Source organism: Notechis scutatus, chromosome Z (assembly GCF_049901735.1).
Source record: "Notechis scutatus isolate UNSWTSFEM ecotype Mainland chromosome Z, rNotScu1.2, whole genome shotgun sequence".
NCBI lineage: Eukaryota > Metazoa > Chordata > Lepidosauria > Squamata > Elapidae > Notechis > Notechis scutatus.
In genome coordinates, this window is record NC_142025.1 from 127,364,294 (window position 1) to 127,425,241 (window position 60,948).

General features: G+C 42.6%; 1 protein-coding gene across 1 annotated transcript; it reads left to right on the plus strand.

Moving 5' to 3' along the window:
* The first annotated feature begins 13,855 nt into the window (after positions 1–13,855).
* Positions 13,856–60,245, plus strand: NFATC4 (nuclear factor of activated T cells 4). Its single transcript, XM_026687671.2, has 10 exons — positions 13,856–14,240; positions 32,681–33,668; positions 39,942–40,104; positions 47,888–48,087; positions 50,874–51,046; positions 52,611–52,751; positions 55,117–55,172; positions 55,497–55,623; positions 55,714–56,235; positions 58,052–60,245. The coding sequence occupies exons 1-10, from the start codon at positions 14,144–14,146 to the stop codon at positions 58,117–58,119; spliced, it is 2,535 nt and encodes an 844-aa protein (XP_026543456.1). The 5' UTR covers positions 13,856–14,143; the 3' UTR covers positions 58,120–60,245.
* Positions 60,246–60,948: the final 703 nt, after the last annotated feature.

The following is a 60,948-nucleotide window of genomic DNA, read 5'->3' on the forward strand; positions in this document are numbered from 1 at the left end:
TATAAGTATAAACATGAGTAAGGATACAGGAAATAGGTACGAATAAATGGGGACAATAGGACAGGGACGGTAGGCATGATTGTGTACTTATGCATGCCCTTGTTGTGCAAGCCCAATCAATTGTGGTTTGTTCAATGAAGCATGATCAAGCAATCCTGGTCCCATGATGGAGATATGGGCTGGCTAGTAGAAGAATGGATTAAGGGAAATAAAATAATATCCAATGATATCAAATGGATATCAGGAACGAGGAACATTTAGTTGCATCCTAAATGTATGGTAATGCTCTGCAGGTATCTCTAGATTGGTAGAATGCTAACAATATCATGTTGGTTTGTGTGATAGTAGATTTTAGAAGTCTTGCTTGCATAAAATAGTGCTCCCTGGGCATGCCTGGGGCAAAACTAGGATTTGACTACAACTGTGACCTTCTGCCCAAAATGTGGCCAAATTAATCAGCCAGCAGGATTACCATGGAATGATTAAGACTGGTAATCAGTCTATACCTACTCTATCTTGCTGAACAACTTTTATGAAAGTCTGATTGACCAACACCAAAAAAAATTACTACCATGGGCATGGCATGACTTGGTGGGCATGGCTTGGTGGGCGTGGCAGGGGAAGGATACTGTAAAGGCTCCATTCCCTCTCCACTGCTGGGGGAAGGTTACTGCAAAAACCCATTCCCTCCCCACCCCACTAACCTGCTTTCCAGCTCCGTTCTCCTGTGCAAGGAAACAAAAGAAGACCTAGCTGATCAGCTGGGAGTCGGGAGGCAGGGAATAGATGTGGGCAGGCCAGTCAGAGGTGGTATTTGCTGGTTCTCCAAACTACTCAAAATTTCCACTACCGGTTCTCCAGAACTGGTCAGAACCTGCTGAATATCACCTCTGGGTGTTGGAGGTTGTTTTTATGGGTGACAGGCAGTGGTGGGATCCAAATTTCTTAACAGCCGGTTCTGTGGACGTGGTCTAATTTGTGGATGTGGCTTCATAGTCACATGACTGGGTGGGTGTAGCTTGGTGGTCACATGACTGGGTGGGCATGGCCAGGGGGGCAGGTGACTGGCAAACCAAATACAAGTGGCCCTCGCTTAATTGTGGGTTGCTTAGCAAGTGTTCTAATTTACGAATGACCACCCCAGAGCTACTTGACCTGTTTTTGGAGTTTTGACAGCCATGAACACACACACACACACACACACACACACAGAGAGAGAGAGAGAGAGAGAGTCCCTTCTAACCCTGCTATTCTATGATTCTGTAAGGATCTTCTGCTGGAGCAGGGGTTGGACTAGATGACCTCCAAGATCCCTTCCAGCCTTAGATTGCTATGCTGTTTCAGAGTCTTCTGAAGCCAGGGTTTGTGTCCTTCCTCCGTCTCCTTTTTTTTCTTCCTCCCTCCCTCCCTCCCTCCCTGTATCTATCCATCCATATATCTCATTCACTTTCTCCTCCCTCCCTCCCTCCCTCCCTCCCTCCCTTTCTTTCTTTCTTTTTCTTTCTTTGTCCCTTCCTTCCATCTCTCCCTTTCCCTTTTCTCCCTTTCACTTCCTTTCTCTTTTTTCTTCCTTTCTTTCTTTTTTCTCTTTCTTTTCTTTCTTCTCTCTCTCTCTTTCCCTCTCTCATTCCCTTTTTCTCTTTTTCCCTCTCATTTTCTCTCTCTCTCTTTCCCCCCTCTCTCTGTATGTCTCTCTATGGCTCGCCCCCCCATATCTCTCTGTGTGTATCTCTCTCTCTGCCCCTCTCCCTATCTTCCCCTCTCTCTCCCTCTCTCTCTTTGTCTCTGTCTCTCTCTGTCTCTCTGTCTCTGTCTCTGTCTCTGTCTCTGTCTCTGTCTCTGTCTCTCTCTCTCTCTCTCTCTCTCTCTCTCTCTCTCTCTCTCAAAGCTGACTGGGTCAAGCCAACAAGCTATCCTTGGTGCTCTTTACTACTACTTTCATTTCTTCTTTTTGGAATCCAGACTGGCTGAACAATGATCACCAAGGGCAGTGGAAGCGTCCCTTCGGGTGGCCGTCCTCCTCCTCCTCCTCCTCCTCCTCCTCCTCCTCCTCCTCCTCCTCCTCCTCCTCCTCCTCCTCCTCCTCCTCCTCCTCCTCTCATGACCTGTGGAGGGGCCTGGAGGGCACATACAAGTGGGGAGACCCTCCTCAAGAAAACAGCCACCCACACCGCACCCAGTTTTGCTGTGCTTTGGCACTCACTTGAGGAGGGTCTCCCCATGCATGTGCACCCTCCCAGCCCCACCACAGCTGCCGGTCACAAGAGGAGGAGGAGGGGGAGGAGAAAGGTCACCCAAAGGGATGCTTCCACCACGGCTGGCCAGTCTGAATTCCAAAAAGAAGAAATGAAAGAAGTAGCAAAGAATGCCAAGGAGAGCTTGCTGGCTTGGCTCAGCCATGGCTTTGAGAGAGAGAGAGAGAGAGAGAGAGAGAGAGAGAGAGAGAGAGAGAGAGAGAGAGAGAGAGAGAGAGAGTGAGTCACATGGACACAGACACAGACACAGAAAGGGGGAGAGAGAGGGGAAGGTAGGGACCTGGACACTTTTAGGTATAAAAATGTTAGGTATAACATTGATACCAAATATGGTTTGGGTGAATAAATATATAAAACTTAGATATCATGGTTTAAGTGCTTATCACTTTAAGCACAATGTTGCAGGCAATTAGCCGATTAAGGGTGCGGTTAGAAGTTACAATATAAGGAAGCATTAGAAGCTGGAAAGCTTACTGTGACTGTTACTGTGACTAACTGTGAATACTGATTGTACTGTGCCTGTGACTGAGATGATCCTGTCTGCTACTGTTTGCTGATTTACTGCGGAATTCAACTGTTCTACTGTTTGAGCGTCTTGCTGAATATCCAGCGTTTGTTTCTCTGGAGAGAGGCACCGGAGGAGGAGAAGATATCTTTATCGGCTGATAAAGATATTGTAAGGACTCTTAACTTGGACTGTAATAGTGAGTCTTACTGGATGGAAATATAGTGAATGACAAATGGACTGAATGACAATGCTTTAAACTCTAAATGGATTAAAAACTATTTAAACTACAAACAGTGTTTGTGTTCAGTGTGTGTATACTCTGGGGCCCTTCCACTCTCGTTTGGCTGTCTGGCTTGACTACTGCTGCAATACTCTGTTAGGGGTTAATCCCCAAACACTAACATTGGTTATGGGCCCAGCAGCATAGTCTAACTAACCAGGATATAGCAGAGAGAGTTGGTGTGAGTTGCACATTACTGTAAAAACAAACTGTTTTAATTAGTTTAAAATAGTCAAAATATCTGAAGAGTAATGGCACAAGTAAATTTGTCACAACTGTCCATGATATCCAGGCTGGATGGAACAAACTATGTTTCATGGTCAATGAAATGTAGTTTACTTCTACGCAGAGAAGGTTTGTGGGACATTATAGCAAACCCACCAGATGTGTGTAACTGGGATCCTGATGATGAAGAGGATAACAAAAAGTTACAAGACTATAAACGGAAGAATGAGCAGGCTTTATGCATCATAGGACTGACTCTCTGTGATCAGCAGCTTGTCCATATTCGTGGAGAAGAAAATGCTGCAAACTGCTGGGAGAACCTCAGGAAGATTTATGTTCGGGACAGTGTAGGAGCACATATAAATCTTACACGGAAGCTTTTCGACGCATCTTCAGAGGAATGGAGATATGTTAGTTCATTTAAACTGTATGAAGAGCATTTTTCAAGAATTGCATGAAAAAGAGCTTATATTTAATGAACTGCAACAAGTCTACATCATATTATCTTCATTAGATCAAAGCTATGATGACTATGTGACTTCGTTAGAGGTATTGCCAAAAGAAAGCCTCTCATTAACCGACATATCAGGCAGGCTACTAGAAGAAGCCAGAAGAAGGCGTGAGCGTGACGAGCTGAGAGAAGATAAGAAAGAAGAGAAATTATCTTCAAAGCTTAAAAGAAACCAGCTTAGTAAAGTAAAGCACCCGGAAGAAGAGAATTTATCTTCGACGGCATACACAATGAAAAAGTGTTTTAATTGTGGAGGCAGAGGACATTTGGCAAGATTTTGCAAAAAGAGAAAAAGCCAGAATGTAAAAAAGCCAAAGAAAGCATATGAACTAGCCATGTTTAGCAACTCTGATGTGAAGAATGATATATGGGTGGTTGACAGTGGCGCATCCCACTGCATCACAAGAGATAAGACAAAATTTATAAAAATGTCTACAAGCTCTCAACATATATCTCTTGCTAACGGCTGGAATCTGAAAGCGAAAGGTGAAGGTCTTGCACATTGTCCGTGCATAAACCAGGATATAAAAATGTTGTATGTACCGCAACTAAAGTTTAATTTGCTTTCAGTAAGGGTATTAGATAAATTAGGTTATGTAATTACTTTTAAGGATAATAATTGCATAATTGAAAAAGATAACAAAAGGGTAACTGCAGCTTTAAATGGAACATTATATGTCTTAGATAATAGTAAGAAAGGGGAGGCACAGACTGTATTTAATAATATAAAGCCTCATAATGAATGTATCCATTTATTGCATAGGCGTTTGGGGCATGTAAATTTTAAAATGCTAAAACGTACAGTTGAGTTAACTGAAGGAATAAGGTTAAAACCTTGTGATAAATATTTGCGTTGTAATGTTTGCTGTGAAGATAAGAGCAAAGTATTGCCTGCAAATAGGCTAAATGGTTTCAAAACAAAAGAACCTTTAGAAGTAGTATTTGCAGACATAATAGGTCCAAAGAAACCCAGTATGGGGGTGCTAGATATATACTGAGCATTATGGACCATTATTCTAGATATGGGTTTGCTATTTAATGAAAAGCAAAACTGAAACATATCAACATTTTTCAATTGGCTTAAGTTTGCTGAAAGAAAGTCTAAACGGCAACTGATAACCCTGGTGACAGATAATGGTACGGAATTTATTAATAACAAATTCCAGAACAGACTTAAGGTAGCTGGAATAGAGCATAAGAAGTCTGCTCCATACAGGCCAGAACATAACGCTTTTATTGAAAGAAGAGGCCAAACACTACAGGCAATGGTTAGAACAATGTTAAATGATTCTGGGTTACCTGATTCTTTGTGGGGGAGGCTACAATGTGTGCTAATAACATATTGAACAACGTTGTTAACACAACAACAGGTGAAATACCATTCACCAGGTGGCATGGCAGGAAACCTGACCTAAGTTACCTGCACACATTTGGTGCACCAGCATGGGTGCATATTCCTGCACAACTCAGAAAAAAAGGGCAACATAGAGCTAAACGATTTTTCTTCGTTGGTTATCAGGCAAACCATAGGGCATATAGATTTTGGGAGAAAGGCACATCTAAAGTGTTATGTAGTGCTAGTGCCCAATTTCTAGAACATGAAGGATGGGAGAAATTAGAACAGGATGCCAATAAAGATGTAGTTATTGAATCCTATAGAAATCCCATTAGTTATCCCTGTAACTTTAAAAAATAAAGTAAAGAGACAAATACAGGATGAAATAGTGCCCATAAAGGAAGAAACAGATTCAATAGCTGAACAGGATGAGGAAGATGAACAGGTAGTAGTTCAACAAAGTCCTCCTGTAAGCCCTGTAATTCCCAGAAGAACTACACGTGTATCTAGACCGCCTGATAGGTACCAGGCTAACACAGTGTGCCAGATTAATCAAGTTCCTAATTCTGTAGAAGAAATTAAAAAGTATCCTACTAAGGAAAAAGAAAGTTGGTATGCAGCAATGAATAAGGAACTGAATTCATTAAGAGATATGAAAGTGTATGAGAATGCCAAATTACCTGTAGGTAAGAAGTCCATTGGCTGAAAATGGATATTTAAGGTAAAAAAAGATAAAGATGGTAATTTAATCCATAAGGCAAGGTTAGTAGCCCAAGGTTTTAGGCAGAATGCCAATGACTACGATGAGGTGTTTGCACCTAGTCTTAAGGCAGCAACCTTGAGGGCAGCTTTAGTGTGGGCAGCTAGTAAAAACTATATAGTTAACCATCTAGATGTGGAAACTGCTTACTTGCACGCCCCATTAAAACATACTATTTATATGAAAAAACCTGTTGGTATTAAAAGTGAAAATAAGAATAATAATGATTGTTGGTTGTTAAAGAAAAGCCTCTATGGTCTTAAACAATCAGGCTATGAATGGAACCAGTATATTGTAAAGGAACTAAACAATATAGGATTTAAAGCTGGTTTAGCCGATCCATGTCTGTTTAAGAGGGAGACAAATGGGAAAGTATCATTATTATTGTTGTTCACTGATGATATTGCATTGATAACTGAAACTAATGATGAAGCAAATAAAATAATAGCATCATTAGGAAAGAGAATAAAGATCAAGCAATTAGGGGAGATAAAGAAATATCTCGGTTTAAATATAAAGAAAACACGGAAAGGTTTTAAGATATCTCAGGAAGATAAGATAAGCAAATTGCTAAAAGATTATAAGATGGAGCTTTGTAAGCGGCTAAGACTCCAATGAGTCAGGAGTTTAGCAACACTGATGAACAAAGCCCGGAGTTTGATAAGGTGATTTATCAATCTTTAATTGGTAGTTTGACTTATATAAGTAATTGGTCTAGACCAGATATTTCGTACTGTGTGAATCAGTTGGCTAGATTCAATTCTGCACCGTGTGAAAGACACTGGATTGCAGCTAAGAGGATATTAAGATATCTTAAAAAGACAATGAATTATTCATTGTACTTAGAGCCAAAAGGTGATTTAATTCTGAGTGCTTATGCAGATGCTAGTTTTGCATCAGAAAGAGACACTAGAAAGTCGACTTCAGGAACAGCCATAATGCTGGGTAAGACATTAATAGGCTGGAAGTCAATAAGACAACAGCATATAAGTTTGTCTACTATGGAGGCAGAATTCTCCTGTTTATCTCTGTTATGTACAGAATTAATAATGTATAAACAAATGTTAATTGATATAGGTATAACTGTGGATTATCCTATAATTATAATCATGAAGATAATCAGGCAGCAATTCAAATGGCCACAAATATTGCAGTAAAAACAAGGAGCAAACATACAGATCTAAGATACCTAAACGTGAGACAATCTGTAAGAAGTAAGATGATTCAGCTAGAGTACTGTATGTCGGAGGACAATTTAGCTGATAATTTTACTAAAGCCCAAGGTGCCAGTAAGCACCAGGAGAGTTGTGAAAACTATGGGATTAGATTGTAAGGTATTATATATTTATTTCACCCAAAAGGGAGTATGTTAGGTATAACATTGATACCAAATATGGTTTGGGTGAATAAATATATAAAACTTAGATATCATGGTTTAAGTGCTTATCACTTTAAGCACAATGTTGCAGGCAATTAGCCGATTAAGGGTGCGGTTAGAAGTTACAATATAAGGAAGCATTAGAAGCTGGAAAGCTTACTGTGACTGTTACTGTGACTAACTGTGAATACTGATTGTACTGTGCCTGTGACTGAGATGATCCTGTCTGCTACTGTTTGCTGATTTACTGCGGAATTCAACTGTTCTACTGTTTGAGCGTCTTGCTGAATATCCAGCGTTTGTTTCTCTGGAGAGAGGCACCGGAGGAGGAGAAGATATCTTTATCGGCTGATAAAGATATTGTAAGGACTCTTAACTTGGACTGTAATAGTGAGTCTTACTGGATGGAAATATAGTGAATGACAAATGGACTGAATGACAATGCTTTAAACTCTAAATGGATTAAAAACTATTTAAACTACAAACAGTGTTTGTGTTCAGTGTGTGTATACTCTGGGGCCCTTCCACTCTCGTTTGGCTGTCTGGCTTGACTACTGCTGCAATACTCTGTTAGGGGTTAATCCCCAAACACTAACACACTTTGCTATTTATTTTTATTTATTTATTTATTTGATTTGTCAATCGCTTACAAGATAATAGGTATAAGTATATACATAGTTATGAATACATGAAATGTGTACATATAAGAAAAATAAAAGAAACAATAGGACAGGGATGGTAGGCACGTTGGTGCGCTTATGCACGCCCCTACAGACCTCTTAGGAAAGGGGTGAGGTCAATAGTAGACAGTCTAAGTTTAAAGTTTTTGGGGTTTGGGGAAGAAACCACAGAGTCAGGTAGAGTATTCCAGACATTGACCACTCTGTTGCTGAAGTCGTATTTCCTGCAATCAAGTTTGGTGCGGCTAACCTTGAGTTTGTATCTATTGTGGGCTCTTGTGTTGTTATGGTTACCTTCTCGGCCAGGCGAGGGAGGGGAGGGTGAGGGGCAGGACCAGCCGCTTCAGGTAAGGTGAAGAGATGATGACCAAGCGCAGGCAAGCAGAAGCCTGGGTGGCTCCTGGCTCAGCTGGCCTGAGGGGCTTTGAGGTCAGATGGCCTGGAGCGGCTTAGATCTGAGTGAACATTGCACTGTGGTGTCTGCCTGCAGGTTCACCTGAACACCCACTTCTTTGGTGTTGGCTTTACGGAGCCACAGGGTGAGGCCTGGGCTGATGTGCAACAGCAGTGCCTTTAGCTGTGCTTGCTTGTAAGTGTCCAAATAATCCGGTGAAGACACCAGAGGAGTCGCTCAGGTAGACTTCCCCTCTCCGCAGTCCTCCTCCTGCAGAAAACGGCCTGAGCTAAGAAGGCAAGGAGCTGCAGCTCAGCTCACCCAATTCCTAGGACTACCCTGAATGGTCCCAATCTGGCACAGAGAGGGCGGATCCCCCTGGCAATCCCCCTTTCCCTTGGTGCTCTGATTTCCCATGGCCCGTCAGCCTGAATGCCAGGTCAGACCATTAGAAAGCCACTTCCCTGCTTCTCAGCGGCACTCCTATGCCAGACCCTCCATTGCAGGACCCTCCACCTCCTTCCGCAACTTCTCCCTCAACTTCGAAATGACAATGCCTGTTGCCGACATGAGTGTGACCGGCAGGCGTGGCGGGGCCAATCAGGGGTGATTGTTCTGGATCCAACAAAGGGGCTGCGGGTGGGAGAGGGAAGGGGTGGCAGGCAAAAAGGCTATGTGGGCGGCAAAGTAGTCACCCAGGTTAGGGCGGCAGGCGACAGCGGCAAAAAGCAAGTGAGGGAGGGGGAAAGGCAGCTGGCAGTGGCAGGTAGGTGACTGGGCCCCAGAGCTTGCAGAGCCTCACTCACCCAGGGAGATCAGGCAGGGCCACAGCAGAAGGCATGCAGCAATAGCTGGTCTGGCGGGTGGGCAAAAGCAGGTTGCAGGCAATGCTGTGCATGCGCGACAAAGACTGACTGGGCGGGAAGGGAAGGGGAGGGGTGGGCAGAGAGGGGCGGGGCCAGTCAGTGGTGTGATTTGCCAGTTCTCTGAACTGCACAGAATCATAACAATCGGTTCTATAGAACCAGACAGAACCGATAGAATCCCATTCCTGGTGATAGTTTTTATGGGTTCACCTGATGAACCTGGATTTCATTATAGTTCCTATCATTTTCTTACATTTCCTTTGCTCTTCACTAATAATTATTTTTCTGAGCCTTGCATCATGTTGCTTACCCTGAATGAGAATAATGCGTTGGGGTGTATGTCTTTGTCCATACAACATTTTTAAAGGAAAAATTCGTGGAATAAGAATGAGAAATGAGGTAACATCTCCCAAATATTGCTTTATATATTGGAATTTCTTTTAAATTTTAAAGGGTTTTTAAGAATCTTTGTGTGTCACCACCAAAGCAAATGATTGAAGATCTTAGGAAGAAGGAAGGGAGGGTGGGAGGGAGAGAGGGAAGAGAGAAGGAAGGAAGAAAAATGGAAAGAGGGGAGAGGAGGAGAGAAAGAGAGGAAAGGAGGAGGAAAAGAGAGGAGAGGAAAGAAGGGGATGGGAGAAGAAAGGGGAAGGGAAGAGAAGAGAAGATGAAGGAAGCGAGGGAGGGAGGGAGGGAGAGAAATTTCACCAAAAAGCACTTTCTGTGTCTGTTATTTAATAGACATATATTCAACATGAAAGGAGACATCTGAAACCAAGGACTGGCTGAAGGGTAACCCTGCCCGGAGTTTTCCTAGCAAGTTCTTAACATGTTTTTGAAAGATGAAAATCTCAAGGATGGCAACTGACTTTATTAAGATATCCTCCCACCCTCCCAATATGGAGAAGTGGTTTTCAAACCAGGCCTGCTCTGGCACTGAGCTACAGCCTCCCTCCTCTCAGCTTGCTGAAAGGAGGGATGGTTTTGATTAAGTGAATGAAAGAAGAAAACAGAAATGAAGAAAAAAAAAGAAAGAGAAAGAAAGCAGGAAGGAAGGCGATGCGTGCTCTCGGCTGGGATGTCTCTATTTCTGCACAGGCCTTGCGTCACTCCCTTCTCCCGTGGGCCAAGGAAACGGGAAATGGAGGCCTGTTAATCCCTGGGGAACATCCAGTGTTATACAGTTAAGAATTATGGCATGTGGGCTTTGAGGTGGTGGGTCTGAAGCCCTTGGAAATCTCATTTGTTAAAACTGGCAGATTTAGAACCATCTCAGAGTTCCCACGTCATATTAAACTATTATGGTTTCTTTCAGGTTCGCTCTTAAGGTCTTCTGTGATCCTAGTCATCAAGTTTTGCATAGGGAATGGCATAATATGTTGAATTCATAGTCAAGGCAGTGATGAGTCAAGATAGATTGGGAATCCTCCTGCAAAAGTTTGCAGGCCAAGGCAAACCACATTTAACCAAATGGCTAAACTTGCCCCCAATTTATTTTTTTCTGAGTTTGAATGACACAGTGAAGCCACTGCTGAATTTGTATAATAATGGGATTGGCTCGTTATGGCTCTTATTTCCTTGGCCAGCCAATCACAAGCTTGTCCTAACCCATCTTTACAGCCCTCTCTAAGCAGTTTTCAGAGTCAGCAATTTGGTTCCTCGTTTTACTGACCACAGAAGGATGGAAGGCTGAGTCAACCTTGATCTGGTCAGGATCGAACTGCTGGCTGTGGGCAGAGTTAGCCAGCAATACTGCATTCTCATGATATTTTATGTTACTACATCCTATGTTTTGTTTGCTTGTGTATGTTTTTTAAAAAAATAAATAAAATTTGTTCAAAAAAAAAATACTGCATTCTAACCACTGTGCCACCACGGCTCTTATGATTGTCTTTCACACTTACCATCATTGCAGTATACCAGGGGTGGGATGCAAATATTTTTACTAGCGGTTATGTGGGCATGGCTAGGTGGGAGTGGCTAGGTGGGTGTGGCCATGTGACTGGGGTGTGTGTGGCTTTTATTTTTTTTAAAGCATACGCTCACGTCCCGCACTCCATTTTTTTTGCCTCCTGGGCCTCAGGAAATCCTCCTAGGGGGCGCTTTTGCTCCCAGAAAACTTCCCTGAGGCCCAGGAAAGCAACAAATGGAGCACAAGGTGGGGGGCACACACATATACACAGACATGCTTTTTAGCTTCCTGGGCCTCAGGGAACTGCTCCCAGGAGGCTTTCCTGAGGCCCAGGAGGCCAAGAATGGAGTGTGGGGAGTGGCGTGCAGCACCATCCCCCCCCCGTGTCCCTTTTTGCCTCCTGGGCCTTAGGAAAGCCTCCTGGGTGAAGCAGTAAGACAGTGAGGGGATCCCAGCACAGCTGATCATTGGAACAGCTGATCGTGGGGAGGAAAAAAAATACCTTAAGGAATGACTGGACAGGGGAGAATGCAGTCAGCGATGCGTGTGATGTTACACATGCTTGATAAGGACTGACTGGGCAGGCAGGGAAGGGGTGGGCAAAGAGGGGCAGGGCCATCTAGGGGCATGATTTTCTGGTTCTCTGAACTGCACAGAATGGTAACAACCGGTTCTATAGAACCAGTCCGAACTGGTAGAATCCCATCCCTGCCTTGGTTGTGTGACCAAAATTCAGACACATGGCGACTTGCACATATTTATGATGGTTGCAGTGTCCCAGAGTCATGTGATCAACTTTTGTAACCTTCTGACAAGCAAAGTCAATAAGAAAGCCAGATTCACTTAACAACTGTGTTACTAGCTTAGGAACTGCAGTGATTCATTTAACAACTGGTGGCAAGAAAGGTCCTAAAATGGGGCAAAATTCAGTTAACCAGTGAGCCACAGTGGCGCAGTGGTTGGAGTGCAGTACTGCAGGCTACGTCCACTGGCTGCCTGCAGTTTGGCAGTTCGAATCACACCAGGCTCAAGGTTGACTCAGCCTTCCATTCTTCCAAAGTGGATAAAAAAAAGGAGCCAGATTGTTGGGGGACAATAGGCTGACTCTGTAAACCTCTTAAAGACAGCTGTAAAGCATTGTAAAGCAGTATATAAGTCTAAGATCTATTGCTAATTCTTTCATTTTGCATTTTGGGCTCATCTGTGATCGTAAGTCAAGGATTACCTGCGTTAATTAGATTCAATTTGGGCTGTCATTATGCCTGAGCCTCAAATTAGTGCATGTTCCTGTAGTATGTTGTGTGACCATTGCGCACTAGTGGGGAAGCATTACAGCTCATTGTGAGACATGAATGAAAAAGATTGGGCTATTCAGTAAATCTTATTCCAGCTATCTATGCATCACCTGCCATGTGAACGCTGCTTTTCTAAACCTAAACTACTTGCTTGGGTTATTAGGAGGATAAAGGGAAGGAATAGGAAAATAAATGTTTACCCTGAGCTCTGGATAAGGAAGAAAAAACAGGAACAAATAGGATGATTTCTAGATGCCCCTGGTCCTTTTGTCATTTCTGCAAGCTTACACATCATTCTATGTCTCCTAAAATAGGAGCTCTCCATCTCAACTTTGCCATTATTCAGATGTTGCTGGTTCTACTGTTCCAATCATTCTAGTAGCTAAGGCTGGGGAAGTTGGTTTACACTGTTTCTGGTCGATGTTACACACTGCCCAAGGGGCAACTGAGTTCAGAGTTTGTTATACCCAAGAGTCTAGAAGTGGACAGAGACTCATAGTCTGAGTTCAGCTGCAGTGATGGAAATTCACCGGATGACTTTGGGCTGGTTGGAGCTGTTGACCTACCTCACAGGGTGGTTGAGGCTGGTAGAATATGAAAACCCTTTTGAGCACCCCAAAGAAAAAGCATGAAAGATAACCTCCTGTCCTGCTAGAAAAAAAAAGCTGGACATCATCTGGTTTGATATTTTCACATCTTCATCAGATATAAAGGTATCAAATATCTTTTTTTAGTGGGGGAGTCCTTCTCCCTCTCTTTTCTTTCCTTCCTTCCTTTTTCCCATTCCCTCCCTCTTTTCCTTCCTTCCTTCCTTTTTTCCTTCCTTCATTCTTTCCTTCCTCTCATTCCCTTCCTCTTTTTCTTCCTTCCTCCTTCCCACTCCCTCCTTCTCTTTTCTTTCCTTCCTTCCATTCTTTTTCCCTCCCTCCTTTTTTTCCCTCCCCTCCCCCTTCCTTCCTTCCTTCCTCCCCCCTCCCCTTCTTTCCTTCCTTCTTTCCTTCTTTCCTTTCTTCCTTCCTTCCTTACTTGCTCACTCACTCATCTGGAACAATACCTCCATCATATTTCCCTGTCTTCTGCAGAAACTTGTAATTGACCTGGGTAGGAGTTTCTTAAGCATCATACTTGCTTTCATCACCGTAATAGGCTTGTAAAACTAAACATTTATCCTGCTGTTTCCAAGCCCCTGAGTCCATCTCGCCCTAATTAAGCAAACCCCAAAACCGGGGACTGTTAGAAGTTTCCTCCTTGCTCAGCCTTTTGCTAGAGCTCCAGGTAAGCTCCATCTTGGAGAAAGAGACAGGGAGGGATGGGGGGGCCCAAAGATTTCTTTTCCTATGGAGCAGGCATGAAAGGATAGCCCACTGCACATTCTTACCCCTCCTTTCCCAAGCCTCTGGGTGGGTGGAGCTTAATCTGACATCTGGGGGCATGGTTTGAGGTCTTTAAAGAACCAATCAAGAGAGAGCTGGGGAGTGAGAAGCAGGCAACTGGAGGAGAGAGAAAACTTTGGGGAACTTTTCTTTTTAATAATGATTATTGCTTCAATATTGAGGGTGGGTGATAACAAAAGAAAAGTTTTAAGTTAGCAAAGGAAACGCTTTCCACTTTCTCTTTTTCTTCTCCATCCCTTTTCTTTTAACTGTTTTAAAAGAGGTTTTTTTCCTTAACCATATTAGGCACGTCTATCCATTCACTCCTTCTCTGTGTGTGTGTGTGTCTCTCTGTCTCTCTCTCTCAAAAATGGGTGCTGCAAACTGCGAAGATGAAGACTTAGAGTTCAAGCTGATTTTTGGAGAGGAGGATAAAGATCTCCCAACAATGGGAGTCCCCTTGGAAGGTGAGGCGAGGGGGCGTTTGCTATTTGGGCAATGCCTTAGTTGCAGGGGGAGGGAGTGATGCTGAAGTTCAGGGAGGGAAGGATGGCAGGGAAAAAGTCATGGAAAAAAGTGTGTTTATAGTGAGTTTGATTCAACTGAAGAAACTGCATCCCCTGTATGTATGTATGTATGTATGTATGTATGTATGTATGTATGTATGTACATGAATATGTCTGTCTGTTTGTAGAGTTATCATGCGTGCGCATCTGAGCATCTGAGAACATGCGTAAATAAAAATCTTAAATTTTCCATTTGCTCTTTGTCTTTCAAACCAGATGTTGTGTTGTCGCTTCAGAAAGTTTATGTTTGTGTGTCAAAGAGCAGGCAAACGAAGGGATTCCGGTCATTAAAGGAAATTTAAAAAAAGAGAAAGTGAATGAGGGAAGGGAAAAAAGTGTCCGTTTTTACAAATGGAATATAACACGGCATTTTCTAGAAATAAGTGGCCTTGGACAAATAATTAACCTTTTTGTTTTGTTTTTAAGTTGGGTTTCAAGGCGACTAAAAGCTATTCAAGCAGGAATGGTTTATTATATGAAACTATAGTGTTGATATGAACATCCTGGTACTCTAAGCAAACAAATTTATGAATTCCCAGCCTTGGATGGAATATATTTAATAATTGACTACCCTGCCAGATTATTGTGCTCTTTATCTATTGAAGGGAGAAAAAAATTAAAGGGATAATAAAATTAAAGGGACTCAGAACAAAATAGTGTCTGTATCTTATCACTTTTCTTTTTCTGGTGGGTCTGAACCAACTTTGCAAAAATTGTGCCAAGGTATAAAAACATAACATTACTGACTGGAATTGTATCACATGGTGATGTACAACTTAATGGATCTCATAGTAGCTGCACATGCTATGTGACTTTAGCCAGACTCTTAGGGACTAGCACCAAAGTTGCAAACGTTTATCTGGTCTTTCGTAGGAATTGTATCTTTAGCTTGTATCTTAATGTGTATTCTCCTGAAGGTATTTTTTTCTTTCTTTTTCTCCTTTAACACCAGATTTTTCTGTACACCCCAAAATGCAAAATGTAGGAGAATTAGTGGGGTGGGGTTATTGTGTGAGGTTTACTGGGCCAAACAGATCAAGCTTGCAGTGCATTTTTTTGCAGGGAGAAGGAGCCATTGTCATCTGATACCCCCTGTTCCAATCTGCTTGAAGTGGTTGCTCTAGAACATGACCTTTTCAACGTTAAATACCACATTGGGAAGGGCAAGATTGGAAGCCAAAATCAAGGAAGAGGGGGGCGGGAATGTGGCTTGCCTGACAGGCATTTCCACTAGCCTGTTTGCCAAAAGGAGGAGGGGCAGAAGCCTCTGTGGATGGAGAGATTTGCTGCCAAAGGTGGATCCTTGAATTCGGGATTCCCTGGCAGGGTTGCGGGTGGGGGAGGGGGTGGTCAAGTAAAAGTGGTTTGGGGGCCTGCAACCCTCTGCTTTCTGGCTTTGGGGCATTGCTGTGAGGAAGTTGGCAGGCTTGCCAAGGCAGAGGTAGGAAACTGGGTTTTTTTCCAAAAAGAAAGGTCAACCCGTCGGTTGGGCAGGCTGCGTCTGGTTCAAATGAAATCCAGATGGGGGCTGTGACGGTCTTGGGATCCCACAGAATTAAGTTCCTCCAGACTGGCCAGAATCCAAGGCTTGGATGCAGGAGAAAAACTGGGGTGGGAGAGACAGAGCCTTGAGTAGGGAAAAGGGAAGCCTCTCTTCTGCATTTTGACTCGCTTTCTGCAATGGTGCAAAGCTCTCTCTCTTTCTCCCCCACCACCCCCAGTTTTTTCTTTTGGACCTGCACCCCATTTCCTAGGCAACGGGGGTCCCTGCCAGCCCAGCCTGGGGCTTTGGTGGGGGGGGAATGGCCCTTTAATTGGATTCAGACACTGTTGGTTTCCCCTTTCCCTGCATCGATTCTCGGGTTTGCCTCTGGCCCACCAAACAGGGTGGAGGCCTAGCTGAGGATTGGATTTAATTCAGGAGGAGTTTGGAGCAAATTTCCAAACTATTTGTTTCTAAGGTAAAGTGCGGGGGGAGGGGACTTAGCCCACCCTTCCTGATGTGAGGAAGATGCCAGCTGGAGAACCAACCCTGATTTGAAAGGTGGCTCCTTGGCTTATCCATGCTAAGTGTTAGGGCCTGAGCAGATGACACAGGGCCCTCCAGAGGTTGCAAGGGCCAAAATCCAGCCTCCTTTTGCTAATAGTGGTCATGTTAGTTCTTCTGGGAAGTATGCAAAGTGGGTTCTCTATTTTTTATTTTTTATTTGCTCCTAAGTATCTGGAATTTCAAGGTATACTGCCTTCGATATGGAGGTTCTATCAGGTTGCTCCTTTTTTTGTCAAAGGCATTCTATCTGCTGTGATTATTTCCCCTTCTAATGATGGGAGGAGGTAGCAGGATCTTCCTAGCAATTGCTACTTAAGCCCTTTTACTAGAAATGCTGGCTGTCAAATTTGGTGTGTGTGTGTTTGTGTGTGTGTTCACATAGTTTGCATTCATAAGCATGTGGCATACCACCAGCCACTTGCCTGCCCCAAGTCTTCTCTTTGTGTGATAGTCTTGGACTTTAAGATCTAGAATTTCCTCGAAAGAGTGTTCTAAATCTGGAGGATTTGTTTAAGTGCAGAAATTTTCCTATTGGATGTTTCTACCCTTGCTGCAAGTTAAAAAATTGCCTTTCTAGGAAAATGTAAACTGGATGGAATAGCAATTAAATCGAAAGCTTTATGAGACACAATAGTCATCCTGAATTACTCCAAAGTTAAGAGGCCCAATTTCAGTGCTGTTAATTTTGCAACAAATGGGACATCTGTAAATACAAAATGTGGCTTGATTTAAGATGATGATATTATAATTGATCTGCTTTCTCTTATTTACCTATGGATGTATGAGTTTTTTTCCTAGCCTATCCTCAGAAAAACTCAGAAGAAAGGTCTTCTCGTCCTAACCAACCTGGAGGAAGAAATAGCAAATTGTCCATCATGATTTACGTTTTATGTCCTCATTCCACCCTTTATTAGACATAATGGATTTATTTTCTTTATTCATCACTTTAATCTTTCCATAGACGCCTTCTGTTTGTTTCAGCTTTTTTAGCCACCTGTCATTATTTTGGTTAAAAATTACCCTTTTAGATTAACAGAGTTGGAAAGGACCTTATAGGTCATCTAGTCCAACCCACTGTCCAAGCAGGAGACTCTTATACCATTTCTGACAGATGGCAGTCCAATCTCTTCTTGAAAGCCTCCCGTGTTTGAGTGCATTTCTCTAGTTGGATACTATAGAAATGATCCCTGAAAGATTAGGTCTTTTTCCAGGGAGATTCTTGTAGGTTTAACCTCTCTGTGCCCCAAACATGTCTCCCTGGACACTCGAACCTAATTTCTTCCAAATGTCCCGTATCCGTTTATGGAAATGTATGAAATTTTATGGTATGTATGATAATCTCAGGTTCTATGTGTGGACAATCACATAACTCAGTTGATAGTTACAAGTACCAAAGGTGTGGAGAGGACAGTTAAAACTAGTTAAGAAATTGGCCACACTAGTGTTGATGTTTATTGCAAGAGGATGTTTCTCCTGATCTACTTATTGTTATCTAACATAACTTTTGTGGTTGAAGAAGTTTTATTTCAAGAAACATACGATGAATGGTTGCAGGAATTGGGCATAGTTAGTCTAGTGAAGAGAAGGACCAGGGAGGCATGATAGTAGTGTTTCAATATTTGAGCGGCTGTCACAGAGAAGAGGGGGTCAGCCTGGTTTTCAAAGCACCTGAAGGCCAGACAAGGAATAATAGATGGAAACTGAACAAGGAGAGATTTAACCTGGAAACAAGGATAAATTTTCTGACAGTGAAAACGATCAACCAATGGAACGGCTTGCCTTCAGAAGTTGTGGGAGCTTCATCACTGGAGGCTTTCAAGAAGAGACTGGACTACCATTTGTCAGAAATTATTTAAGATCTCCTGCTTGAGCAGAGGGTTGGACTAGATGACCAACAAGGTCCCCTCCAACTCTGTTAATCTGTTTACAAAGGCTAAGAAGATAATTTTCAAGCCCTTTAGTCAATTAGGTGACATTTTTAGGTTCTTCACTTTCTCCTTATTAAAAAAAAATAACAATCAACAAATGGAACAGCTTGCCTTTGGAGGTTATGGGAGCTTCATCACTGAAGGCTTTCAAGAAGAGATTGGACTGCCATTTGTCAAAAATGGTGTAAGGTTTTCTGCTTGGGCAGGGGGTTGGACTAGATGACCTACAAGGTCCCTTCCAACTCTGTTAATCTGTAATCTGACTTTGTGTGTGTGTATGTGGTCCCCCCCACACCTGATAGGAATAGTTTAAGTGTGTGCTACCAAAATCATGGCCTTGCATAAAGTTTTGGAAACAGCTGGGCACTCCTCTGGCTTTACCAGTGAAGAAAGTGGACTGTCATCTGTCAGAAATGGTGTAAGGTCTCCTGCTTGGGTGGATTTGGGCTAGATAACCTACAAGGTCCCTTCCAACTCTGCTATTCTGTATAATTCTGTTTTTATTCTGTATAAGAATACTTTCAAATGGCTGCTGAGATCCATTTGCTTCACTTTTTTTCAGATGTTATCACAGATTTAAGGAACTTTAATATTGCTTTGTTCCAGCTAAGTCTAAGATGGAACAGAAACTATTTTTCTACCTGAGGTATTATGGATATTGTTGTGAACTAAAGAAATATAATTAATAAAGATTCATTTGCCTAGCAGGATCGTAATCCTGCACGTCCTATTGGCCCATATAATGGCAAGTTATGATTGGTTCATTCCGAGCAATCTGACTGGCTGTTGGCGGGCCGCGCCAAGATTCAAACGCTATAACACTATCCATTGGTTATCCGGATAGCAGCTTACTCTATAAAAGAGTGACTGCTAGCCGGGTTTTTTTGTCTCTGTTATGCTTGTGAATAAAGAGCTGAAGTTCAAGGTTTACCGTCTGGTCTCCGTTCATTAAACCCATGCCTCAAACTTAACACTGGTGACGAAGGTGGGATGCGGAGACAAAAGAGCTGACTAAACCCTACAGAGCACCAACCGAAGCACGTGGCTAAGAGCGCATCTACATCGGCAGGATGTCAGGTGGCGCTATACCACCCGCTCCTTTTGACCCGGAAAAGGAAGATTGGGAGTTGTATATGGATCGGTTTCAAATGTTCCTAGAAACCAACAATTTGAAAGACGCAACACCCGGAAAGAAGCGGGCGGTGTTCTTGACCCATTGTGGACCAGCCGTTTTTAGGATGGCGAAGGCACTCGCGAAACCGGCTGAGGTGAAATCAATGGATTGGGACAACCTCGAACCTATCCTACGGGCTTACTATGCCCCTGCCATACCAACGTTGGTCCGGAGACACGAATTTTATCAACGGGATCAGCGGAAGGGTGAAAGTATTGCAGACTTCATCGCTGACCTTAGAAACCTGGGAGGCCTCTGTGGTTTTTCAGACCTAGAAGAAGCTATGCGAGACCGCATAGTTCTGGGATTAGATGACCACACAGTACAGAGCAAGATCATGGCAAAAGGGGACATCGATCTTGCAGAAGCCATTGCTGACGCTACTGCAGCAGAGGCAACCAAGAAGTCGGCCGCTTGAATGCGCCGCACCAATGCACCGCTCCGTCAATTCGCCCGTGAAGCCTCGCCTCAACTAGAAAGACACTCAGCAACAGCGCACCATGAGGACCTCGAGTCCCAATCCGAGAGTGATGAAGAAGAGGTTAATAGACTTCGGGCCGAACGAGATCAACAAACTCTAAAACTTCAGCGCCCATGTGCGGGTTGTGGGGAAACCACCGCGATCCGGTTGCAAATTCCTCGACGCAATCTGCCGTTCCTGTGGGAAGAGAGGCCACATCGCACGGGTTTGCAGAAGTAAGAGGGAATCCAACACAAACAGAAAGGAGAACAACCTCCGCCAAACCACAGGGAACCTCCCTGCAAATTGGGATCTTTTGAATAACCAATGGAACAACCATGCCTACAGCAGCAAAACATCTGCTCTTCCAGCACGACGAGAAGAGACACACCAGACTATTATTATCGGCCACACTTCGTCATTAGACAAACAAAAGATCCGAGTGGAAGTGGCCATCGAGAACAAACCCTGACTGATGGAAGTCGACTCCGGATCGTCCCTCTCGATGATTTCCTGGAAGACTCTTAAACAGCTGATCCCCACCATCCGTCGTCAAGACCTCGGGACATAGAAAATCATCCTCAGAGATTACCAGGGGAACACGATCCCAGTCGTCGGAGTGAGTCAAGTCCAAGTATCTTTTAAGAATCGTGCCGTGCTGCTCCCATTAACTGTCGTTGATGGTGATCGGCGCAGCTTACTAGGCCTACAATGGTTCGCCCCACTCGGGATCGAGGTGGCCGGCATTCACCAGGCCGGAAGCGACGATTGGGAAGAGAGCATCATCCAGGAATTCCACGACGTGTTTTCGGACAACTTAGGCAAGTACAAGGGGACCCCTATATCATTTAGCCTCAATCCAGAAGTAGCCCCTATCCGCCTTAAGCCTCATCGGGTGCCGTTTGCCCTTAAACCCAAGATTGACGAGCAACTTGATAAGTTAATAGCCCAAGGGGTGTTGGAGCCTATTGACCATGCCCGTTGGGAAACCCCAATCGTAACCCCCATCAAACCGGATGGGTCGATCAGAATTTGTGGAGACTACCGCGCCACTCTGAACCACGCACTCCAACAGGGCGCTTATCCAGTGCCGGTGGTTCAACATCTTCTCCACTCCCTGGGCGGCGGGAAGATCTTCACAAAGTTAGACTTAGCGCAAGCGTATCAACAACTACCCGTTGATGCGGAAACCGCAGAGGCACAGACTATCGTTACCCACCGAGGTGCCTTTAAATGCAACAGACTCCAGTTCGGAGTGAGTGTAGCCCCGGATATTTCAGAGTCTAATGGAGAGACTTTTACAAGGAATAAAAGGGTTGTACCATACTTGATGACGTGTTAATTGCTGCCCCAAATAGACAAGAGCTTGAAAGGCGTCTCAGATTGGTTTTACATAGATTTAAGGACGCCGGTCTCAAGGTTAAAAAAATAAATATCAACTATGCACTGAAAGGGTAGAGTTTCTCGGATAGCTCCTCGATAAACACGGTATTCACCCTACCGAAAACAAACTCAGGGCAATCAAGAACGCCCCAAGACCTAAAAATAAGACTGATCTCCAGGCTTTCCTGGGACTTATTAACTTTTACAACGTCTTCTTGTCCCAGAAGGCGACCGTAGCTGAGCCCCTACATAGACTTCTCGACAAGAAAGCCACCTGGGTCTGGGGACATCGAGAAGAACGCTCTTTTCAAAAAGTGAAACACTTATTAACATCCGATGCTGTTCTAATGCAGTACAACGAGACTTTACCATTAAATATTACGTGCGACGCATCACCATTTGGGGTTGGAGCCATTTTGAGTCACATATTACCAAACGGGCATGAAGCCCCCATTGCGTACTTTTCGCGGACATTATCAAAGGCTGAACGGAAGCGCACCATCGTGCCTACCGTCCCTGTCCTATTGTTTCTCTTATTCTTTTATTTTTCTTATATGTACCCATTTCATGTATTCACAACTATGTATACACTTATACTTATTATCTTGTAAACAATTGGCAAATCAAATAAATAAAATAAATAAATAAAATAACTATAGCCAACTTGACAAAGAGGCTCTTGCTATTGTATCAGCCGTGAAGCGATTCCACGAATATGTGTACAGGCGGCCCCGTTACTCTAATTACAGACCACAAGCCTTTACTTGGCATTTTAGCAGGTGATAAACCAACCCCGCATATATTATCGCCTAGAATGACTCGCTGGTCAGAATTCCTAGCAGCCTACAACTACGTACTGCAGCATCGCCCGGGGAAAGCCATTCCCCACGCTGACGCTTTGAGCCGTTCCCCACTTCCGGAAACCGTCAGAGACCCAGCTCCAACCCTCACCATGCTGCAAATTGAAACCCTCAACTCGCCGCCACTAACGGCAAGAGATATCGCTGCCGGCACAAAACGAGACTCTATCCTCGCAAAGTTCTCAGTTGGGTCGAACGCGGGTGGCCAGTCGAAGAAACCCCGCCATTTTTGCGCCGTTCAAGCACCGGCAAACGGAACTATTCTCCCAGAAGGGCTGCATCCTATGGGGAGATAGAGTCGTCGTGCCAGAGAGACTACAGCGACTCGTGTTGCAAACCCTGCACGAAGGACATCCGGGCATCGTCCGCATGAAGGCTCTCGCGGTTACGCGTGGTGGCCAGGCATCGATAAACAAATTGAAGCCTGGGTAACCACATGTAGAAACTGCCAAGAGGTCAGCAACGCCCACCAGAGCACCCCCACCGAATGGGAAACTCCTCGAGGCCCGTGGTCCCGCATCCACATTGATTTCGCAGGACCCACGGAAGGACATACTTTTCTCCTAACCGTGGATGCTTACTCCAACTGGCTTGAAATCCACAAGATGAAAAGCATGACTACTGACTCCGTTATTAAAAAACTAGATAGATTATTTGCAACACACGGTTTCCCGGACGTTCTAGTTTCCGACAACGGACCCCAGTTTACTGCCCTCACCTTGAACAATACTTGGCGGACCGGGCATCCGCCATGCCTTAACTCGCCGGCTCACCCTGCGGCAAACGGTAGGGCGGAACAGATGGTCCAATTCCTTAAAAAGACACTACAAAAATGGATCCGGGGGACATCGACGCTAGATTGAACAAAATACTCTTACTACAACACATTACCCCCACAGTGTCACCAACAAGACTCCAGCCGAACTTTTAATGGGGCGGAAGCTTCGCTCCCACCTCGACCTATTACACCTGTCTTATTCGCCAGAGAAACCTTGTGGATCCAGCGGAACGTATCGCCAATTCAAGGTAGGCGACTTGGTCTCACGCCAAAAACCTTTCCGGCGAACCGTTGCTAGGGTCCCAGCCACCGTAGTCTACCTCACTGGCCCTAGATCTTACCGCCTTAAGATGACAGACGGTAAGATATGGAAATGCCACATAGATCAACTTCGATCTCGTTTACAACCAAATATCCGCGACCCCCCGGACTTCCAAACTCAGGGGGGAGGGAATACCGAGGGGGACGAAGACCGTATAGACGATGATGTAATCGAGGACAGATGGCCGCTAAACCAAGTGCTCACGCCACCTGAAGAAGGTCCGGGATCGGGGGCATCCTCCCCACAGAGGAACACCATAGCGGAAACATGCCCGCCCGATCCAGGAATGGATTTAAGGGACCCTGATAGTGTCACGGAATCAACCCCGTGCGAAAACGAGCCTTGCGTTCCACCGGAACCGAACTTTAAACAAAAACCGGTGGAACAGCGGAAAAAAACTGGTGGAACAGCGGAAATCAACTAGGCAGGTAAAACGACCTGCATACCTGCGTGATTAGGTCACCACAGCCGTCAAACGGAACCCAGGGGGGAGGGGTGTTGTGAACTAAAGAAATATAATTAATAAAGATTCATTTGCCTAGCAGGATTGTAATCCTGCACGTCCTATTGGCCCATATAATGGCAAGTTATGATTGGTTCATTCCGAGCAATCTGACTGGCTGTTGGCGGGCCGCGCCAAGATTCAAACGCTATAACACGATCCATTGGTTATCCGGATAGCAGCTTACTCTATAAAAGAGTGACTGCTAGCCGGGGGTTTTTGTCTCTGTTATGCTTGTGAATAAAGAGCTGAAGTTCAAGGTTTACCGTCTGGTCTCTGTTCATTAAACCCATGCCTCAAACTTAACAGATATTTTAGATAATATAGGCTGAAAAATAGGATATACCTAAACTGTTTCAAAGCATGAGATCTACAGTCACTGTACTTTGGTGCCATAATCACTGAACTGTGGAAGATTAATCAGAACTGAGTATTTAACCTGAAAGGGATAAATGCCTCTTAATAGGTGATCTTGCCTAACTTGTCAAACATAGTGTTGATAAAATCTGTATTAGGTGGCCTTTAACAATTGCCACCTATTTGGATCTTTGTCATTATTAGACAAAGTGATGGAATATGTCTGACTTTTCAACATAAGCTTGAAAGCTGCTGACTGATCTATTCTTGTCGGGAATATATCCTAGGTTAACAGCTAATAATCTTGGTTTTCTTGTACTTAATTTATTCCATCTGCTAATTGGGGTATTAGCAGGGGTGGGATTCTACCAGTTCGCACCTATTCGCTAGAACCGGTTGTTAACATTCTAAGCAGTTCTGAGAACCAGTTGTTAGAAGAAATTACTGGCCTCATCCTGTAAGGAAGGCAGGAAGGAAACATTCTGGTGTTGCTTACAAAAACTGCCTCTCCGTTAACCTTTATTATATTCTTGGCAGGATTAGACTTCCTGTCTCAGGAACCTCTCTGGAGTTTTTCCCAGAGAGTACTTTGCTTGTGTGGAGTGACCATTCAAAGTTACAATGGCACTGAAAAAAAGTGACTTATGACCATTTTTCACACTTACGACTGCTGCAGCTTCTCCGCAGTCATGAGAGGCGAGGAGATGCGTGCCTTGATGTGAGTGATATTGAGTTGGCCATGCCCAGCCAATAACATGACCACCAAGCCATGTCCACCAACTAAGCCATGTCCACAGAACCGGTTGTTAAAAAATTTGAATCCCACCCCTGGGTGTTAGCATTCCAACTAACAAGCTCCAGCCCACTAAACTCAGAGAAAGCATTTTCTCAAAGTTCCATTTTATTAGAGTTGTCATATTGGTACATCTGAGAATTCTGGTTTTCCCTTCCCAAAAGAAAATAAAAAAATCCTCCCCTGCACCTACCAGTCCATCACATGGTGCATCAAACATTGTCCTCCAGATAATCCCCTCCAGGTGCAGGATAACTTGGCTTTGACTTTCTGTGAAAGAATGTTGTTGAGTCTAATCTTCTACCTCTCTAAGAAATCCCCCCTCCCAAATTCCCAGGCACTCATTGTGGAGCCTGGAAGCTTCCAAGTAAAATATGTAAATAAGTAAAATACTGGTTCTTTCTGTAGGAGCAGGCCCAGAAATGATGCATAAGGACTCTTCCCTCTCCTCGTGGACTTCACCTGTGGAGTTCTATGTTGAATTTGTGTGCCTTGGAATTTAAAGTTTTGGAACAGAAGAAGTTCAAATCAGTTGATCCTTAAATCAGCTGAGATGGAGATCCTACAGGCCAATGTTTCACAACCTTGGCAACTTTAAGATATGTGGATTTCAACTACTAGAATATGCTTGGGGAATTCTGGAAATAAAAGTCCACACATCATGAAGTTTCTAAGGTGGAGAAATACTGCTATTAATGGTATTCTATACAGAGGGGAAATTTGTAGCTGAGGGAAAGGGTAGATTTACTCACATCCATCTTAATTTCTTTGAAGCCTTAGAATCAGAGGAGGCTTGATTTACCATGCACGTGTATAAAATGTATTCTTTAGATAATGAACAGATTAAAAGAGTGAAAAATATCACAATCTATGATGGCCTGTTTGGTTTAAACATTTATTTTGAGACCAAAATCAGTCCATTCAATAGTTAATTCTTCATTCTGATTTTACTGTTTGCATATATTGTTTTGTCTTTGGATATATGCTACCCAGAGCATATTGGTTTTAAGATGAATGGTACCTTAAGTATCAGTATTAATATTTTCAATGCCTTAATAATTATTCCACACACCCTGATTAAGTAAGTAACTCTTATTTCGTTCATCACAGTGGTATAATGTTGTAGTTAGAGTACATTATTCATACCACTGGGGGGTTATTTAAAAAAAAAGATTTTAACAGTTCAGGCAGTATAAGATATAACAGAATGTATAACAGAATAGCAGAAGGGACCTTGGGGGTCTTCTAGTCCAACCCCCTGCTCAGGTAGGAAAACCCTATTCCATTCCAGACAAACGGTTGTCCAATCTCTTCTTAAAAACTTCAAGTGCTGGAACATCCACAACTTCTGGAGGCAAGGATTTCCACTGATGACAGGTAGTCTTCAACCTATCCCCACAATTGAGCCCAAAATTCATGTTGCTAAGTGAGAAATTTGTTAAGTGAGTTTTGTCCCATTTTATGACTTTTCTTGCCCCGTTTGTTAAATGCATCATTGCAATTGTTAAATTAGTACCCTGTTTGTTCAGTGAATCTGGTTTCTCCACAGACTTTGCTTGTCAGAAGGTTGCAAAAGGGAATCATATGACTCCTCAACCATCATAAATGTGAGTCAGTTGTCAAGCATCCAAATGTAAATCAGGGATCCTGCAATGCTGATAAGAGAAATGCTGTAAGTGAGAAAAATGGTCATCACTGTTTTTCAGTGGCATTGTAACTTTGAATGGTCACTAAATGAACTGTTGTAAGTTCGAGGACTATCTGTAATTGTTCTAACCCATCATAATATTGGTATAGCTTGAGTGGTTGTCTGATATATACATATATGGATCTTTGGTTATTCGGGTTTTCTCCCACATAGAATTGGAAGTATCTAGGCGACGTTTCGATGAAGTCTCATTCATCATCTTCAGGCTTGTGTCTTCAGCTTTGTGCTTCTTGGAGTAATGTGAGCTTGCAGCTGTTTTTTCTTTTAACTGCCAGTGGGAGTGCGACTTGACTGGGTGGGGGCCTGGCTGTGATCTGATTGGTTGGGGGGTTGGCTCACAGATCACAGCCAGGCCCCCAACCAATGAGAACACACCCCCACCCAATATATATATATATATAAAATCAGTGAGAATATCAATGAAAATATATCTCTGCTGAACAAAACTCTGTATTGGCAATTGGAAGGGCATCCGGCCATTAAAACACTCTGCTAGCTCCATTCAGTTGCCCAGGCTCAACCCCGCAAGGGATTATGGGGTCGTTAAATGAAGATGATGATGATAATGTGTGTGTGTGTGTGTGTGTGTGTGTGTATGTGTGTATGCTGGAAAGCCACAAATGGTTGTAATGTATCTTTGTTCATATTAGTCTGCTGCTCGACATATGACCACAATTAAGGCCAGAATTTCCATTGCTAGCCAAGGCAGCTATTAAGTGAGTCATGCCAGATTTAATCACTTTTTTTGCCATGATTTTTAAAGCAAATCTTCCTACTTGTTAAGTGAATCATGCAGTTGTTAAGCAAATCCGCTGCTCCCATTGTTGAAGGTCACAAAAGAGGATCACGGGAATCTGGGATGTTGCAACCATTGTAAATACGAGTAGGGGTGGGCTTCAAAAATTTAACAAAGGGTTCTCTGCCTGGTTGCTGGGTGGCCATGGCTATTGTGGCGTGGCCTAGTCGGCCTCTTGCACCACGGCGGGGTGGTGGTGGGTTTGCCCTTCCCGGGCTCCGGAGGCTCTCTGGAAGCTGGAAATTGGCCCATTTCTGGCCTTCCTGAACTTCCAGGAGGCCCATTTTTGCCCTCCCCGAACCTCTGAGCTACACTTACCTGCATTCAAAATGGGCTGTGTGAGGATTCCTGGGAGGGGAGGGGACGAGGTGAGTGGGGCCAGCCAGGAGTGGGATTTGGGGGCTCTCCAAACGGCACAGAATCTTAGCTAGAGGCTCTCCCAAACCCCTGTGAACCCACAGCAGCCCACCCCTGAATACGAGTCATTGGCCAACCACCCAAATTTTGACCTTGGGGATGCTGCTATGGTCATAGGTGTGAGGACTGGTTGTATTTTTATTTTCACCACTATTGCAACTTTGCAACTGTCACTAAACAAATGATTGTAAGTTGAGAACTGCCTGTATTTGGCTTACCAAAAGAACTGTTGGATCCTAGAAACGGGGCCTTTTTGGTAATGGATCCTTGCTTGTAAAAATATCCTCTTCTTTGCTGGCCTTCAGGGAAAGTCTAGGTCCTGATGTAATATTTGTTGGTTTTTCCAGATATGGTGCCTGGAATTGCTCCTACTCGCTTGCTCGCTTGCCTGCATTGATTCAAAACAAAGAAAGCCAGTTTTCCTTCTTTTTTTTTTTTGCCTTCATCAGGCAAAGCTGTAGGCACCTTTCCCTCTTTTTGAAGGCAGCAAGGGGAAGGGGGAAATGTCTTTTAAAACAAATGCTACAGTGGGGGGTGGGTCGCCAGGGCAGGCACAGGAAATGGTGTTGTGTAGAAAGCCAAGGACAACTCAACTCAATGCTGGAGGGAGGGAAGCAGGCTGGAGGGAGGCAGGATTGGGTTAAATCATGCCTTGAGTCTCCAGAGCTTAGCCCTAGCTAGCAAGAGCAGATGAAATCAAGGGAAGGAGGAAAACTTTAAATTGGAAGCAGATTTTTGCGAAGGAGGGAGGCTAAGCTGCAGGACATGGAGGAAGAGAGAGAAAGAGGGGAAATTGAACAAATCAGTGTTCCTCCCTTCCTCCCTTTTTTTCTTCCCCCTTCTTATGTTAATCCAAATGTTTGTTTCTTCTAGGAAAGTCAATCCCTTTCTCTATTGTGGGTGGTTTTTCTAACCAACTGTTTATACCCAAGTCAGAGGCTCGACGTGGGCTCTTGGCGTAAGGAGAAGGCCACGAGCTGAAATCTGGGTGACTAATCTCCAAACGAGGCAGCTCGGTTTCCCGTCCTTCTCTTTGGACTTTTGGCTCTGGAATTGAGTTGAGGCTGGGATTGCATAGTTGACATTTCATGTGGCTAGCCTGTGGGTTTGTTTATTTACTAGTTAGATTGGTAGCTTCTCCGGGAGCTTCTCTGTGTTTGTTATTATAAATCTCACAACCACCCTGTAAGGTGGGCTTGGACTGAGATTGAAAGAGAGAAAGAGAGAGTGACAGAGAGAAAGAGAGGCAGAAAGAAAGAAAGAAGGAGAGAGAGAGACAGAGAGAAAGAGAAACAGAGAGAGATGCAGAAAGAAAGGAGAGAGAGAAAGAGAGAAACAGAAAGAGAGAGAGAGACAGAGAGAGAGAGAGACAGAGAGAAAGTGGGAGATAGAAAAAGATAGATAGATAGAGAGAGAGAGAGAGAGAGACAGAAAGAGAGACAGAGAAAGAGAGAGGGAATGAGGAGAGAGAGAGAAAGAGACACAGAGAGACAGAAAGAAAGGAGAGAGAGAGTGTGAGGAGAAAGACAGAGAGAGAGAGAGAGGAGAGAGAGAGGGGGGAGAGAAAAAGAGGGGGGGGGACCCAAAGTCATCTAGTGGACTTCAGTCATTATGGATGGACTTGGACCAACACACCTTAATCGCTACACCACAATTACATTCTATGCAACTTTGCTTATACAGGTGGTCCTTGACTTACAACAACAATTGAGCCCAAAATTGCTGTTCTTAAGAGAGGCAGTTGTTAAGTGAATTTTGCCCTATTTTATGACCCTTCTTGCCACAGCTGTTAAGTGAATCCCTGCAGCTGTTAACTTAATCACACATTTGTTAAGTGAATATGGCTTCCCCATTGACTTTGCTTGCTAGAAGGTCGCAAAAGGGAATCATGTGACCCCAGAACCCTGCAACCATTGTAGATATGAGTCAGTTACCAAGCATCTCAGTTTTGATCAGGTGACTATGGGGGAAGTGGCAACTGTCGTAAATGTGAAAAGCGGTCCTAAGTCACTTTTTTTAGGGCCTTTGTAACTTCGGACGGTCCCTAAATGAACGGTTGTAAGTTGAGGACTACCCATAGTTATTCATTAATCATAGCCTGTGCTTTAACGGTCTGCTTTCGGTAAACCTACACCTCTTTCACAACTACCACAGAAGCGGTTGTGTTGATTTTTACAGACTGGAGGACTAGAAACTTGAGCTTTCAAAAACAAGTACGTCAGTGGTGGGATTCAAATATTTTTTACTACTGGTTCTGTGGGCGTGGCTTGGTGGACGTGGTAAGGGAAGGTTACTGCAAAATCTCCATTCCCTCCCCACCCCACTAACCTGCTTTCCAGCTCTGTTTTCCTATGCAGGGCAACCAAAGAAGACCCAGCGAATCAGCTGGGACTTGGGAGGCAGAGAATAGATGGGGGTGGGGCCAGTCAGAGGTGGTATTTGCCGGTTCTCCGAACTACTCAAAATTTCCACTACTGGTTCTCCAGAATTGGACAGAACCTGCTGAATTACCATCTCTGAAGTGGGTCTTCTTTCAAAAAGCTGTGTTAGTTGTATTCAATTCTGAGGAATCATTTGTGGTTTCTCTATTTTCCTGTGGCCGAGCCTTCACCACTATCCCATATGTTTCTCTGTAGGCCTACTTGGTAGTAGCAATGACTAATGCAGAAATGTACACAGTATATCGATGAGCAAGATATAATATTGTTCCACTAATATTGTTCCATTTCTCACTATTTGAATGAGTGATATCCAATGATGTAATTGTATGTCCATTAAGGAGTCTACTTCAAAGACCCAGGGAAGGAACTCCAGCAGTTTTCTGGAGGCCTGGCCCATCATTTGTACAAGGTAGTCCTTGACTCACAAGTTCATTTAGTGATGGTTTGAAGTTATAGTAGTACTGAAAAAAGGGGCTTAGGATGACCACTTTTCCATACTTACAACCATTGCACTATTCATGTAATCAATCAATCATGTAATCATGTAAACTATTCATGTAATCAATCAATTCCATTTATTATAGTCATAGACCAGAGACCAGGACAAATAATAACACCCAGTAAATATATAATTAAAAATTATAATATGAAATAATAAATAATAATTAAAATCTGTGATAAAATTCAGTTGGTCATGTAATGAAAATTCAGTCCCTTGAGAACTGACTCTCATTTATGACAGTTGCAGTGTCCTGGGTTCATATGATTCCCTTTTACGACCTTCTGACAAGCAAAGTCAATGGGGGAAACCTTAACAGCCATGTTACTAATTTAACAACTGCGGTGATTCACTTAACAACTGTGGCATGAAAGGTCGTAAAATGGGACAAAACTCACTTAACCAATGTCTCACTCAGCAACAGAAATTTTGGGCTCAATTGTGGTTGTAAATCGAGGATTACCTGTAATCTGGACCAGGAAGAGAAAAACAATTGGCAATACAAATATATAAATAATTGGTGGAATTTATTGCTACAAGATATAAATGAACCCGATTGTGCAGACTTTTTGGGTTTAAATAAGAGAAATGTTCATCTAATGCAGTGTTTGTCAACCTTGGGAACTTGAAGATGTGTGGACTTCAACTCCCAGAATTCCCAATCATCACCTTTTAACGACCCAATAATCACTTGCGGGGTGGAGTCTGGGCAACCGAATGGAGCTAGCAGAATGTTTAATGGCCAGATGCCCTACCTGTCGCCAATGCAGAGATTTGTTCAGCAGATATATTCTCATTGTGCCCAGAGAGATAAATATCTGCCTCTATCTAGGATTGAACTCACAGTCTCCTGATCGTTGAGACGAGAGCTCCACCTCTAGGCCACTGCACCACTCTCTCCCAAAATTACCCATCTAGCTGGGAAATTTTTGGAGTTGAAGTCCATATACCTTCAAATTCCCAAAGGTGACCTAAATTCTAGGGATCTCGTCTCCAGGCACTAAAGAGCTAAGGCACTAAAAAACTAAGAGTAGAACCATCATATACCTCAGTGATACAGGTAGCGCTCAACTTATAACCATTCATTTAGTGACCATTCAAAGTTACAATAGCACTGAAAAAAGTGACTTATGTCCGTTTTCCACTGATTCATATTTATGACACTTGCAGTGTCTTAGGGTCATGTGATTCTCCTTTTGCGACTTTCTGACAAGCAAAGTCAGATTCATTTAATAACTAGGTTACTAATTTAACAGCAGCAGTGATTCATTTAACCACTGTGGCAAGAAAGGCCCTAAAATGAGATAAAACTCACTTAACAACCATCTCGCTTAGCAACAGAAGTTTTAGGCTTCATTGTGGTCCTATGTTGAGGAATACTTGTCTGTCTTTAATGCTCAAATACAGGTGGGAGCTAGAAGTCAGCGATAATCATTTCCAGATTGCCTTTCTTAACCGTCACCCTACCTCTCATCTTCACCCTACCACTCACCCTCACCCTACCCCTCACTCTAATGCTAATCCTACCCCTTACCCTACCTCTCACCTTCATCCTACCCCTCACCCTACCCCTCATTCTAATGCTAACGCTACCCCTCACTCTAATGCTAACCCTACCCCTCACCCTACCTCTCAGCCTCAGCCTCACCCTAACCGTTACCCTACCTCTCTCCTTCACCCTACCCCTCACCCTCACCCTACCCCTCATTCTAATGCTAACCCTACCCCTCACCTTCATCCTACCCCACACCCTACTCCTCATTCTAATGCTAACTCTACCCCCACCCTACCCCTCACCCTACCCCTAACTAGCCAACTCTGACTTAATCCAACAGAGGAACTCTTAATTCACACTTTCTGTCTTTTTTTACAGAGCTGGAAGCAGACACTCTCCCTAGCTATTGTCCACTTACTCTTGGAGACCCTCCACCTTATGCCTCCCCTCTGGGCATCCCATGTCCTCTGCACCTTGGAGGGGGTCGTGCTGGCATGCACTCTCCTCCACCCCGTCCTGCCAACTTGGATGGCGACACCTTCGAGAGTCAGCCGGCCCGGCAGGTGCGGCTGGGAGGTTCCCGGGTGCTTGAATGCCCCAGCATCCAGATTACCACCATCTCTCCAAGTCAACGGATGGATGAAGATGAGTGGGATTCTTCTCCTCGGGACTATCTCTTGCTGGAGGCTTTTGGGGGTTACCGGGAAGCAGTTCCTTCTTCCGGATTCTTCACCCCAAGTCCCGCTAGCAGTGGAAGTGTCTCCCCATGGAGTTTTTTCTCGGACGATGAAGCCCCTGCTGGAGATGACGTGGAACACGAGCTAAATGAGGCTGCAGCTCGTTTTGCCCTTAGTTCGCCCTTGGGCTCGCCCCGAGCATCTCCCAAGCCATGGTCGTCTGCTGAAGAATCCTGGCCGTCTTATAGTACCGGCTACTCCCCAAGTCGGGGAACAGAAGATACGTGGATGCTTCTTGGACCTCGGCCGTCGTCCCCTTGCGGCAAAAGGCGCTACTCCAGCTCAGAGACCCATTCTTCTGTATCTCCCTGCCTCTCCCGGAGGGGTAGTCTTGGTGAAGAGGCTCCAGGGGACACCTTGGAATCGAGCAACGACGTGATCCCATTTAACTGCCCTGCTGCCCAGCTGGTAGAAAGCATCCCTCAAAAAGCTCGCAAGACCTCAACCGAGCAGACGGTGGCCCTGACCCGGAAGGAGGAAGGGAGCTGCAATGGAGAAGATGTGGGTGGTGGCCCCATGGGTACGGGGGGACTTGGGATGGCCCGCAAAGAAGGGATGGATTATCTGGCTGTGCCATCCCCCTTGTCCTGGTCCAAGGCTCGTCTCGGAGGCCACAGTCCTCTCTTCAGGTATGTGAAGTTCATGCGAGATAGTAGAAGTTCCATTTCTTGTCAAGACCTGCAAACTTTGGGAGGTCACCAAAGTTTGTTGAAAAGGCATTTTTAGGGAGCTGTCAGGCTGATGCTACAAAATAATGCATGATAGGGGAATAACACATCATTGGATCTATAACTCCATTAGCCAAGACTGATTGCCCTTCATTAATCAAATACAGATAGTCCTTGACTTGTTACTGATAGTCCTTGACTTTAATGACCAAAGTTACAATGGCACTGAAAAAAAGTGACACGGCTTGCTTTTCACACTTATGACCTTTGCAATATCCCCATGTTCATGTGATCAAAAATTTGGACCCTTGGCAACAGGCTCACATTTATGATGATTGTATGTGATTTTTGCGATCTTCTGACAAGCAAGGTCATTCGGAAATCCAGAAATCCACTTAACAATCGTGCTACTCGTTTTAACGACTGCAGTGATTTACTTAACAATCGTGGCGGGAAAGTTCGTAAAACTCATTTTAATAACTGTCTCACTTAGCAACAGAATTTTTGGGCTCAATTGTGATCATAAATCGAGGACTACCTGCAATCAAATAGTATTGTTGTTGGGCCTCGCCATGACTTAATGACATGATTTACCCCCTTAGTTCCAGGTATTGTTTCCTTGCATTTAAAGCAGAGTTGCACACTCCTTTCAGAGAAGATCTGCTAAATTCATCTTGCAGCTGCTGGCTTATCATATGCTTGGATAGAGGAGCCCACACAGCTATGGCGTGCCACCGACATGGGCAAACCCTAGCAATTTAAGTTATTTTTATTGGGCACGACTGTGAAGTAGTGGAAGAAGAAGCTGATTTCTTGGGAAGCAAATAAGCCATGATTAGCTGACAATTCTTTGCATTCAGGTCTCCCCAAAGGGCAAACCCTATTTGGCTCTCCCTGAATTCCATAGATTTGCAGATCGACCTGTGCTTGGTTACAGCAGTAGCTTTCAAGGCAGCCATGGTCAGGACCATTACTTCCTTCTGTCTCCCCCTTACCCCCAAATCCTTTAAAAATAAAAAGGACTTCTTTTGGTAAACATTTGGCCACCCCTGTTTTATAGAGACTGACTTTGCAAGGAGAAAGTTTTCTGCAAAGTTTGCAAGTAGAAAGTTCTCTGCAAAGTTTGCAAGGAGAAAGTTTTCTGCAAAGTTTGCAAGGAGAAAGTTCTCTGCAAAGGTTGCAAGGAGGATGTTCTCTGCCTTTCTTCCTTATCCATAGAAAGTTACAGCCTCTTCAATTAGACCGCACAGGTCTGTACCCTGGTTTCTTTCTGTATTATTTATGTTCTCGATTACAGATAATCCCCAACGCACAAAAGTTCATTTAATGACCATTTGATGTTACAACAGCACTGAAAAAAAGTGATGTGTGATGTGAAGAGGTGCTCTCTGATCTTGTTTGTTTTCTTGCAGACATTTCATTATCCAAACTCGGTAACTAGTTGCCTTGCTAGCTCTGATGATGTTACCAAACTAGGTAACATCATCAGTGCTAGCTAGGTAACTGATGATGTTACCTAGTTTGGGTAATGAAACATCTGCAAGAAAACAAGCAAGCTCAGAGAGTACCAAGGACCCCCTCAGGTCAACCCTGAGCTACAAATATTCTCCTTTATTAGTGACTTATGATTTTTCATGCTTATGACCGTTGCAGCATCCCCATGATCAAAATTCAGAAGCTTCGCAACTGATTGATATTTATGACAGTTGCAATATCTCGGAGGGTCATGCAATCACTTGACAAGCAAAGTCAATGGGGGAGCCAGATTCATTTAGCAACCATTCTAAGTGGGAAGAAAGGTCGTAAAATAGGGCAAAACTCACTTAACAGATGTCTCGCTTAGCAACATAGATTTTGGGTTCAACGTTGATTGTAAATCAAGGACTATCTGTACCCACTCTTCATCATCATGATCAGGTAGTCTAATCTGATATCTGCACCTTCCTTTTAAAAAATCCTTTATCATCCCTACCAGTGGTGGTATTCTACCGGTTCGGCCCAGTTCTGTTGAGCCGCTAGCGCCGATGAGCAGCGGAGACCGAACTGTTGTTTGGCCCACCCAGGCTCCCATACTAACATTTATTCCCTGCTTTTGAAGCGCCATTGCTTTGCACAGCACAGCAGATTGCTGCGTGGCAGCTGCTGAAGCAACAGGGAGAGTGCAGGATTGTAGGAGGCGAGTTGGAAAGCCTCTGTGCCTAAGCAAAGTGTGTGTTTGTGATGTGTGTATGCACAAAGTGTGTGTGTGTGTGCAAAGCGTGCCCACCAAGCCACGCCCATTGAACCGGTGGTAAAAAAAATTGAAATGCACCACTGATCCCTATCCTACCAAGTAACTAGTTTGGCGTGGGTCTTTTGTCCAAAAGCTTTTGCTCGATTGCAGCTGTAATTTCCTTCCTGTAATTTTAATTTCTTTGGTCCAGGGCATAATGGGGGTAATGGGGTGCCTGGGATCCCCATTTTTTTAGCTACCTTCAAACCAGCTGGGCTGATTTTGCCGCTTGTGGCTCCGTCAGCTTTCTGGTCTGACTGCCAGTGGGTCTGTTGTATAAAACAACCTGTCAAGCCACCCCAGGCAGAAAGGCTGATGTCTCCCATTACACATCCCAGATCCCAGCTCCAGGGCTGCTGAGATGGGTTGCTGGCATAAACAGACTGTGGTTCGTTCCCTGTTAAGGTAAGCAGTTGGATCGGAAGAATTTTGCCTGCGTGGTAGATCAGACTCCTTCCTTTAATGCATGCCGCCAGTCCCTTTTATAATTCCACAGTTCAGAGTCAGCTTAATTCTATATTATACCCCATTGTGTATTTTGCATGAGTGTGTGTGTGTGTTGTAAAGAAGCACTGATTAGAAATTTTACAGTCCTTTTTGAAATGTTATCTGCAGCATTTCTAATGAGTGCTTTCCCAGAGGTGAGATAGAGTGAATATATAAAATGAAGGAATTTAATTTATTTACTGAGAATGGACCTATTGGGAGGAATATGACCTGCGACCTCTACTAACCAGTCAATCAGAATCAGAATAGAGCTGGAAGGGACTTCGGAGGTCTTTAGTCCAGCCCCCCATTCAAGCCAGAGATCCTATATCATTTCAGACAAGTGACTGTCCAGTCTCTTTTTAAAAACCTCCAGTGATGAAGCACCCACAACTTCTGAAGGCAAGCTGTTTCACTGGTTGATTGTTCTCACTGTTAGGAAGTTTCTCCTAAATTCCAGGTTGCTTCTCTCCTTGGTTAGTTTCCTGTCCTGCCTTTAGATGCTTTGGAAAATAAATTGATCCCTTATTCTTTGTGGCAGCCTCTCAAATACTAGAATACTGCTATCATGTCCCCTCTAGTCCTTCTTTTCTCTAGACTAGCCAAACCCAAATCCTGCAACTGTTCTTCCTATGTTTTAGTCTCCAGGCCTTTAATCATCTTACTTATTCTTCTTTGCACTTTTTCCAAAGTCTCAACATCTTTTTTGTAAAGCGGTGGACGCAGTATTCCAGGTGTGACCTAACTAAGGCTTTATAAAGCGATACTAATCCTTCACGTGATTTTGATGCTATGCTTCTGTTTATACAAGCAAGGATTGTATTAGCTTTTTTGGCTGCTGCTGCACACTGTTGGCTCATGTTTAAGTGATCATCCACTAAGATTTCAAGGTCCCTCTCACAGTTACTGTTTTACTTGTACCTCTGGTTTTTTTTCCTGCCCAGGTGTAAAACCTTGCTTTTCATCAATCATTTGAATTCCCTTGAGAATAATGTTGACAATTTAGCTGAGTTTTGCTGAACTCAAGATGCTTTTCTTTAGAAAGCCTGATGCTTTGAAAGGAATGAGGGAACCTTTGTAGAAATAAGGGGAAAATATCATTTGCTGGTTTCATTGGCTATAAAGGTCACTTTTTTCCTGAAATTGGTAGTCTTTGACTTATGACCATTTGGAGTCACAGTGGTTTCAGAAAGGGCTCTTTACAACCCATACAGCACTTCCAGTGGTCATAAAATGTCATATGACCACATTTCGAGCACTTCACAGCTGGCTCATATTTACAACTGGTTGCAATGTCCTGAGGTCACCTGACCACAATTTGCACGATTTTTAGTGAGTTGGAAAGAATGGGTTTGAACCTATGATCACAAGATTCATTTATTTAACAACACTATAAAAAAAATGGCTGTAAAATTGTGTCTGGTGACTTGGGTGTCTCAACCGCCATGACATATGACAAAAAATTCCAGACCCGGTTATGTGTTATAAGTTGATGACTTCTACAGCTTCATCTCATTCTTACACAAATTTGCTATTTTTTAATAATAGTGCACACAGCAAGCCGATGCTGTTCTACGTGCAGTTTCCTTTAAGTCTGGTACTTAACATGCAGTTTTTAAAACTGCGTTGCAAAAAAGAGAAATATGAAAAACAAATGAAAATTGCATCCATGCAGTGTGTTCAGAAACTGCAAATGGAGACAGTGACGTAACTATTATTAAAACACATACCAAACAAATGTCATTTTCGCCTCCATGGAAGGGTTTTACCCTTGATCCAGTTTCTTTTGAGAACTCTGAACTTTTACATTTTAATTTTGAATTGTAGTGAAGGAAAATCTGCTAGCACTGTTGTTATTATTACTTGAAAAAGACAACATTGTGAGGTCCCTTTTTATTAAGTTGATGAACTAAGCATTTTGAGGTCCCATCTTAAAATGGATACCATAAAACCAAAAACCAACACAGAGTAAGTTATCTGAAATGATCACAGAGATTAGAAGAACTACTGTTAAGTTTAGAAATCTAATAATATCAATATTTTCCACATGAGAAAAAAAAATGGTGTGGAGCAAGTTCATAAAATTAGGTATAATATTTAGCAGCCCAAAGAGAACTGAAATGACACCATGAAATTGATCTAGAAAAAGAGCCCAGAATTGCCTTTACAAAATAGAAAACTGTAAAATAAATATACAGAATTCGGTATGGCATTCTATGATGGTGAAGGCTTTGCACAATTGAATAACTTGCTGAGCTACAATAAAGCCTCCATAGTTTGAGGCAGTATATCCTCAGAATGCAAGGTTGTAAGGCCAGGAGTAAATTCAAATAATCTTTGACTTACAACCACAATTGAGCCCAAAATGTCTCAGTGGCTAACTGAGTTTTGCTACAGTTGTTAAATGAATCACTATAGTTATTATATGCCAGTGACATGGTTGTTAAGTGAATCTGGCTTCCCCTTTGACTTTTCTTATCAGAAGGTAATAAAATATGATTACATGACTCCAGGACACTGCAACAGTCACAAATGTGAGTCAGTTGTCAAGCATCTGAATTCTGATCACGTGACCATGGGGATGCTGCAACGGTCATAAGTGTGAAAAATGGTCATTGGTCACTTTTTTCAGTGCCACAGTAACTTCAAACGGTCACTAAACATATGGTTGCATGTTGAGGATTACCTGTATTTGTTGTCTCTGAATAAAAGATCAATAAACTTTAGTTTTAATGAGCAAAGCAATTCTTGCACTGAAAATCTGACATAAGGGAAGTTGGAATATGATTTCTACTGAGTTGAAAATACATCTCCAGCTGAAATGGGAGGGCAATAGTTTAAACAGCAATAGCAATTAGATTTATATACAGTGCTTTGCAGCCCTCTCTAAGAGATTTACAGAGTCAGCCTATTGTCCTAACAATCTGGGTCCTCAATTTACTGACCTCGCAAAGATGGAAGGCTGAGTCAACCTTGATCCTGGTGAGATTTGAAGTGCCAAATTGCAGGCAGCCAGCAGTCAGTAGAAGTAGCCTGCAGTACTGCACTCTAACCACTGCACCACCACAGCTCTTGCAATAGGAATTCTTCCTGTATTACCTAGGAAGGAGATGTTCTGAAATCAAAAGTTTGAACCCTAGAGGTGAGGAGAAGTTTAAAGACTTGGAGTAGCAGGAGGGAATATGTTATTTTACTGGTGTGTGGCTTGGATTTTGAACTGAGCCCTAATTGTGTGGTAAAACCCATAGTTTATGCCAAAAGGCAACAGGGTTCAATTCTCAATAGCTATACAAGTGACCAAGTTTTGGAAAAAACTGTGTTCTTATCTCCTGGATCAGAGATGGCAGCCTTTTGATTTTCTGAATCTGCCCTACCTCACCATCCCATTGACCTGAAAACCATCTGTTCCATCTTGTAGAGACAGTCTATCAAGGTCAACTTCAAATGTCTTTCTGCTTTTCTTCATTTCTCAACAGAACTTCTGCTCTTCCACCTTTGGACTGGCCTCTCCCTAGTCAGTATGACCAGTATGAACTGAAGATCGAAGTGCAGCCTCGAACCCATCACCGAGCCCACTATGAGACAGAGGGCAGCAGGGGTGCCGTGAAAGCCACTCCAGGAGGACATCCTGTGGTAAAGGTAATAGAGAGATGAGATGATAGGCATAATTTCTCAATGTTGCTACCATGGCAACCTTTTTATCATAATCAGCAGTACACTAAAGAGCCAGTTTGGTTTAGTGTTTAAGGCACCAGGTTAGAAAGCTGCAGACCGTGAGTTCTAGTCAGTGGTAAGATTCAAACTTTTTTACTACCAGTTCTGTGGGCATGGTTTGGGGGGCATGGCATGGCTTGGGCATGACTTGGTGGGCATGGTGTGGCTTGGGCATGGCTTTGTGGGTGTGGCAGGGGAAGGTTACTGCAAAATCCCCATTCCCTCCCCACTCCACTGCTTTCCAGCTCCATTCTTCTGTGTAGGGCAACAAAAGAAGACCTAGCCAATCAGCTGGGACTCAGGAGGCAGAGAATAGATGGGGCGGAGCCAGTCAGAGATGTATTTTCCACTTCTCCGAACTACTCAAAATTTCCGCTACCGGTTCTCCAGAACTGGTCAGAACCTGCTGAATGCCACCTCTAGTTCTAGTCCCATCTTATCCATGAAAGCCAACTTCTGACTTTGGGCCAGTCTCTTTCTCTCAGCCCAATTCACCTCACAGGGTTGTTGTTCTGGGGAAAATAGGAGGAGGAAGGCGTATTGGACATGTTCACCACTTTGAGTTACTTGAAGAAACAATAGAGGCGGGATATAAATTAATAAAATAAATTGCCCCTCATCAGGACTCATAAAGGTAAAGGTTCCCCTCGCACATACGTGCTAGTCATTTCCGGCTCTAGGGGGTGGTGCTCATCTCCATTACAAAGCCGAAGAGCCAGGGCTGTCCGAAAACATCTCTGTGGTAATGTGGCTGGCATGACTAAATGCTGAAGGTGCACAGAACGCTGTTACCTTCCCACCAAAGGAAGGTACTATTTTTCTACTTGCATTTTTTACATGCTTTCGAACTGCTAAGTTGGCAGAAGCTGGGACAAGTAACGCAAGCTCACCCTGTTATGCAGCGCTAGGGATTCGAACCGTTGAACTGCCGATCTTTCTGATTGACAAGCTCAGCATCTTAGCCACTGAGCCATGCATCCCTTATCAGGGCTCCTACTAAGCCACAATTAAGATAACTATAATTGAGTTCATTTGCATGACAGTTTCCAAGTTTAGTTGAGTTTGGACAACGTGCTAAGCCAAAACTCAAGGAATCTCTGTACTAAAAAAGATTCAGTTCAGATCTCCAGATATCTTAGACTTATACAGGTACTTTATCCTGAAAGAAGCTGAATGTATCAGGAGTTATAAGATTTCAAGTCCCATCATTCTTGTTTCCAATATCAAACAATGGCAATTGTAGTCCAACTTCTTAAATAATGCTTTTCACTTGAGATTGTGTGGGACATTCCCACTTTTGAATGATTTTATAACTCCGTGTTCGGCATTGGAATCCATCAGAACTCTAGTATCTCAGGATAAAAGGGAGAAGAATACAATTTTTCATCTGTCTTTTCCCCCTATGTGCTAGCATGGTGTTTCCTAATCTTAGCAACTTTAAGATGTATGGATTTCAACTCCCAGATTTTCCCAGATAGCATACTCACTAGGAGTTTCTGGGAATTGAAATCCACATAGCTTAAAGTTGCCAAAATTGAGAAACACTGTGCCAGCCAGGTTTTCTTTCCGTTGTTGGCAAGAAACTTGGAACAAAAATGTATATTTTTCATTTTTCTTCAGAAATATATTCTCTAACCACATCTTTCTGTATCTGAGACTTAAGGCTAAATTCTAATTCCTAGATATGGGTAATATAGTCAGAGAGGGATATTTTATGTACACAAATGTTCTACAAAATTCAAGTGTTATTTTAAGTTAGATTCTCATATTCTCCCTTCCTTCAGACATACATCAAAATAGAAAATCAATGACACAAATTTTTCTCTCAGTTTAGGCAAATTGTACACATCTCTTTCAGTTTGAGGTATATTTAGTAGCCAGAAAGAAGCACACAATTTTCTGTCTTGATTTAACCTTGAACTTAAGGCAAGACTTTTTCTGAGCATATTCTGATGCCTTTCTGAAGTCATCCCATAATTACAATTCCACTTTTTTTAACGTTACAAATTGTATTGCCTTCAAGAAGAGTGATTCAACGGCTTGTTGTCCTGAAGATTATTTTTTTATTTTCAGTGTTTTATGTTTTATGAATCGCTCGTCATTTCACTTCCGGCAGTTATTTGTTGTTTGTTTGTTTGTGTGCGCATGTGTGTGTCTGTGTGGTATGACATTTTCAGACATGGAGTAATCTGCAAAGAAAAGTCAGAGCTTTTGGAGAGGTTTGCGGGAACAGGAATTGGAAGGGGTGGGAAGTCTCGTTGGAAAAGCTTCATCCAGAAATCCCAAAGACGAAAGCTATTCCCACTTCAAAGACTTCCCTTGCTGTGTACAAAGCAACAAAACAAAACCGAACGCAAATGTCACAGATTTTTCTCTCTCTCCAGAACTTGTGAAATAGATGCTCACTATATTTAGCTTACAGAAACCTTTTCTTTTAAATATGGGAATGAGTGGGTGATATTTGGCCAGCTTGAGCTCATAATGAGAAGAAAAAAAGATGGAACATTGAGTTTTTGGCCTGATGTCCTTTGGGTGCATGTGTCCCTCTAGTTGCGTTGTACAACAACCCCCATCATCCACCAGGATGGGATAGGATGATGGGAATTGTAGTGTTGAATTGGGTATGTCTAGTTTGAAAAGAAATACTAGGGGTGACATGATTGCAGTGTTCCTATAGTTGAGGGACTGCCACTAAAAAAGAGGGTGTCAAGCTATTCTCCAAAGTACCTGAAGGCAGGACAAGAAGCAATGGATGGAAACTCATCAAGGAAAGAAACAATCTAGAACTAAGGAGAAATTTCCTGACAGTGTGAACAATTAATCAGTGGAAAGGCTCTCCTTCAGAACTTGTGGGTTCTCCAAGACGGAAATTTTAATAAAAGATTGAACAGCCATTTGTTTGAAAAGGTCTCCTACCTGAGCAGTTGGACTAGAAGACCTCCAAGGTCCCTTTCAACTCTATTACTCTATTAGTCTGTCACTTCTTGAATAGAGTAGAGTAGAGTAGAGTAGAGTAGAATAGAATAGAATAGGAATAGAGTAGAATAGGAATAGAATAGAATAGAATAGAATAGAATAGAATAGAATAGAATAGAATAGAATAGAATAGAATAGAATAGAATAGGAATAGGATACAATACGATACGATACGATACAATACAATACAATACAATACAATAGGAATAGGAATAGAATAGGAATAGAATAGAATAGGAATAAAATAGGAATAGAATAGAATAGAATAGAATAGAATAGAATAGAATAGAAATAGGAATAGAATAGAATAGAATAGAATAGAATAGAATAGAATAGAATAGAATAGAATAGAATAGAATAGGAATAGAATAGAATAGGATAGGGATAGAATAGGAATAGAATAGAATAGAATTAGAATAGAATAGGAATAGGATAGGAATAGAATAGGAATAGGAATAGAATAGGAATAGAATAGAATAGAATAGAATAGAATAGAATAGGAATAGGATAGAATAGGAATAGGAATAGGAATAGAATAGAATAGAATAGAATAGAATAGAATAGAATAGAATAGAATAGAACAACAGAGTTGGAAGGGACCTTGGAGATCTTCTAGTCCAACCCCCTGCTTAGGCAGGAAACCCTACACCACTTCAGACAAATGGTTATCCAACATATTTTTAAAAACTTCCAGTGTTGGAGCATCCACAACTTCTGGAGGAAAGTTGTTCCACTGATTAAATGAAACTGATATAACCATCATGGCCTCTTCAGTAAATTAGATCCTATACTTTCTTTCTCACACATAACACAATCCACTTTAATCCTTCACAATTTTTGTTTGTGAGATTTTTCACCCCGGTGAACTGGAGAGAAAGAAAAGAGTGTCTTTCTGGCTTTGATCAGTTCATCTCCTCAATCTCCCATTTAGATGTTGTGTCCTTGGACCTGCTTCAATCTCCCCTTCCAGGCCACATCCCTGGGATGTCAAATCTGCCCTTTCCCACGCTCGGATTCCTAAACCACAGCATTGCTTTTCTCCGTCCATCTCTCTATACGTCACGAGATTGTGAGCTGCCACGAGATCGTGAGCTGCGGAGAAAGCAAGAAGTGGTGGAAGAGATGGAAAAGCTTGGGCACAAAGAAAGATTTCTTACTCGCATCCTTTTTCTGACAAATTCCTCAACTTTCAAGGCTCACTTTTCCTTGAAGGATCAATTTCTGCACTGTTGAGGTTTCTGTTTTTTTTTTTTTTGGTTTTTTTTGTTTTATTCTTTTTTAAAAAAATAATCAAAGCTCCCCCCTCTTTCCATTTTACAGTACTGCTGTAGTTTTCTTGCTTCTGATTTTTCTCCAAACCGCCCCCCATCCCTTCCATTTCCAAAGTTGGCAAGTTGCTTCTCTGAGTTTCCCCTTCAGCCCCCTCCAGCTTTGTGGAATGTTCCATCTGCAGTAACATTTGGGGGGGGAGGGGGAGGGAGAAATGTTAAAAAAGGGAGCTTCTCAAATCGAGTGCAGCTGTGACTGCTTGGCTTCTGATGGAAAACATCTGGCCAACCCCTTGAGGCGAGACCACCGAACTGTTGAAGTCACCAGCTGCAATGTTGTGGGTTCCTAAGGAAGGGATAGTGGCGGGGAAAGCAGGGAATATGAATGGCATAGAGGAGGCTTAATTTAAGCCAGGGATTTGCTCTGTAGCCTATTTTTAAATTGCAGGAATTTAGCCTTCTGGAGAAGCTGAAGGACACATCACAGCCAGCCCTTCCCTTTCAACCAAGTCTTGATAACTAATTCAGGTGCCCTTTTTCTCCACCTACTGGTTGGAAGTGGTGATGAGTGCCAACTAAATCTGGAATTTTTATTTTATTCTTTTTCTTCCAGAGATTAATTCAGGTCTCCTTCTGCTACACACATACCCTGAGCACTTTCTCCCCACTGAAATCATAGCATTTTTAAGGATACTTAATCATAATAGCGCTGGAAAGGACCTTAGAGGTTTTCAAGTCAAACCTCAGCTTAAGCTTATACCATTTCAGACAGGTGGCTGTCCAGACTTTCTTAAAAACCTCCAGTAATGAAGCACCTACAACTACTGAAGGAAAGCTGTTCCACTGGTCAATTGTCCTCACTGTTAGGAAGTTTCTCCTTAATTCCAGATTGCTTCTCTCCTTGGTTAGTTTCCAACCCCCTGAAAGGAAAGTTGAGTTTTGAGATGTCTTTTGTTTTATTTCCTGGTTTTGTAGCACAAACAACCTATCCTCATCCCACCAGATGTAATGGAACTAGAGAAGGTTGAGAGGAAGGTAACTAAGATGATGGAGAGGCTTCTGTATGAGAAAAATTGTGACATTTGGGGCTTTTTAATCTACAAAAGAGGAGAAAGAAGGGACGTGCCCAAGATGTATAGAATTATGCATGGCAGATAAACAAAGGAAGAGCTGTTTTCCCCTTCTCCAAATATTAGAACCCAAATATTAGAACCAATTTCACCCAATGAAATTGAAACTTGAAATAATCAGGACAGACAAAAGGATTGCTTTTAAATATAGTAGTCCACAACTAACAATCATAATTGAGCCCAAATTTATGTTGCTAAGCGAGACGTTTGTTAATTGAGTTTTCCCCCATTTTACAATCAATCTTGCCACTGTTGTTAAGTGAATGATTGCTATTGTTAATTTAGTAGCACAGATTGTTAAGTTTATCTGGTTTCCCTATTGACTTTGCTCTCAGAAGGTCACAAAAGGGGACCACATGACCCCAAGTCACTGCAATCATCATAAATATGAGTCAGTTGCCAAGTGGATGAATTTTGATCACGTGAGCATGAAGATTCTACAATGGTCATAAGGGTGAAAATTGTTATAACTTGCTTTTTTCAGTGAGGTTGTAATTTTGAACAGTCACTAAATGAACTGTTGTGAGGACTACCTCTATAAAAATGTAATTAAAATTTGGAATTAGATACTATGAGATGTGCTGTCTAGACACTTGACAGGCTTCAAAAATTCATGGAAGTCATGAGGATCAGTTTGCTATCAGCCTTAATAGCATTGGCAGATAGCAGTAGCAATAGCACTTACACTTATACCCCACTTCACTGTACTTTTACAGTCCTCTCTAAGCAGTTTACAGAGTCAGCCTATTGCCCCCCAACAATCTGGGTCCTCATTTTACTGACCTCAGAAGGATGGAAGGCTGAGTCAACCATGAGCTGGTGGGAGTCAAACTTCTGAATTGTTGGCAGCCGGCTCTTGAAGATGACTATGAGCTATGGTGGCGCAGTGATTAAAGTTCAGTACCGCAAGCTACTTCCACTGCCTGCCGGTTGCCTGCAATTTTGCAGTTCAAATCTCACCAGGGTTAAGATTGACTTCCATCCTTCTGAGGTGGATACAGTGAGGACCCAAATTGATGAAGGCAATATGCTTTAATCCTTCAAACTGCCTATAGAGGGCTGTAAAGCACTGTAAAGTGGTATATAAGTCTAAGTGCTATTGCTATCTTCTGCCTTGTGTGGTTGGTAGATCACTGTGAGAACAAATTCTGGAATAGATGGTTCGGGTTAGGATCCAGGAAGGATCTTATTATGCTTTGATAATTCTGGACAGTGTACAAAAACAAACATCCTCACTACAAAAATAAATTAGCATATCCAAATGATTACAGGTAGTTCTTGACTTACAACCTTTCATTTAATGACTGAAGTTACGACGACACTGAAAAAGGTGTCCATTTTTCACACTTACGACCATTGCAGAATCCCCATTGGTCACGTCATCATAATTCTGAGGCTTGGTAATAGTATTTATGAGAGTTGTAATGTCTACCAGCCGTGGAAGCCATATTTTATTAGCCATATATTTTTTTAAAAGCTTCGAGGCTGCCACAGTTAGTGCCTGAGAATTTGGGAGGGAGGAATTCTTAGTGAGTAGTAGATTAGACTCAACAACATTCTTCTCACAAGTCAAGGACATCTCAGCCTGCACCTGGATGGGAGTGAGTGAAGGTTTGGTTTTGGATAGAACGATGTTTGATTGGGCCATGTGATGGACTGATGGGTGCAGGAGATGGATCTTTGATTTTCACTTGGGGAAGGGAAAACCTGGAAGTTTCAGATTCAGGTTTTCCCACATGACTTCTTTAATAAATTCTTACTTGGGTGGACTTTGTCTCTGAGTGCTGAATTGAAATTGGAAGTTTCTTTGGAACGCTGACAATGTCCTGGGGTCATGTGATCAACTTTTGAGACTTGCTGACAAGCAAAATCAATGAGGAAGCCAGGTTCACTTAACAACTCAACAATTGCAGTGATTCACTTAACAACTGTGGCAAGAAAGGTCGTAAAATGGGACAAAACTCACTTAGCAACTGTCTCACTTAGGAACAGAAAATTTAGACTCAATTGTATTTGTAAGTCAAGGACTACCTGTATCAAGAACAAAAGGGAATTCCTCCCCCCCACCCCACCCCTTACAAAATAAAACCCACAGCCAATCAACCAGGAGCAAAGTCACATTAAAATTATGTATTTTACAACAGTTGGAATATTAGATTTAGAAATCTCTTTCTGAGAATCATTGCCAGGTCTTGATGCATTGTCCTCCCCAAATGTTTGACATGTGGAAGTATGTGTCATACAGACACATAGATATTTTTGTTTTATTACAAATAATTTGTGGTTGGGGGGGTAAAGAGATGAGCTGATGACTTTCTTGTCTTTTCCATCAAGTTTTTAGGTTACAATGAAAAACCCCTGACATTACAAATGTTCATTGGAACAGCGGATGAGCGGAACCTACGTCCTCACGCTTTCTACCAGGTGCATCGCATCACTGGAAAAATGGTGGCCACCACGAGTTACGAATCTATCATCAATGGAACCAAAGTTCTTGAGATGTCTCTGCTGCCCGAGAACAACATGGCAGCCAAGTAAGGTTCCTTTGGGCGCAAAAAGGTGGAGAGATGAAGAGAGGACTTGTCCATCTGGATGATGGTAGTGATGATGATGATGATGATGATGATGATGATGATGATGATGATGATGATGATGATGATGGTGATGATATAAATATGAACAAAGATATGGACCTTTCTCAATCTTATGGTTTTGTTTTCCTTTTTTAATTTTTTTTTCGATAAGGAGAAAGAGAAGAACCTAAAAATGACACCTTCAGTCCATTTCATATATAAAAAACAAAATGATCTGAGTTAGCAAGATTCAAAATGGCAAAATTAATACATAAAATATAAATGAAAGAGGAAAAGAAAAAATACATAAGCATAGACTAAACACTTAAAGATAAGTGACTAAAGGGCTTGAAAATTCTCTTCTTAGCCTTTGTAAACATATTAACAGAGTTGGAGGGGACCTTGTTGGTCATCTAATCCAACCCTCTGCTCAAGCAGGAGACCTTAAATCATTTCTGACAAATGGCAGTCCAGTCTCTTCTTGAAAGCCTCCAGTGATGAAGCTCCCACAACTTCTGAAGACAAGCTATTCCATTGGTTGATCGTTTTCACTGTCAGAAAATTTATCCTTATTTCCAGGTTGAATCTCTCCTTGTTCAGTTTCCATCCATTATTCCTTGTCTGGCCTTCAGGTGCTTTGGAAAATAGCTTGACCCCCTTCCCCTCTGTGGCAGCCCCTCAAATATTGAAACACTGCTATCATGTCTCCCCTGGTCCTTCTCTTCACTAGACTAGCCATACCCAGTTCCTGCAACTGTTCATTTTAGCCTCCAATCCCCTAATCATCTTGGTTGCTCTTCTCTGCACTTTGTCTAGAGTCTCAACATCTTTTTTATAATGTGGTGACCAAAACTGGATGCCGTATTCTAGGTATGGTCTTACTAAGGCTTTATAGAGTGATATTAGTACCTCACTTGATCTTGATTTGACATAAAAAAGCCAGTTAAAAAACTGGCAAAGCATGTGTGTCAATAACCAATGGCTGGCAATTTGTTGTGGATTTTTCTCTTGGCTATCCCTATCTTCCAAAGTATTCATAAACCCATTGAATCTTGATGAATTGAATATAATAGGGATATAGCCTACAAAAGGCAAGGATTCACGATACCACTATCCCCTGGTCACATGATCTCTCTTTGCTACTTCCACAACCCACTTCCAACAGCAGTCAGTGGGGGGAACCTGACAGGAAGTTGCAAGTCACTGTCATGTGACATCATGCTTAATAGCATGCGGTGATTTACTAATGACCACCATTGGAACTATTGTTAAATCAGGTATGATCACATAATACTTCACTTTATGATGTTACTTAGTGGTGGAGTTGCCAGTCCCAAAGATGATTGGTGAGAACTATCTGTATAATATAATAAAAGAATAGTCTTGGCTTTAGACATTGATTGATTGCATGAATGATTGAACTGATAGTTTGATTCAGTCAGATGACTCTAAATGGTGTACAAGAACAGTAGCCAGAATCAATGCAACAATAAATTGCAATAGTACCCTATAAAATCTAATACAACATACAGTTACAGCTCCATCTAATGATCCAGAGTAATAATTCACCTCACTATCAATCATTATATTATTGTGCACCTTAAAAAGTTATGCTGTGTTATTTCTAAAAGATTAAAGATAATTTGATCAATTTGATGTAGTAGTTAAGGTGCTAGGCCAAAAACTAAGAAATTGTGAGTTCTAGTCCTGTTTTAGGCATGAAATTGACTGGATGACTTTGGGCCAATCATTCTCTCTCAGTGTGACCCATTTCACAGGCTTGTTGTGGGGAATATAGGAGGAGGAAGAAGTATTGTGTGTGTTGCCTTGAGTTATTTATTAAAAAAATAATAAAGGTGAGATAAAAATAAATAAATAAATAACCTCTTTTCCAGGCTCCATTCTGTTTCATCCTCTTTTTCCCCCATGGCTGCTTTAAATTTATTCACTGGGGAGAATGCAATTAAAATATTCCAGTTATCTAAAATGGTCCTTGGTTAATACCATGGGCGATCCAATTTTAAGTTGAAGATACTTCAAATTTCCCTTTTCCATTTTTTCCCCATGGGCTAGTTTGGAAGACCTTGTTATGAGCCCTGGAACCAGAATAAAGAGGTCTTCCACCTCCTTCTCCTATACCATTTCAGACAAATGGTTGTACAATCTCTTCTTACAAACTTCCACGGTTGGAGTGCCCACAACTTCTGGAGACAAGTTGTTCCACTGATTAATAGTTTTAACTGTAAGGAAATTTCTTCTTGGTTCTAAGTTGCTTCTCTCCTTGATTAGTCTCCATCCATTACTTATTGTCCTACCTTTGGAGAATAGATTGACTCCCTCTTCTTTGTGGCAGCCCCTTAACTAGTGGAACACTGCTATCATGTCACTCCTAGTCCTTCTTTTTATTAAACTAGACACACCCAATCTTTTTATTAAACTAGACACACCACACGCAATCATTCTTCATATGTTTTAGCCATGCATAATACTTCTTCCTTCTCCTATTTTCTCCAGAACAATAGTCCTGTGAGATGGGTTGCACTGAGAGAGAATGATTGTTCCAAAGTCACCCCGCCAGTTTTCATGCCTAAGACAGGACCAGAACTGACGAGAGAAGCAATGTTTCTTTCTTTCCTTTAAAAATAAATATTGCTTGATTCAGCAGAAGATTGTCATTTGATCATTGTCTGTTTTTTTTTTTTTTGTCTGATTCTGGATCTTTTCCTCCCCACTCCCCAACCCTCCAGTATCGACTGTGCCGGAATCCTAAAACTGCGTAATTCAGACATCGAGCTGCGCAAAGGCGAGACGGATATTGGGCGCAAAAACACACGGGTACGGCTGGTATTTCGGGTCCATGTCCCACAAGGAAATGGCAAAGTGGTGTCCATCCAGATGGCTTCTGTGCCCATTGAATGTTGTGAGTATTGCTTGCTATCTCAGGGTAAAATTTGACTGCTGGGGTCTGTTCTCAAGATTGTCCCAAAGGTGAAGAAGCTTCTTGGATGAGAAACAAAACACCTTCAAAGAAAAACCAGAAAGTCCAGTTGCCTCTGGAAAAAAAGCTCCTTTGGGACAGCCATGACCTGGATGACTGAGAATCTCCATAAACATGTCCATGGGTGGGATTCAGCTGTTTTGGACTGGTTTGGGAGAACTGGTAGTTCTGGTAATCAGTTGGCTCTGCCCACTCGCCCCTGCCCTAGTCTGTCCTATATTTGCATGCTTTGCAGCTCAGCTGATTCACATGGCACAGCAGATTGCCATGTGAATCAGCTGTTTTACTCACTGGGGCTGTGTTAGAAGGTAAGTTTTAGTGCTGAAAATGGGCAGTTTTTAAACGCTGCATGCTCACCAAAGTAGTTGTTACACCGGTTGAATCCTACCATTGGACATGTCCTCAAGTTTGTTCAAAGGAAAGTTGAGGCTGTTGACTGCACATTGTGGGTGATGGGTACGTGGAACTGGAGAGGGGACCTCTTGGTGCTCACCCACCATCACCAATCTCAGCTTTCTATCCATGGTAGCTGCTCCAGAAACTCCAGTCCTGTTGAAAGTTTGACTGGAGATATCTCTCCTTTACCCAGTGCTGAGCTAAAACATCTAGGAAAACTCCGGAGTTGAAAATGTGAAGAAAAATGACCATCAATTTGAAGTATTTACTCCAAAATGTGTGCATGTGTTCACAGATAGTCTTCAATTTACAACCACAATTGAGCCCAAAATGTTGCTATGCAAGACAGTTGTTAAGTGAGTCTTGCTTCATTTTATGTCTTTTCTTGCCGCAGTGGTTAAGTAAATCACTGCTATTATTAAGTTAGTAACACGGTTGTTAAGTGAATCTGGCTTCCCCATTGATTTTGCTAGTCAGAAAGTCGCAAAAGTTGATCACATGACCCCAGGGCACTGCAACCATCATAAATATGAACCGGTTGTCAACCGTCCAAATTTTGATCATGTGACCCTGAGGATTTTGGAACGGTTGTGTGAAAAATGGTCATGTCACTTTTTCAGTGCTGTTTTAACTTTGAATGGTCACTAAACAAATAATTGTATGCCAAGGAACACTTGTATACAAACAGATACACCCATGCACACCCTCAAATGCACATATGTCAATTTTACTAACTCTCCCAAAATTGCATGAGGGATTCCAAAGGGAAATTGCTAATATCTCACAAGCCTTAGGAAAGATCTGAGCAGGGTTTGTTACTTTAAAAAAAAACACTGCTTTGCACTCTCCAGTTTTATCACAGTGCATGACATCTGTTGCCTGAGAAGAGTGTTATATTTTGCTTAAAGGATCTTTGAACAACGATTAGTTTTTGAAAGCAGGGAAGAGAAAGTTGGTGTTTCAGGAAGTAATTCTTATTTACAGGGTGCAGTGGATAAATTGACTTGTAATCACACTCCCCAATTCCGCTGTCAAAGAGCTAAGACTTTTAGCCTCTGTTCCACTTGTCTCTTTGGTTCCTCTTTTGCAGCCCAGCGCTCAGCTCAAGAACTCCCACAAGTAGAGCATTACAGTCTTAGCGCCTGCTCAGTACATGGTGGTGAAGATATGGTCATTAGTGGAGCCAATTTTCTGCCAGAATCAAAAGTTGTTTTCATTGAAAGAGGCCCTGGTAAGTGAGGTCTGGTTCCTTTCCTTTCCTTTCTTTCCTTTCCTCCCTTCCCCTTCTCCTTCCTTCCTTCTTTCCTTCTCCCCACTCCCTCCCTCTCTTTTCCGTCCTTGCTTCCTTCTTTCCTTCCTCCCACTCCCTCCCTCTTTTCCTTCCTTCCTTCCTTCCTCCAACTTCCTCCTTCTTTTTTTCCTTCCTTCCTTCCTTCCTTCCTTCCTTCCTTCCTTCCTTCCTTCCTTCCTTCCTTCCTTCCTTCCTTCCTTCCTTCCTTCCTTCCTTCCCTCCCTCCCTCCCTCCCTCCCTCCCTCCCTCCCCTGCTTCATGGCAGAAAACTATCTGAGCAAAAGAATGGAATTCAAATTGAATAAACCACATTTGCTCAATTGGAGAATGTGTCTTCCTGTCCAGATAAATGCCTGCACATTGAGGAAGTCGTGTTTGTTGATGAGAATAGAAAAATCATTTGGAAACAAAGAAATGAACAAGGAAAGCTGGAAAGCACCTGGGGATGGGAGGCGATATACAACAACTGCAGTGACATCATTGCATGCTCACATGTGGAAAGACTCCATACTACCTAGAAGGGAGGAATATTTGGTGACAATGATGACATTTGCAGAGATGGTTAAATTGACTTCCTTGATTAAATAAAAGTCAACTTCTATATTCTAAAGTCAACTTTTCATTCCATACCTTTGTCTCTTTCTTTTTCTCCTTCTTTTTCTCTTCATTTTCTGGGGTCTGTATTTGTTTTAGTTGGTATTTCTATTCTCTTTAAAAGCTTTTAATAAAAATTTATATAAAACAGTGGTGGTATTCTAGTAGTTCAGCCTGGTTCTGCCAAGCCGGTGGTGCTGATGAGCAGCGGAGACCGAACCAGTTCTCTCCAACGTTCTGCTGTTGGGCCCACCCGCCTGCTGGGCTCCCATACTAACCTTTATTTTCTGCTTTTGAAGCATAGCTGCTTTGCGTGGCACAGCAGATTGCCACGCGGCAGCTGCTGAAGCATCAGGGAGAGTGCAGGCTTGCAGGAGGTGAGTGAGCACACCTCTGTGCCTGCGCAAAGTGCATGTTTGGTGCGTGCTCATGTGCAAAGCGCACCCACCAAGCCACGCCCATCGAACTGGTGGTAAAAATATTTGAAACACACCACTGACTTAAAAAAAAGAAAATGTGGGATGGTATGGAGGAAGCTCTTGTACTGGCAAGAAAATGTTCTCTGGGCAAATGCCATTTAGATGTAATCCTGTTTATCTTACATGCTTTTTATACCTGCTATATTTTTGTGAACCATTTTATACCTATTTTATTTGCTTAGTATTGAAGATTATATGTTTGAAGGTGCTTCTGATAGAAAGAAAGAAAGAATATGCACACAAACACAAACAATTCATCACACACACACACAAATAACAGAGAGACCCAGTCATCACCTGGATGGTTGAGATTCTCCATAGACACACAGACATACACACAGAAAGTTCTAATGTTGGGCTAACAAGGTCAGAAAACTGGCACAGCACAAGATTGTTTTTCTAGTCACCCTTTTTTTTTTAAATAGAATTGTCTTAAACTCAGGGCCATTTTTCTCAGGAGTAAATATGATAGTAGTTGTGATCTCTAACAGCTAAACCTACATTGACAGATTTAGTAAACCATCAATCATGGGCCACTCCTGGACACAAATTTTGGGCTGTGATTATTTTTATCATCTCCTGCTTTTAATCTTCACGAAGGGGTTGGCTGGATTAAATGACTCTTTGAGAAAACTCTGTCTCCATCTCTTAAATCAATATACAATAGGTATCTCATCCTTTGGCCTCACAGTGAACTACCGTGTTAAGACTCTTGTCTTATTTTTTTTTGCCACCAAAAAAGGCATCAGGTCTTATTTTCGGGGGATGTCAACCACTTACTAACCTCACTTGTGTGCATTTCCCCCGGCCTCCTTTTTGTTGTCAGAGGCCTTCAGGAACTTCTGTGGCCGGCAAGGCTTTCTTGAAGGCCTCTGCAGCCGATAACAGAGCTCTGGGTCAATCTTGAGCTTTGTTATCAGCTACAGAAGTCTTCACGAAAGCCTTGCCAGCCTTGCCAACTGCAGAAATGGGCCGGCAAGACAGATGTAGGAGTGTGCGAGGCCTGGCTATAACTGTCCAAAGGTAAGTAGTAGGGCAGCTCCAGCCCCCCATCCCCACACTAGCTTAATTTTTACCCATGCACTCTGGAGTAGGCAGGATCTTAATTAGGGCTTATTTTGGGGGTAAGGCTTATATTGGGCACACATGTAAAAAAAATCAAGCTAGGACTTACTTTCAGGCTAGGTCGTATTTTCAGGGAAACAGGGTAGTTCCTTTTTTTTTGGTTTCAGATGGAAAACTCCAATGGGAAGAGGAAGCAAATGTTAATCGCTTGAAAAGCACAGAGGTGAGAATGAGAGTTATACACTATCATCTATGGGACAACATTGGAGAGAATTTTCCTAGCCATGAGGTAGGATTTTTTAAATGTAGCAGCAGATGATGGACAGTGATTGAAGCACAGCATTCTGTTCCTGGTTTCCTTAATTTGGCTGTTCTCAAATATGTGGGCTTCACCTTCCACAATTCCTTGGATACCTCAGCATGGTCATTGTTGAGAATTCTGGGGTACTAAAGTCTTTACATCTAAAGAAAAAAACATACCCAGATTGCGGGATTAACTTCTCTGTTGGATTTACTTGCCTTGACATCTTTTCTTCTCCTTCCACAGGCTTTGCTGACCCTCACCGTTCCTGAATACAGCAACAAGAGAGTTTCACGGCCTGTTCAGACATACTTCTATATTTCCAATGGGCGCCGGAAAAGAAGTCCAGCTCAAGGCTTCAAATATTTGCCTGGTAAGTAAAACTGGAAGATGGGAGATGAGTATGGTTGAGTGCTAAAATGTGCTTGATGATCCCTGCCAACCTTCTCCTCTTCATCTCTAGTGATCTTCAAAGAAGAGCCACATCTGGATTCCACACCCCATGCATTCCCACATATCACTCCAAATGTTCCTTTTTCACTACCACCAGCACAAGGGGCCATGGATTTCTCCCCTTCCAGACCTCCCTTCTCTTACAGTCCTGAGCGTTCCCCACCTTATTCCCCCTATGGCTCCAATTGGAGCCCTTGCTCATTCTCAACCCCTCCCCATTACAGCCCGGCCTTCCATTTCCCTCCCAGCGAGACCTATGGGGGCATTAATCTCTCTGTACCCCGCCTTGCTCCTCCAAACCTGACCCACCTTCATGCTTTAGATTGCCACCCTCCACACTTCCAGCCTGTTAGTTCACAACAGAGTCCTCATTCACCAGGACGGAGAGAAACCCACAGTGGGGAAAGGTCACCAGAATGGACAAATCCAGACCTTGGATCCCAGGAGTTTAGCTCCAAGGAACTGGAGAAATCGGGGTTCAGCAGTGGCTTCCGGGAAAACTTGCCTATCCATGGGATCACACTGGAAGAAGGTAAAGGTAGATTTGTGAAGCTTTCAATAAGATTTAGTTTCAGTTTAAGAGAAATAATGGGATTTTCCTCTTTTTTTCTATATGCAAAATATGGAAAGCCAGCCCTGCCAAAATTAGGTCACAATGACACAGAATAGCAATAGCAGTAACACTTAGACTTAGAAACTGCTCTATAGTGCTTTATAGCACTCTCAGAGCTGTTTTCAATGTTGACATATTGCCCTCAACAGTCTGGGTCCTCATTTTAATGACTTTGAACAAATGGAAGTTTGAGTCAACCTTGAGCCAGTTAGGAGTTCAATCCTGACTGTGGGCAGAGTTAGTCTGCAATACTGCATTCTAACCCCTGTGCTACCAGGGCTCCTGGTGTGAATGCTTGCTGGAAACTTTCAGATTAGAGCTGCAGAAATCAAGATCACCCTAAAATGACAGGAACGAGACACAGAAAATTCTCTTGCTTCCATCTAGTGGTCATCTGGAGCTTTGCAGTCCAGATCTGTGGTAGCCCTGTAATAGGATAGTTGGAAAGCTTCCTCACTTGAAAAAAATGCCTTCCTTATCAGCAGGACTCAATTTTGTTAGAGTTGTGTTTTATAAATTAGCAAAGGTAGCAGAATGAGGCTGGCAGTGTAAAATCTGACACCACAGAAAATGACAGGCCACAGAAGGCAGCTGGCCCAGAATAAATTGCATTTATAGTCTTTCCACTTCTTGTTCAAATAGATGAATGATTGAGCCAACACTCATAATCATTTGTGAAGCTGGTCAAATCAGGCTGAATTTGAATATAAGCTTCCACGCAAGTGTGTGCATAGGATTAACCTTAAGCTTATTTTCAAAGTATTGGGCATTGAGTTAAACTTCTAGCTGAGCCCTACCTATACTCTTAAACTTTGAATCACTGACCAATTGGTAGTGGGCATTGTCTAGCCACAATATCAAAGAATTTTAACAGAATTATAGATGAAGGAATCTGGGACTTTCCTGTGGTCTTCCATTCAAGTACAGACTCAGTCCAGCCCTTTATAGTATTTTGAAGATTGCCAGCTATTGCCATTGATCAGGGGTCTTCAAATTTGACAGCTTTAGGACTTGTGGACGTCAATTCCCAGAATTCCTCCTCAGTCATGTTAGCTCAGAAATTCTGGGAGTTGAAGTCCACAAGTCTTAAACTTGCCAAGTTTGAAGACCCTTGCCATTGACTCTAGACTTACACAGCGTTAAGCTATAAATCATGATTTCCAAACCATGATGGTTAGGTTAACCAACCAAACCAAACTAAGCATTGACCACATTATGATTTTGAGGCTGCCAATCAAAATTGTTTTGTCAGTGCATGTACCTGGAGATACGAGAAGCTAAATCTGAGACTCTAGGCCTCAAAATGGCTGTTTGGTTATTTCCTTTGGTTTTCCCCTTCAAATCCCTGCAGATCTCATGAGCATGAAACTTAAATTGCTACCCACTGTTTCTGCTGAGTTTTCTTGTCTTTTTAGACTTTGCTCACGAGACGATTGACTTAAGCCAGCAATGGAGCAGCCAACTAACATATGAGAATTAGAAGGCCTTTATCCACTCACAGGGACCTGGCAGGCTGTTAACACACTACCCTAGTTCAAAATAGATCCTGGGAATTATGATTCCAGCACTGTTGCTCATAATAAATTTCCCACAATGACAAGCATTGCCGACTAAGCCTCAGAAATTTCAGTGGCTTGTTTAAGGCCACCTAGTAAGTTCACAAGCTGCTGTATGGTGAGCTTTCCTTCAAATTGGCTCTCTCTCTCCTTTTCTTTTTTCTGACTACTCTCCCCAGTTACTGAGATCATTGGCAGGGACTTAAGTGACTTTCCGGAGCCATCCTGCGAAGGAGGACAGAGCTGAGAAGCAACCAGAATCTTGGAGTGCATAAAACTTCAAGACGACTGGAGGTCAAGCCAGAGAAAGCGAAGATGGGATCATGCAAGCAACAGCTGGACCAGCGTCTGAGGACTTTGACATTGATGAATTTGAATCTGAGTTTCCTTTTTTTAAATCTTCTGCCTGTGTTTTCTTTCAGTCTTTGATTAGGGGCCTCCTATAACTCAATGCAGAGCCCTCATTAAATTTTCTGTCCTCCTACTCTTTGCAGTTAAGAGGATTCAAGGAGACTCACACCATCATCACTCCAAGATTGGAGCAACTGTGGTCCTGAAGAAGTTGCCAAATGGCAATTCCCAGGCTCTAACATTTACTGTGTTGGGAGACTGGATATCAGTTTCCTCACCATCTTTCTTTTACTTAGTGGTTGTCTTCTATTGATCCATTTATTTATCCGGTACTCCAAGATAAAGAGATTGGGTAAAAAGTGAGATTACCTATTGAGTTACCATGTTCTTTGTAAGACTTAGTTCTTTCTCTATTTGTCTACTCCACATTTACATTTTGGAGAGCTGTATTTCCTATGATAATTGATTCCAAGGACCAATCTATATTATATGGCTATCTAAGTAAGAGCCTTACTTTCCCAGGATATTATGTCTACCCTACACATCTGTCCAGATAACAGATAATCAGAGTTGGAAGGGAACTTGTAGCTTATCTAGTCCAACCCCCTGCCCAAGCAGGAGACCCTATACCATTTCTGACAAATGGCAGTCCAATCTCTTCTTGAAAGTCTCAAGTGATGGCGCTCCCACAACTTCCGAGGGCAAGCTGTTTCATTGTTTGATTGTTCTCACTGTCAGAAAGTTTCTCCTTATTTCCAGATTAAATCTCTCCTTGTTCAGTTTCCATCCATCATTCCTTGTCTTAGGGTGCTTTAGAAAATAGCTTGACCCCTTCCTCCCTGTGGCAGCCCCTCAAATATTGCAAGACCACTATTGTGTCTCCCCTGGTCCTTCACTAGACAACCCATGCCCATTTCCTGTAACCGTTCTTCATATATTTTAGTCTCCAATCCCCTAATCATCCTGGTTGCTCTTCTCCTTTTTTCTCTTTTTACTTTTTCTAGAGTCTCAACATCTTTTTTATAATGTGGTGACCAAAACTGGATGCAGTACTCTAGGTGTGGTCTTACTAAGGCTTTATAGAGTGGTATTAGTACCTCACTTGATCTTGATTGTATCCCTCTGTTAATGCAATTTAGGATTGAATTAGCTTTTTTGGCTACTGCTGCACACTGCTGGCTCATATTTAGCAGGTTGTCCACTAAGACTCCAAGATCCCTTTCACAGTTACTGCTATTAAGCCTGATTTCACCCAGTCTCTATGTGTACTTTTGGTTTTTCTTGCCTAAGTGTAGGACTTTACTTTTCTCTACATTGAATTTCAAGAGTCCAGAGTTCTCTGTCATGTCCATCCTGTTTGTTTCCTCAAAACCAGTAGCAGGGTTACCATGCTACCCATTTTGCCTTCTATCTAAACTACCTCTCATCCTTTCTCTAACAGAGAAGGCTTCAAACTTATTCTCTGCCCAACCCCATCCCAATATAGAGGAACGATGATATAGGAGATACTTCTCAAACCATAATGTTCAAACAGTGTTTGGTGATCACAGATCTTTGTGCATTCTCATTGTAGGATTCTATAATGAAATGATCAATAGCAATAGCACTTAGACTTATATACTGTTTTATAGTGCTTTACAGCCCTCTCTAAGCGTTTTACAGATCAGCATATTACCCCCAACAATTTGGGTCTTAATTTTACCCACTCAGAAGGATGGAAGGCTGAGTCAACCTTGAGCCTGGTAAGATTCGATCTGCCATATTGCAGGCAGTTGGCTGCAGCAGAAGGAGCTTGTGGTACTGCACTCTAACCATTGTGAGATAAGTGTCCCTAAAATTCTTGATCTTTGTAGATCCTCTGGAAAACACATCTGGTTGATACAGAGAAACAAATAAAAAAGATTGGATATGTGTAGATTTCATCCCATTTCTGTATGTTCCCCAAACTCTGTTCTGCTCCTTTGCAGATTTTTAAGAAATAAGACCAGGGATTAAGTAAACAAATAAAGGTTTTTAAAAATACTTGGTGACAGTCGGAAGCTGAATTACTTGTGTTTGTCAAAGAAAACATTAATCCTGCATATATCATAGAAGGGTTCTCCCAGCTGAGTTTGTTGATATCACTGATAAGGAGCTTATGTTATAAACTTCTCAGTGTCTCCTCACAATGCAAGATGAGCAGTGTATAAATTTGATAAATGTAAATAAATAAATATGGCCCAAAAGATTCATGAGGAGCCCTGATGACATAATAGCATATGTGATGTCATTTCCTCTTCCTCATCTTTGTATTATGCTAGTGACTGATTTTGGGGGGCTTGCTTCTGAAGGTTTCCCCGAAAATAAGACCCTGTCTTATATTTTTTTAGCCACCAAAAAAGGCACCAGGTCTTATTTTCGGAGGATGTCACCCACTGACTAACATCACTCGCCCCTGGCCTCCTTTTCACTGGCAGAAGCCTTCAGGAACTTCTTTTGTGGCCAGCAAGGCTTTCCTGAAGGCCTCTGTAGCTAATAACAGAGTTCCAAGCCTTGCTGGCTACAGAAGAAATGGGCCAGCAAAACAGGTGTTCAGGGTGTGCGTGGCCAGGATCTTAATTAGAGTTTATTTGGGGGCTAGGGCTTATATTGGGTACACATGTAAAAATCAAGCTAGAACTTACTTTCAGGCTAGATCGTATTTTCAGGGAAACAGGATAGATAAACACATTGTGGCAAACTCCTA

What these genes read in the sequence shown, in the direction of transcription:
- NFATC4 (XM_026687671.2), top strand. Translation starts at nt 14,144, where the DNA reads ATGGGTGCTGCAAACTGCGAAGATGAAGACTTAGAGTTCAAGCTGATT. An exon ending in GGCCACAGTCCTCTCTTCAG is followed by an intron (nt 33,669 to 39,941) that starts GTATGTGAAGTT and finishes ATTTCTCAACAG; the next exon opens with AACTTCTGCTCTTCCACCTT. An exon ending in ATCGCTTGAAAAGCACAGAG is followed by an intron (nt 55,173 to 55,496) that starts GTGAGAATGAGA and finishes CTCCTTCCACAG; the next exon opens with GCTTTGCTGACCCTCACCGT.